Source organism: Triticum urartu, chromosome 2 (assembly GCF_003073215.2).
Source record: "Triticum urartu cultivar G1812 chromosome 2, Tu2.1, whole genome shotgun sequence".
Classification (NCBI taxonomy): Eukaryota; Viridiplantae; Streptophyta; class Magnoliopsida; order Poales; family Poaceae; genus Triticum; species Triticum urartu.
Window position 1 is genome coordinate 447,946,351 of NC_053023.1, and position 72,089 is coordinate 448,018,439.

Consider the following 72,089-nt stretch of genomic DNA (forward strand, 5'->3'; position numbering starts at 1 on the left):
GGATGGGACTCTACTTGGCGTGGAAGGCAAGCTAGGCAATACGTATATGGATATCTCCTCCTTTGTAACCGACCTTGTGTAACCCTAACCCTCTCCGGTGTCTATATAAACCGGAGGGTTATAGTCCGTAGGACAACAATCACAACATACAATCATACCGTAGGCTAGCTTCTAGGGTTTAGCCTCTCTGATCTCGTGGTAGATCTACTCTTGTAACACCCATATCTTCAATATTAATCAAGCAGGACGTAGGGTTTTACCTCCATCAAGAGGGCTCGAACCTGGGTAAAACTTCGTTTCCCTCGTCTCCTGTTACCATCCGGCCTAGACGCACAGTTCGGGACCCCCTACCCGAGATCCGCCGGTTTTGACACCGACATTGGTGCTTTCATTGAGAGTTTCTCTGTGTCGTCGCCGTTAGGCTTGATGGCTCCTACTATCATCGGTAGCGATGCGGTCCAGGATGTGACTTTTCTCCCCGGACAAATCTTCGTATTTGGTGGCTTTGCACTATGGGCTAATTCGCTTAGCCATCTGGAGCAGATTGAAAGCTACGCCCCTGGCCATCAGGTCAGATTTGGAAGTTTGAACTACAGGGCCGACATCCGCGGAGACATGATCTTCGACAGATTCAAGCCACAGCCAGGCCAGCTGCACTGTCTCGATGGGCATGACCTAGCTCTGCCACTAGTCGGTACTCTAGAGGCCGCGCCCACACCAGCTCTGACCCTTAGCTCGGAGCCAGCTGCACCAATCGAGGACGGGTGGCTAGACACCGCCTCAGGGGCTGCAGTCTCAACGGCGATCGAGCCAAACACTAGCATAATCCTCTGCGCAGCCCATGACTCCAAGGTGCCGGACTCTCCTCCGAACCCTGAACCATCCGCGCCCCTGCCAATCGAATCCGACTGGGCGCCGATCGTGGAATTCACCGCCACAGATATCTTTCAGCACTCGCCCTTCGGCGACATTCTGAATTCAATAAGGTCTCTCTCTTTGTCAGGAGAGCCCTGGCCGGATTATGGCCAACAGGACTGGGATGCGGACGACGAAGAAATTCGACGCCCACCCACCACCCACTTTGTAGCCACTGTCGATGATTTAACCGACATGCTCGACTTCGACTCCGAAGACATCGATGGTATGGACGACGATGTAGGAGACGAACATGAACCAGCACCTACAGGGCACTGGAAAGCCACCTTGTCGTATAACATATACATGGTGGATACACCCAATGAAGGCAATGGCGACAAGATAGCGGAGGATGACCCCTCCAAGAAGCAACCCAAGCGCCGACATCAGCGGCACCGCTCTAAGTCCCGCCAAAGCAAAAGTGGTGATGCTGGCACAGGAGATAATAACACTCCGGATAGCGCCGAAGACAATGAAAACCCCCTCCAGCAAGAGTTAGATCAGGAGGATGAAGGAGCCAGCTCTCCTGAGAGAGCGGCTGGTGGAGAGGAGGAGGATGACAATTACATGCCCCCTCCGAAGACGAGGCAAGCCTCGGCGACGATGAATTCGCCGTACCAGAGGATCCCGTCGAACAAGAGCGCTTCAAGCGCAGGCTTATGGCCATGGCAAATAGCTTGAAGAAAAAGCAGCAACAGCTTCAAGCTGATCAAGATCTGCTAGCTGACAAATGGACTGAAGTCCTCACAGCCGAGGAATATAAACTCAAGCATCCCTCCAAGAGTTACCCAAGGCGCAGGTTACTACCCCGACTGGAGGAAGAAGCGTATGATACGGCTGATCGGCCACCTCGTGGCCGCGATAGAGAGGCATTCATGCCGAAAGCTCAGCCTCCACCCCAACGCCATCCAAATAAAAAGGCGTGGGGAGATATGCCAGACCTGCAAGACATATTGGAGGACAAAGCAAAGCACTCAAGATCGATCTACGGATCACGAGGGCAAACCACTCTACGAGATGGTAAACTTCACGCCGGATACAGTAAAAGAAAATCCGGCCGGGCCGAACATAGCGGGCAAGACCCATACGAGCTGCGTCGTGATATAGCCCAATACAGAGGCGCCACACACCCCTTATGCTTCACAGATGAAGTAATGGAACATCAATTCTCAGAAGGTTTCAAACCTGTAAACATTGAATCATACGACGGCACAACAGATCCCACGGTATGGATTGAGGACTTCCTCCTCCACATCCACATGGCCCGTGGTGATGACTTACATGCCATCAAGTACCTCCCACTAAAACTCAAAGGACTAGCACGACATTGGCTTAATAGCTTGCCAGCGGACTCCATTAGCTGTTGGGAAGATCTGGAAGCCGCATTCCTCGACAACTTTCAGAGCACTTATGTGCGACCACCAGACGCCGATGACTTGAGCCACATAATTCAGCAGCCAGAAGAATCGGCCAGGCAATTCTGGACTCGGTTCCTTACAAAGAAAACCAAATCGTCGACTGTCCGGATGGGGAGGCCTTAGCGGCTTTCAAGCACAACATCCGAGACGAGTGGCTAGCCTGAAACCTTGGTCAGGAAAAGCCGAAATCTATGGCAGCCCGGCACCTTGGTCAGGAAAAGCCGAAATCTTTTGTGCGGGAGAAGACAGCTGGTTGGCTCGCAGTAACAACATATAAAAGAACCATGGTACCTCAGATACCAAGGACGGCAACAGCAGGTCATGTCGCAACAAGCATAAGCGCCGCATTAACGGTGAAAGTACCGAGGATATGGCAGTCAATGGCGGATTCAAAGACTCTAAACCTGGTCAGCGGAAAAAGCCATTCAAATAAAGTACGCTGGGTCCATCCAGCTTGGACTGTATACTCGATCGCTCGTGTCAAATACACGGCACCTCAGACAAGCCAGCCAATCACACCAATAGGGATTGTTGGGTGTTCAAGCAGGCCGGCAAGTTAATTGCCGAAAACAAGGACAAGGGGCCGCATAGTGATGACGAGGAAGAACCCTGGCAGCCGCACACTGGAGGACAGAAGAGGTTTCCCCCACAAGTGAGGACGGTGAACATGATATAAGCAACCCACATCCCCAAGAGGGAGCGGAAGCGTGCGCTCAGGGACGTATATGCGCTGGAGCCAGTCGCCCCGAAGTTCAACCCTTGGTCCTCCTGTCCGATCACCTTTGATCGCAGGGACCACCCCACTAGTATCCGTCACGGCGGATTCGCCGCACTGGTCCTAGACCCAATCATCGACGGATTTCACCTCACTCGAGTCCTCATGGACGGCGGCAGTAGCCTGAACCTGCTTTATCAGGACACAGTGCGCAAAATGGGTATAGACCCCTCAAGGATCAAACCCACAAAGACGGCCTTTAAAGGCGTCATTCCAGGCGTAGAGGCCCACTGCACAGGCTCAATTACACTGGAAGTGGTCTTCGGATCCCCGGATAACTTCCGAAGCGAAGAGTTAATCTTTGATATAGTCCCGTTCCGCAGTGGTTATCACGCACTGCTCGGACGAACCGCATTCGCTAGATTCAATGCGGTACCACATTATGCATACCTCAAGCTCAAGATGCCAGGACCTCGCGGAGTTATTACAGTCAATGGAAACACAGAGCGCTCTCTCCGAACAGAGGAGCACACCGCGGCCCTCGCAGCAGAAGCGCAAAGCAGCCTTTCAAGGCAATCTACCAGTTCGGCGTTTCAAAGCCCGGACACCTTCAAACGCGCTTGGGGCAGTCGACAAACAGACCGCCTGGCAAGATCTGAGCTCGCATAGCAATATGGCGGCCACCCCAACCCCAGCCCAACGACGTTGTTCGTGCCGCGCGCACATCATTACACATCAAAAATACCATGGGCACAGATGGGGAGGGGGAGGCACAACTACGACACGTCCCAAAACACGGCCTAAACCGCACCAGGGGCTTCCCGTCTGGTTATTTTTCTTTTTCTTTTAGGACTTCAATCTCTGGAAACACTGTCCGGCAGCTCTATTGCCGAACACATGATACAACAACCAAGGAGGCCGACGACTACGGAATTCCCATGTGGATTACAGATTTCACATAATTCCTCAGCTCGCCCTTGGATGGGACATAGTCCTACTCTTTTTCTCATTACAGTATCTGTATCACTCTGCTTTAATGCAATTTTTTAATATACAATGCATCAGCTCTGAATCATGTCTTTGGTCAAATGTTGGGTTTGCCCGGCTACTATGTTTTGGTACCTTACGTTCCGCTCTATCGGCTAAGGTAGAGCTAGGAGAACTACTGCGATTGTGCCCCGGTTCTGCCGGGCCGAGCACCTCAGTAGAGAAAGCTAAAACTGACTGTCATGATAAGGCGAGAGACTGGTCGCTATTCAGCGAGGTTTTTCGAGCCCCTAAAGACTTATCCCACTTAGGGCGAGGGGCCGGCTCCGTCCGGCTTACAGCCGTGTATCGCACCCCGAATTCGGCCTTCCGAATACCAGGGGCTTCACAGAAATTTAAAATTATAGAATTCTATGCCTAAGTGAGAGTGATAAAGCATTATTAGTCCAGTTGCCTTGTTCGTTGTGCTGAGCACCTCCCTCGAAGGACCCAAACATGGGAACAAGAGTGCTCAGGTTTATCCCGAACACCCCGGCACTCGTGGCATGGGGGCAGAAGCTGAGGACTAGCCATCTCTCAGACTGGATAAACAGCCAAATAGAAGGTAATATTTTAAATTCACACAAGCGTTGCATACCGCATATGAAACAAGTTTTCATTACACAGGATAAAAAACGAGCAAGTATCATTCAAATATTACATTTTGTGAACAATCATCCGTGATAAGACGGGTGCCCGGCAGAACACCCTCGTAGTACATCTCAGGGTGGCGGTGCTCCTTTCCTTCTATCGGCCCCTCCTTGATAAGCTTCACGGCATCTAGCTTGACCCACTATGTTTTCACACGGGCGAAGGCCCAGCGTGCACCTTCAATGCAGACGGATCGCTTGACAACCTCCAGCCGTGGGCAGGCATCCACAAGCCGCCTCACTAGGCCGAAGAAGCTGTTCGGAAGGGCGTCGCCAGGCCACAACCGGACTATCAAGCCCTTCATGGCCTGATCGACCGCCTTATGTAGCTCGGCCATCTACTTTAGTTGGTCGCTCATTGGCACCGGATGTTCGACCTCAGCATACTGAGACCAGAACAGCTTCTCCGTCGAGTTTCCGTCCTTGGCCTGGTAGAACAGTGCGGCATCGGACACACTGCGGGGCAAATCTGCGAATGCTCCTGAAGAGCTCCGGATTCGGGTAAGTAATCAGTAATTCACCTTTACATGCTTGCTTTGCATATAGAAAGCCTTACCCGCCGCTATCTTCTTCATCGCGTCGATCTCCTGAAGGGCCTTCTGGGCCTCGGCCTTGGCACTCTTCATGCTCTCACGGGCCGCGGCAAGCTCAAACTCTGTCGTCTTCAAGTCGAGCTCCAACGCCTCGTGCTTTGCCACGAGAGCTTGCAGCACTTGCTGCACCTCGCCCACCTGAGCCTCATGCCTCTCTCGCTCGGTGCGCTCTTGGGCCGCCTTTTCTTCGGCCTGGGACAGCGCTTGCTTCAGGGTCGCCACCTCGGTCGTGGCCCCTGGCAAACATACAATGATCCTATCATTTAGCAATCGCGTCCTTTTTCTCATCTACAGACGGGGTATCACTCACCCTTGTTCTCCTCGAGCTGCCTCTTAGCAAGGCCGAGCTCCATCTGGGACCCCTCGAGGGCCTCCTTCAGTACGGCGACCTCCGCAGTTAGTGCGGCGGACGCCAGCAGCGAAGCCTGCACATGCATATTGACATACATATATTGGACTCCTGCGATATTATTTGATCCTCTGTTCGGCTTTTCTTTGTGAACACCAAACAAAGCATCAGGGGCTACTGCCTATGCGGTAACACTTCTACTACATTTTAAAACACTTACATCGAAGCCTGTTAGAAGGCTAGTACAGGCTTCAGTCAATCCGCTCTTGGCGAACGGAACCTTCTGGATCACCGCACTCATGATAGTGCGGTGCTCCTCCTTGATGGAAGCGCTGCGAAGTGCTTCCAACATAGTGTCCGACGCCTCTGGGTGGACAGAGGTCACCGGCACTGGCATCTCACCCTCCTTAGAAGGGGACCGCCTGCCCGAGCTCAGATCCGTTGGAGGGTCCGGCGCGGTGTTCGGCTGTGGGCCGAACTCGGAGCTCTCGAGGACTGTTCCCCCTCGATTCGGAAGGTCGCCTTGAGGCGCCTCCGGGACTGTTCCCCCTTGATCCGGTGCCTCTTGAGATAGCATCTCGGTGTCGTCGGCCAGATGAGGGGAGGTGGCGGTCGGGACTGGATCGCTATCCATGTATGACGAAGCCAGGGAGCCGTCCGAGGATACCTTGATATTGGCTCGGGGCGGCCTGTACAATTGAGTTTGGCGTTAGGGAAAGCAATGCGGCAAAGGAATCCCATGGGTTACTTTGGTATCCTAACACTTATGATCTCCCCTGGGGCTTGCCCCTGGGAAACCACTCGTCTTCACTTTCGTCGGCGGCGGTAGAGCTATCCGGAAGGAGCGTCCTTGCCTTCTTGGACCCTTCAGCCTCCGCAGTTGGGGCGACCTTCCTTTTCTTGTCTCCCCCAGTCGGTGGGGGAGCCTCTCCTTCCTCTTCCTCGTCTTCGGGGGAATAGTGCGCCGTAGAGTCATCGGACAGTGAGTCCGACGACGCCTGGCGTCGGGAACTCTTTCGAGCTCCCTTGGCCTTCTTGGTCTTCTCCGACACCTTATAAGGGGCCGGAGTCAGCATCTTCGTCAGAAGAGCGTCTGCGGGGCCTTCGGGCAAGGGAGCCGGACAGTCGATCTGTCCGGCCATCTTCTGCCAGTCCTGTCAAAATTACGGGAGTTTAGATCCCGCATAGAGCCAATCTATATATATATAACAAATATCATGTAAGAGGCAAAACAACTTACCGCACTGGCGTGGCGCTTCGCGTTGAATCCGCGATCCTCAGTAATGGGGGGAGGAACCGCGGCACCCTTGAATAGCACCCTCCAGGCATCTTCATGAGTCGTGTCGAAGAGTCTGTTCAGAGTTCGGTGCTGCGCCGGATTGAACTCCCACAAGGTAAACTCCCGTTGTTGGCACGGGAGTATCTGGCGAACGAGCATAACCTGGACTATGTTGACAAGCTTGAGCTTCTTATCCACCATGTTCTGAATACATGACTGGAGTCCGGTCAGCTCTTTTGAATTACCCCAGGACAGGCCCTTCTCTTTCCAGGAGGTGAGCCGCATGGGGATGCCAGATCGGAACTCGGGGGCCGCTACCCATGCGGGGTCGCACAGCTCGGTGATATAGAACCACCCCGATTGCCACCCCTTTATGGTGTCCACGAAGGTGCCCTCGAGCCATGTGATGTTGGGCATCTTGCCCACCATGGCGCCTCCGCACTCCGCCTGGCGGCTGCTCACTACATTCGGCTTGACATTGAAGGTCTTCAGCCATAAGCCGAAGTGAGGCTTGATGTGGAGGAAGGCCTCGCACATGACGATAAACGCCGAGATGTTGAGGATGAAGTTTGGGGCTAGATCATGGAAATTCAGGCCGTAATAAAACATGAGCCCCCGAACGAAGGGATGGAGAGGGAATCCTAGTCCGCGGAGGAAATGGGTGAGGAATACCACCCTCTCACGGGGCTCGGGGGTGGGGATGAGTTGTCCCTCATCTGGGAGCCGGTGCGCGATGTCATCGTGCAGGTATCCGGCTCTCCTCAGTTTCTTGATGTCCCCCTCCGTGACGGAGGAGACCATCCACTTGCCTCCCGCTCCGCACATGGTTGGAGAAGGTTGAGATGGAAGTGAGGACTTGGGCGCTAGAGCTCGAGTATGCGGGAGCGGATGAGCAGAGAAGGAAGGCGTGGATAGAAAGGTGAATCCTTATCCCTTTACATGGCCGGACAAAATTAAACGTCCCCACTTGCCTAGTAAAACTCGCTTATCCCCCAAGCACCGCAATTGATGGCGCGGTTGGGTTACCCACGCCCGTATTGATGAGAATCCCGTAATAAGGGGACACAATCTCTGCTTTGACAAGACGTGTCAAAAAACTGCCTCGCGTTATGTGCGGGGATCGCTAAAAGAAACGGTTCGAATAGTCACCGGGCCATGACATGACGTCATGTTGCCAAAATAAGCTAGCGGATTAAATCTGCAAAAACATTATTCTCTCTGCAGTGAAATGTGGAATTTGTTTTGCAGGGTCGGACACTATCCTCGTATTCAACTTTTTCTGTGATGTATTCGGAGAAGGAACCCGTCTTGCAATGCCGAAGACAACTGCGCGCTGGACTCATCGTCATTGAAGCCTGGTTCAGGGGCTACTAAGGCAGTCCTGGATTAGGGGGTCTCCGGGCAGCCAGACTATCTCCATTGGTTGGACTGTTAGACTATGAAGATACAAGATTGAAGACTTCGTCTCGTGTCCGGATGGGACTCTACTTGGCGTGGAAGGCAAGCTAGGCAATACGTATATGGATATCTCCTCCTTTGTAACCAACCTAGTGTAACCCTAACCCTCTCCGATGTCTATATAAACCGGAGGGTTTTAGTCCGTAGGACAACAATCACAACATACAATCATACCTTAGGCTAGCTTCTAGGGTTTAGCCTCTCTGATCTCGTGGTAGATCTACTCTTGTAACACCCATATCTTCAATATTAATCAAGCAAGACATAGGGTTTTACCTCCTTCAAGAGGGCCCAAACCTGGGTAAAACTTCGTGTCCCTCGCCTCCTGTTACCATCCGGCCTAGACGCATAGTTTGGGACCCCTACCCGAGATCCGCCGGTTTTGACACCGACAATGCTCAATAATATATACATAGCTTGGATGGATAACCAAGATTTGTATGAACCAGATATAAAATAAATGATACCTATGATATATCTTTGTTGGCTGACCAACTGTTGGTATAGTGGGAGTGAAAATACCCATCTGTAGGGTTGACAACTCCTTTCCCTCTTGCTGGTTCATATAAAAACCATACCGGTTGATGATTATCACCGGATTGTATAATGCTAGTGACCTGTAGCCAAAACCAGACAGGAGCAATTTACTGCCAGTTTAGAACTGATCATGTACTGACAACTGAGCGTTGAAAGCCACACCGGGTTGTAATAAACACTGGTGTATCAGAAATATTCATAAATCCTTTATCAAAAGATATTAAAACAGCAAATACAAAAAGAAATAGACAAGGCTTTTCATGGGCTATCAAGCCCTAAATCTAGGCTTTTCATGGGCTGCCAGGCCGCTGAGTTAAACCATTTTGCAAAGCCTTTTAAGATGGACCTCAATCTTTAACCAATCACCATTTTAACTTTGACAAGTTCAGGGTCTATGAGATTGACTCAACAAACGTTCAATGGGTCATACCAGGTTTACCTGGACGGAGTGGCTTACTTAAAGAGGCAGGATAACCCGGGGTTTTAGGTGAATACACCTGGCTTCCAAGCCTGGCTTGATAGCCTATTACAAGGGTGCAAGCTCGTTGTTCTTTGAGAAGCAAGGAGCCCCCATGTAATATTTGAGCTATGCTCAGTGGTGACCCATGTTTGAGTTGTGCTTGATGCAACAAACTCTCTTGAGTTCCACATAATTTCCTTTTGGCTTTAAGCCTATCAAGAGGTGTAGCTATGGTGTGAAGACAACCAAGCCCCCTAGTGATATCCCTTTTTGGTGTTAAACCAATCAAGAGGTGTAGCTCTGGTTCGAATACGACCAAGCCCCCTAGTGATTCCCTTTATATCTGTGTGGCCTTATGGGCCGGGTTAATAAAACTCCGCTTTGTAAGTAGAAGCCCCCATGGAACCACACATGATGTAAAAAAGAACAGAGACCCCATTTTAACTGAGGCTCCGGTTTATTATATAATATATACATTGTCATAAGTATGTACATAAGAAGAGCATGTGGCTCAAGTATAGTAAGGCCCAATAAGAGCTATATTCCAGGGCTGCTGAGTCTCCTCCTCCGATTTGCGTGAGTCTTTGTGCTCTCGAACATCGATGAGGTAGTATGACCCGTTGTGCAGATTTTTGCTGACCACAAAAGGTGCTTCCCAAGGTGGGGATAACTTGTGCATATCGGTCTGATCTTGGATGAGCCGTAGCACCAGATCGCCTTCTTGAAAAGTTCTGGTCTTAACCCGGCGGCTGTGATAACGTTGGAGATCTTGTTGATAAATCGCCGAACGCACTGCTGCTAAATCACGCTCCTCATCTAACAGGTCCAGTGAGTCCTGACGTGCTTTCTCATTCTCAGCTTCAACATAAGCCATCACACGGGGTGAGTCATGACGGATGTCACTAGGGAGAACCGCCTCTGCTCCGTAAACCATGAAGAAAGGCGTGTAACACGTAGATATGTTTGGTGTGGTGTTGATACTCCATAATACATAAGGTAACTCCTCCACCCAACAACCCGGCGTCCGCTTTAAAGGAACCATAAGCCGGGGTTTGATACCCCTCAAAATTTCTTGATTTGCCTTCTCTGCATGACCATTAGACTGGGGGTGAGCCACTGACGCTACATCAAGCCGAATGTGCTCACGTTGACAAAATTCCTCCATATCACCCTTGGACAGATTAGTACCATTATCAGTTATGATACTGTGTGGAAAACCAAACCGGAATATCACCTTTTTGATGAATTGAACGGTCGTGGCTGCATCACACTTACTGACTGGCTCTGCTTCTACCCACTTGGTAAACTTGTCAACTGCCACTAACAGGTGGGTCTTTTTGTCCTTGGACCTCTTAACGGGTCCAACCATATCGAGCCCCCAAGTTGCAAACGGCCAAGTAATTGGAATCATTCTCAATTCCTGAGCTGGAACATGAGCGCGGCGTGCAAATTTCTGACAACCGTCACACCTTTTGACTAAGTCCTCGGCATCAGCATGAGCTGTCAACCAATAGAAGCCATGATGAAAAGCCTTAGTGACCAAGGATTTTGAACCGGCGTGGTGACCACAATCTCCTTCGTGGATTTCTCGCAAAATCTCACAACCCTCTTGAGGAGACACACAATGCTGAATTGCTCCTGTAACGATGTAACTCCCCATTGATAATGGTCATTGACTTGGATCACTGGATTATCTGCCGGGCCAAGGTTTTATCTTCCGGTAACTCACCCTGGTTCATGTATGCCAAGTACGGGACCGTCCAATCCGGTATAACATGCAAAGCCGCCACCAACTGGGCCTCCGGGTCAGGAATAGCCAACTCCTCCTCTGTAGGTATCTTGACCGACGGGTTATGCAGTATGTCGAGGATAACATTAGGTGGCACCGGTTTACGCTGAGAGCCTGGACGACTTAAAGCGTCTGCTGCTTCATTGCTTCGCCGGTCTATATGGTCAACTTGATAACCCTTGAAATGACCAGCCACTATGTCCACCTCTCGTCGATATGCAGCCACGAGTGTGTCCTTAGAATCCCAAGTGCCAGATACCTGTTGGGCCACCAGGTCCGAGTCACCAAAGCACTTAACCTGGCTTAAGTTCATCTCCTGAGCCATCCGAAGACCGTGGAGTAAGGCCTCATACTCAGCTGCATTGTTAGTGCAAGGGAACATTAAGCAAAGAACATAACAAAATTTGTCACCTTGTGGGGAAGTTAATATGACTCCAGCCCCCGAGCCGTCCAATTTCCTGGACCCATCAAAGTGAATAGTCCAATAATTGTTGTTTGGCTTACCCTCGGGTTCCTGCAACTCTATCCAATCGTTGATGAAATCCACGAGTGTTGAGACTTGATCGCCGTGCGAGGTGTATACTTGATCCCATGAGGTCCAAGCTCAGTAGCCCACTTGGCAATCCGGCCAGTCGCCTCTCTGTTTTGGATGATGTCTCCCAAAGGGGTTGAACTTACCACTGTGATAGGATGACCCTGAAAATAATGCTTGAGCTTCCGGCTTGCCATAAAAACTCCATACACCAGCTTCTGCCAATGCGGATATCTCTGCTTTGATTCGATAAGCACCTCACTGATATAATAAATCGGCCGTTGAACTGGATACTCCTTTCCAGCCTCCTTGCGCTCCACAACAATAGGCACACTAACAGCTCCGGCATTGGCAGCCACATATAGCAGTAAAGGCTCTTTATCAACCGGAGCCGCAAGGACAGGCGGTTCAGCTAACTACCTCTTCAAATCTTCAAATGCTTTATCCGCCGCATCGCTCCAGACAAAGTCATTCGTTTTCTTTAGCACCTGATATAAAGGGATAGCCTTCTCCCCAGGACGACTGATAAACCGGCTCAAAGCTGCAATCCGGCCCACCAGACGCTGAACGTCGTTGATACACGCTGGTTTAGCCAGAGAGGTGATAGCTGTAATCTTCTCCGGGTTAGCCTCAATGCCCCTGTTAGACACCAGGAATCCCAGGAGCTTGCCTGCCGGAACACCAAAGACACATTTGTCCAGATTAAGCATCATCTTATAAACCCGTAGGTTGTCAAAAGTTTCTCTCAAGTCATCTATCAATGTTTCCTCCTTCCTGGACTTTACCACAATATCATCCACATATGCATAAACATTGCACCCAATCTACTTATGAAGACAATTCTGGACGCTTCGCTGATAAGTCGCCTGGGCACTCTTGAGCCCAAAGGGCATAGAGACATAGCAGAAGTCTCCAAAGGGAGTTACAAAAGTTGTCTTCTCCTGGTCCTTAACTGCCATTTTGATCTGATGGTAACCAGAATAAGCATCCAGAAAACACAAACGGTCACAACCTGCCATAGCATCAATAATCTGATCAATACGAGGGAGGGCAAACGGATCTGCTGGGCAAGCTTTGTTTAAAGATGTGTAGTCCACACACATACGCCAAGTGCCTTTTTTTAAGGACTAGTACCAAATTACCTAGCCACTACGGGTGAAAGACCTCCACGATAAACCCTGCGGCCAACAGCCGAGCTACCTCCTCACCAATAGCCTTACGCCTTTCTTCGTTGAAGCGATGGAGAAACTGCCTGACCGGTTTAAACTTAGGATCAATATTAAGTGTGTGCTCAGCGAGTTCCCTTGGTACACCTGGCATGTCATAAGGCTTCCATGCAAAGATGTCCCAGTTCTCACGGATGAACTCGATGAGCGCGCTTTCCTATTTGGGATCCAGGTTAGTGCTGATGCTGAACTACTTGGATGAATCACCAGGAACAAAATCAACCATCTTAGTGTCTGTAGCTGATTTAAACTTCAACGCCGGATCGTGCTCTGTAGTTGGTTTTTTCAAAGAAGTCATGTCCGCCGGATCAACCTTGTCTTTACAAAACTTTAGCTCCTCTGTGGCACAAACTGACCCAGCGTAAGCCGCATCACCCTGTTTACACTCCAAAGCGATCTTCCTGCTCCCATGTACTATGATGGTCCCCTTGTGACCTGGCATCTTAAGCTGTAAAGAAACATAACACGGCCTCACCATGAACTTAGCATAAGCCGGACGCCCGAACAGGGCATGATACGGACTCTTGATTTTCACCACCTCAAAAGTCAATGTTTCTGACCTTGAATCATGATCATCTCCAAAAGCCACCTCTAGGGTTATCTTGCCCACTGGATACGCAGACTTACCGGGCACCACACCATGAAAAATGGTGTTCGACGGTTTAAGATTCTTATCTGTCAACCCCATACGGTGGAAGGTATCATAGTAAAGAATATTGATACTGCTTCCCCCATCCATAAGCACCTTGGTGAACTTATACCCCCCAACTTGAGGTGCCACCACCAAGGCCAGATGACCCGGATTATCAACCCAGGGTGGGTGATCCTCTCTACTCCATAAAATGGGCTGCTCAGACCAGCGCAGATACTGAGGCACCGCTGGTTCAACAGAGTTTACTGCCCTCTTTTGAAGCTTCTGATCGCGTTTACACAAGCCACTACTAGGAAAAGGCTAATTAGTGGCGCACCTGTTTTGGCCATTAATGGCGCACTACAGGTACGCCACTATTATCACGCCATTAGTAACAAAATAGTAATGGCGCACCTATAGTGCACCATTACTATGCCTATCTGGTGCGCCATTACTATCTGGCTTAGTAATGGCGCACCACATAGAAGTGCGCCATTACTAACAAAATTTTTTCAAATTTTTTTCCAAGAATTTTTTTTTCAATTTTTTTTGTTTTTTTCTTAATCTCGGGTCACTATGGCTTAATCTCAGGTCAATATGCTTAATCTCAAGTCAAATGGCACTCTATGGTCAAATTTCCCGAAAGGTCACCCATCCTCACACTACTCCAGCCCGAGCACGCTTAACTTCGCAGTTCTATCCAACCCCAGCACCAGCTGACTTCACAGGCACTTGTTGATATATCTATCATATCAATCCTATTAAACCTAGTTGATGTCTAGGACTTTGTTCATGTTCATGAGTGTGCTGAAATTTTGAAAAAATATTTCAAACTTCCCGGTAAAATTACGTATCATATTTTGAAAAAAAATCCAATTTTTTTAAACCAAATTTTTTTCGGTTACTAGTGGCGCACCTAGCAAATGGTGCGCCACTAGTAAGTTTGAATTTTTTTTCATTTTCCCCCTCTAGATCTTAAAAGCCCCGTATCTTTCATTCTGTTAGGTTTTTCGAGTGGATGATTTTTCATATAAAAAACTTTTTAATCCGAGTTCGTATGCAAAAGCTATGACCATTTTACTAAATTCCAGAGAGATTTTGCAAATAAAATCGAAATTCATATTTGTAAATTTTCCCAAAGACTAGACCACATATCACATGGGAAACTTATTTTCTTTTTTTTTTAAATTTCCATCATTTTCTTTTATTGTTTTAAAAACTGAAAAGGCGGTCCACAGGGGGGGTGCATTTAGCACCAGGGTTACTAATGGCGCACCTGATGTGTGGTGCGCCAATTCTTAATATGTCAATAATGGCGCACCTGTATCTGGTGTGCCGGCCACTGCTATATAGCAGTGGTGCGCCACATACATGCTGCGCCATTAATGTCCAAATCATCTATAGCCCTTTTGCTAGTGGTGAGCTAGTGGTAAAGAGATGATACTGCCCACTATTCAACTGCTTCGGATTGCTGTGATAACCCGACTGCTGCTGCTGATCCCCCTGATGGTTATAACCTCCTTGATTGCCCTGGTTCCCTCGATGGCCATGTCCAGTTTGATTGCCTTGGAATCCTGAACCGGAGCTGCCACCTCCATAACCCGGCCCATGAAAACCGCCTCTTGAACCGCCGGGCAGGCCGTTGTCATATTGAAACATACTGGAATTCTTAAACTCCCGCATAATGAAACAATCCTTCCAAATTTGTGAAGCTGGCCTTTCCTTCAATCCGTGCTTTGGACAAGGCTGATTTAATAGGAGCTCCAGATTGGGGCCTAACCCTCCGCCCCTCTGAGGCAGTTTACCCTTACGACGCTGACCATAGTCCTGAGCGTCGGTGTTAGCCACAAATTCCAAACTATTGTCTGCCATGCACTTACAATTATTCCCATGACCTGCCGGATTGTGCTGCTGCCCCTTGGTATTGCCGTTCTTTTTCCCTTTTCCCGGTTTGTCATCCTTAGACTCAGGGTCTTTGGTATTATCTGAATCGGCGTATTTCACCAAAGTAGCCATAAGAGTTGACATGTCATTGAAGTGACACTTGAGCCTCCCTAGCTTCAATTTCAATGGCATAAACCGACAGTTGCCCTCCAACGTCAAAACTGTTGTATCTACATTAATGCGGTCTGATGAATGCAAAATAGCTGAGACTCGTTTCCCCCAATGCGTAGTAGACTCTCCCTCCTCTTGAACACAAGCGTCTAGGTCCACAATTGACATAGGCTTCTTACATGTATCTTTGAAATTCTGGATAAACCGGTGCTTTAGCTCAGCCCATGACCCGACAGAGTTAGCCGGTAAGCTCTTTAACCAAGTTCAACTTGTCCCCTCTAACATCATGGTGCAGTATTTAGCACACACCGCTTCATCCATGTCCAGCATCTCCATCGCCATCTCATAACTCTCCACCCATGACTCCGGTTTTAAATCGGCGGTGTAATTGGGAACCTTACGAGGGCCTTTAAAATCCTTGGGCAGTCGTACATTACGCAAAGCGGGGGTAAGACCTGGCACCCCTAAAGAACTGAAGACCACGCCTGGCTCCACTGAGGTGGTAGGGCAAACCAGAGTAGGTTGACGAGCAGCCTGCAGAGCTGCTAACTGGGCTTCTCAACGTGCACGACCATGATCCACCACATCCTGCGCATTAGCACCACCACCTGCAGGGTTGTGCCCTCGCGGCGAGTTACTGTGACGTGCACTGGCTGATACAGCCGGTTCATCCTCAATGTGCCTGCTGTAGCTCCGACTCGGACGGGGGGTGGAATGAATCCTCTCGCGACTATGCGAATACGCCTGCTACTGGTTTAATGTTGTTTGAAGGAGCTCTCTAGCCCGTCATGTCTCAATCACCACTGGTGACTCGCCGTCAGATGGGAGGGCTGCCAATCGTGAAGCGGCGGCCACAATGTTATCCAATGGGTTGGAGTAATGCCCCGGGGGCGTCGGAACATACTGTGGCACAATGTTGTTCTGACGAGGCAGGTTCATCATGCGCGGCTGAACCGGCACTCCTGTTCCCAACGCCTCCGTCCGGTTTACCACCGGCTGGTTACTGGTTCCGGATCCTGGCGTGTTGAAGAGATTTCTTGGCTCATAACCCGGCGGAAGGTGCGACCGGTATCTCCTCCTCATGACCTCATCTAAGGCATTCTAGTCCAACCTAAGCCGGTAGGCCTGAGCTTCCAACTCGGCTCGTTCTGTAGCCATCCTCGCGTTCTCTGCTGCCAGGTCCGCTTTAGCCTGAGTTATCTAATCCTTCACCTTTGCAATCTCCACATTGTGTTGATCTCGGGCTGCAGCGTCCACCTCTGCGGCCATCAATGTTGCCAAAGCATTGAATAAATCAGACAGAACCTGAGCGGGAGGCAGCATAGAGCCCCCTGCTCCTGCTGGCGTTGCTTTTGCTGAACCGGAGAACATCGTCGCAGCGGTAGAAGAGTGTTGCACTGGTTGTGTACCGGCCATGAAGACCGTGACCCGGTTTGGCAGATCGAGGTGGTCCGGAATACTGTTGCCATCAGAACTCCCACAAATCCGGCCGTCCTACAGCTGATAGAACGACTCAGTTTCTCCGGTTGAAGATTCGTCATCGGAACGGATAAGGGTTTCTTCATCAGATGTCGGTCCATCCTCATACTCCGCTCCATGGATGACTCCTACGAAAACATGCATTGCTGCAGGCTGAACCGGGGCAGGGATTGCACGCTGAGCCGTCTTGATGATGTTGGTGCAGGTGTCCAGCTCAAGGCCCGGTTCGCCGATTTTGTCGATGAGGATGTGAATCACAACAAAGGGGACCCGGTACCCGTATTTGATCGAACTTGCCTCGGGACCCCACCCTGCATTGTCGATGTAGAGATTGCCGCGACAACTCTTCGTCATCCGGCCCACAGTGTATCCCTTGAGTCCTTCAAAGCTGCCCTTCAAGAACTCAAAACCATCGTGCGATAGCCCCATGGTGGGCGCCAACTGTCGTGGGTTTGTCACGGCAGATGTCCTCGTGAAAGGACTTAGTCGTGGAGCCATCGCTACGGGTTAGCTTAAAGGGTTTAAACCGGACAAGGGACACGAGGGTTTTTATACTAGTTTGGCCCATTCGATGAATTTAAAAGCCTACGTCTAGTTGTGTTGGTATTGCTAGGGTTTTGATGACCAGGGAGCGAATCCGCTTTTCCTGGCTCTCGAGTTATTGTGTTTTGTCCCTAAACCGCTGCCGGGTCGTCCCTTTATATACATAGGTTGACGCCCGCCGGTTTACAGAGTCCCGAGGCCGGATCATAAACATGTCTGGCTCGGTCTCTATCCTTCCTATCTTATAATGCAAGTTACATAATAAGGTCAGTTTACATCTACAGGCCTTAACTCGCCTTTGGGCCTTGGGCCTTCGTAAAGCGCCATCATTCTTATGTCTTCATAGGCTTCTAATCTTCATAAAGTTAATCCGGCTACTCCTTCCGGGTTTACGTCTAGTAGTAATATCCCCAACAAAAGGAGTATGGACCATAGCTACGGAATATGACCTGAGAATAGTTGCCCTCTGCTTTAAACGTGGTGTTTGGGTTCGCTGTGGTGGTCTTCTTGCTTTGGGCACTTCATTGCTTTACAAACTACTTGTGTGGGGGTACTCTGTGGTGGACATGGTGCTTTGTCAACTAGAAGTGGATTACTATCTGCTGGGGTTGGGGTTAGATGGATTGTAGCTGGTTCTCTTCTCAATGGTGCAAGTGTGCAATCTGGAAGAGTCCCGATTATGTTTGGTGGGGCTAGTTTGTGGGCCAGTACAACCATGGTTCTATCTGCATCAACGGGTAGCACTGTCTTTTGTGAAGAACGAGTTTTTGCTCCCTTAGATAATGCCATCCCCCCTCCAATTCAATTGGCTGATAAACAAGAAAAGAAATTGAACATACAGACATTGTATGATAGATAGATGTGGTAATTCACATATATGTTGTCTAACCAAATAGGACAGCATGACACAATTTCACATATATGATGCCTAACTAAACAGGATAGCATGACACAGTTTCAGATATATGATGGATAACTTAATAGGATAAATGGCATAATTCAACATATGATGAGTATCTAAACAGGATGACATGACAAAACTATATGATGTCTTTCTGAAATAGGTTGGGATGAAATAATTCACATACATGTTGTCTAAGTATACAAGATGGCATGATATAATTGACATAATTGATTCATATACTAAGCAGCTGGCACTCGCATGTATGATCTCTAAACTAACCTGATGGAATTCAATATTGTGCATATGATGTCTAGACTAAGCAATGCAAGACACCATATGCATGATATGAGAAATATAAACATTGCAACTTAGAGCATACACCTCAGGTGGGATATACGACTGGTCATCTGTCTCTGAATCCTCCTCTGAGGAGCTCCCTGTCACCATCGAGATATATGCTTCAACAGGTACCATTGCCTGCTCTAAAGACCTTGTTTTCACTCCTGATTTTTCCATAACCGGCTCAAATGGGTGATACACATGAAGAGTAGTTCAATATACACAAATTGTTTACAAATGGAATACGTAATGAAAAAAAAGATGGCATGAGATAATTCACATATATGATGCCTACTACATGGTGGTGCATAATTCACATAAATGATAACTGGCTGGAAAACATGGCATTGCATAATTCACATATCTGATATAGAAAGCAAACAGGAGGCATTCACACAAAGCATGTCTAATCTAAGCAGATGGCATGGCAATGCAAGACACCATATGCATGATATGAGCAATATAATCCTGCCAAGTTAGAGCATGCACCTCGGGGGGAGGAATACGACTGGTCGTCTATCTCTGAATCCTCCTCTGAGTAGCTATCCGTAACCAGCAAGAAATCTGCATCGACAGGTAGCACTGACTGCTCAGAAGACCTTGTTTTCACTCCAGATTTTCCCATGACCGACTCAAATGGCTGATGCACGGGAAGAGTAGATGAATGTATAAACATTGTTGACAAATGGAATACATTATGAAAAAAATATGGCACGATACAATTCACATATATGATGACTGGCTAAACAGGATGGCATTGCATGATTCATGTATATGATGCCTGGCTAAAGAAGATGGCATTGCATAATTCACATATACTCCCACCGTTCCTAAATATGTCCTTTTAGAGATTTCAAATGGACTACCACATACGGATGCATATAGACATATTTAGGAACGGTGGGAGTATGATATAGAAACCAAATAGGTGGCATTCACACAAAGAAAATCTAAACTAAGCTGATGACATATAAGATGTATAATGTAAGCAATACGAGGCGCCATATGCAGGATATGACCAACATCAACATGCCATGTTAGAGAAAACACCTCAGGTGGTAAATAGGAGTGGTTGGCTCCCTCTGAATCCCCATCTGAATAGTTATCTTCCTCTAGAATACAATCTAGAATGGCGGGAGGGGGGCCACTTCACCCACCATGGAGCGGCATCTGCATGACATTATATTCCCATGCAACGGTCTTCTCTTTTTCTCTACATGTTCAGTACGATTGTGTACAATAACTGACATGCATAATAAAAAAATAGTTAGATTTTGTAAGGCCTAAGGGGTGCATGCAGAAATCAAGACTGATGGTAGCAAACGAGTGGATAGATCCAAAACTAATGATAACAGGTAGATTATAGCTTCAGTTTAAAAAGATAGACAATGGATCGTCTACAATTTGTTGCCCACCCAACATGAACCACATAGAAGACCCCAGATGAATGAGATAGTAGACAGATGCTATTGGTTGTTGCCTCGATATGTGCCCCACGGGCATTTTAAAACTCAAGTTTGAATGATAAATTAGCAGGTAATAATAACCGGTCTATAACGTAAGCAAACACGAAAGAGTGTGACCTCTCTTCCAGAACTGTGTAGTCCTTAGGTTCATCTACTTAGTCGATGATGGAATACAGTTGGCGTGGCTGCCTGCAACGGGGAAGATGATCTGAGGCGGTTAAAGAATGTTTGTAGGGGGAATCTCTGCTGCAGTGAACGCTTCTGTCGATGGTGCACCTGAGGTGGGGTGGATGATGGCATGGCAGGAGCAGGACATAACACACAGAATTTTCTTTGATGCTTATCTGAAAATGAAGTAAATCTGTAAGGGCTCCTTAGAATTGGAGGATTCTATAAACAAAGGGATAGCAAAACACAGGAATAGGATAGGAATGCACCTGCAAAATAGAGTGTCTAGAAACATAGGATTTCTCTCAACCTGGGTGTTTGGTTCACATGAATTGGAAGAACACTGGAATAGAGAAACATGGTCAAATTAAAGTCAAACCACGTGAAAATGAAAATGTAACATCCCAAAATTCTAAATTTTGGAATGTTATATTAAATAAATATTTATGATTGTTTGTTTGAATGTTGTGTGCTTGATTGTGTTAATTTGAGTGAAATTCAAAACTTTTTGAAAGTTGAATGAGAGGGAATGAAATGACTTCCCCAAATTCTCACTTTGCATTTTGATGCCCATGAATTCAAATTCATTTCCAATGAAAAACCATAGAGTGAAGAGAACATGACCTCTTCCATTTGAAATGACAAGGGATTTGTAAAAGATTTGAATTCCATTTGGAAATAATTCAAATTCAGAAACTTTATGCATCTCAATGATTTTCATGAGAGAATATAAAATGAATTCTTAAAATTATGTGAAATATGTGTTGGAAGTTTAAAAGAATCAAGTTGAAAGTTCTTTTGAAGTTATTTGAAATCCATTTTTAATTTGGTGTTATTTGGCTTTTATCCAAATTATTTTTCTCCAGAAATAAAATATATGGAAAATAGGGTAAAATGATTCCCTACAATAGAAAATTGGAGAAATGGAAATTTGAGATATTTTGGTATTTTAAAATAATTTTATTTGAATTTTTAGTGCAATAGTAGCATTCTTTGAATTTTGTAATTTTCTGTGAACTTTAAGTTTGTAAAATAGTTCATGTTTTAGGATTTCGTTTATTGAACATTTAGATATATTATATGCCTATATAATATATTTTTATTTGTGTCTTGTTTTATTTCTCTTGTCAGTGTTTTATTAAAAAAAAAGCTGAAGCCCACTGCCCCCCTTACTAGGCCAGCCCACCTGGCCTTTCGGCCCAGCCAGCCCCGCACAGGCCGAGGCCGTTACCGCCCGGTCGCCCCCCTCCCTTCTCTCTCCCACTGACCCGCGGGGCCCACCCCTTTCTTTCCCCTCCTCCACGGCTTGCCACACAGGAGCATGTCCAGAGCGTGCCCGTCGCCACGATCCTCTCGGGCTCGCGCTCGCGCTTCGCCCCCTCATCCAAGAACATGCCCTATATAAAGCTCAACCCCTCCGCCTTCGACCCCCCTAAAACCCTACCCTAAAACCCACCGTAGCCTGCGCCACCACCGTCCTGATCTTTTTTGCCCGCTGCCGTTCACCCTCGCCGCCCGCCGCCAGTGAGCTTCCCCCGCCACCAAACTCCGCCATCCGAACCCCCTCGACCTCCCGCACCCACCTGGCATCTTCTCTTCGTCCAAGACCCACCGACGTCGATGACCCCGAGCTCGAAGCACGTCGCTAGAGCTGCAGCTCACCCGAGCCACCGCCCTCGCCGTCTCCGCTGTTCCCGAGCCACCCCAATGTCATCACAGTCTCCGCCTCGCTCCGCCGCATCGCCCCGACGCCTTCGCCATCGCCCCGGACCACCCGAGTCGACGCACTGCCGCCGCCTGAGTCGCCGTAGACGTTTTCCCGTTGCCACTGACCTGTTGTAAGCCCTGCCTCCCCTACACCGTTCGATATGCAATCAATGGCCTGGATTAGATCTACATGAATAGTTAGATTTTTATTAAGTAGATCAGTTTTTGGTCCAGTTTAACCCAGTCTAGGTCGAACCAAACCGCTTCGGTTTTGTTGTTTAGCCATCGATCGGGCCGTTTTTCTTACTCCGAGGCTGTCCGCCCTCTTAGCACTTCTCGGCCACCACTCGGGACCAACCGCAGCGCGCCACGCGTACCCTGTCCGTTAGATAGGATTTTATTTTTTTGTTCGCTGTTTTATTTCCAGAAACAGTTTCTGTTTTAGAAATTCAATATCTTTTAGTTTTTTAATCCAAATTGAGTGATTCTTTTTGCATTAGTTTCATAATTTTATGATGTTTTTGGTGGTGCACTTAGTCTTCAAATCTCCATAGTTTAAATTTGAATTAGTTCAAATATGCATCAAACACTGTTTTGGCTCAAGTTTGAATTCTAGAATAGATTTTTGACTGATTCTTTTTGCTATTATTGTGTTGTCGCATTGTCTATCCAGTAGCATATAGTGAATTATTTTTAGTTTATTTTAAATTAGGTTTATTGCAATAACAGTACTGTTTTGCTTATGTAGTTGTTTTAGTGATATAATTAGTGTTTTTAATTATTTTTAGTTAATTCTTTTTGTAAACTTTTACATGTTGTCATATGTTTCTGTTAGACTACACTAGATGAATTTTTGTAGTTATTTATTAGTGTTTAGCTACTGTTTTAGTATTTGTTTATTTAGTTCATGGTGATAGTTGATAAAATAGTTTTCATACTAGTTCTTTTTGCAAGTAAATGCTTCAGTAAATTATTTTCTATTGTTTCATTAGAATTATATTTTTCTTTGTTGTAGAAGAGTTATCTAGAATAATTTAGTGTTGTTATGAGAGTATTGATTGTTATTGTGTGAGTTGTTCTCTTCCTCGTTTTCTTTAAGTTTTCTTTGGAATTCTATTTGGTTTTCATTGATTTCATTATGGTTTTATTTTTTGCTTTTTGATTGTTATTTTGATTGTTGGTATTGGTTACTAGGACTATTGCTTATGTGAATACAATGTTTGACTATATAGATTTTCTCGGAGTGACGAATAGTTTATCAAAGATTTTGAGAGCGTTACTATCTTCGTCAAGTAATACCAGGCAAGTTCACTTTGACCATGCTTCCATACCTATGTTTTTATTGAATTTAGTGGCATCTTTGCAACAATCCCTCCAGTAGTGTTATTGAATCTTGTAGTTGAGTAGAATGCAAGAGGTAGGAACCCATCTCCCTGTTACCAGCCCAGGACGTTGTTTACTTTCAATGCTACGCTATAGTAGCGGGGTTGGTATGAGTGCTCGGGAGTGGTGTGAGAATGGAGGACTCTACGTCAATGACGACAACTCCATGATGGCATCTGCAAGGACTTCATCTTCAGGACCTCAAGACTTCAAGACCTCAAGATTTCGAGACTCGAGACAAGAATTCAATACACACTACTAGGTGAAGGACAGAATTGATGGGCACCCTGGAGCAACCAGTGGATGGCGGGGATGTATGGAGAAGCGCCATGACATCTTGCGGAAAGCTTTAGCTAGACTCAAAGAGACGGAAGAATACTTCATGCCCGGAAACTTACATGTGCAACCGCAAGTCACTATGGGCTCTGGCTTGGTTGTCCTTAGTTGTGACTCTGGCTGGGACTGTGCTAGGAGATGTAGAACTACGGTAGGATTGGATGAGCACCAGACAGTGGTCAAGGGAACTCTTCGAAAGACCATGTTTCGGTCGTCTTGTTCTCAAACACCCTGAAGTGCGAGGACGTAAAAAGAGGGATCGAATCTTGCGGGTAAAGTGTACAAACCTCTGCAGAGGGTTAAAACCTAATCGATTAGCTGTGTCCCCGATTACGGACAATTTGAGCATCTGGACTTGGATCTATCTCGGAACCCTCAAAACCGGATCGAAAACTTAAATATGGGCAACTTATGATGATTTTGGGCTATGAGATATCGGTTGCTGGAACCATGTCATGATAGAAAACTCCCTAGTAGAGACTCTAGTTATTACCTTTGATGTAGGGAAAATAAAACCAACTTTTATGCAAACAAAACTCAGACCCAAAGCCACAAAGCCATATTGCATATAGAATAGTTTTATCATCTACTTTCTCTTATTGTGATCTTCCCGGTACATTCAATGTACTAACCTACACGGCTGCAACGTATCATGTTGCAGGATTGTTTCCATGACGAGTGAGTTTCGTTGTTGGGTTATGGTCTACAGTCAACCTGCCGATGGTGTAGTTGGGACTCCACACCCGATTAATTGTTTGTGCTAAGATTTTTGAGGTATATTTCAGTTTTACGTTAATTATACATGTGATTGCACTCTGATATATACATTGATGTATTGTGTGTGCCAGCATACTGATCCAGGGATGGCACAGATACACAGAGGCTTGAACGTCTGAGGTCGGGTCGCTACAGATATGGTACCAAAGCACATGTTGACGATACGTCTCCAACATATCTATAATTTATGAAGTATTCATGCTATTATTTTATCATTCTTGGGTGTTTTAGAATCATTTTATAGCAACTTTATATCATTTTTTGGGACTAACCTATTGACCCAGTGCCTAGTGCCAGTTGCTGTTTTTTGCTTGTTATTTACATCGCAAAAAATCAATACCAAACGAAGTCCAAACACCGTGAAACTTTACGGGGATTTTTTGGACCAAAAGGAACCCATTGGGCCAGAGTTGCACCTAGGGGGTGGCCCGAGTTGGGCACATCCCACCAGGGCGCACCAGGCCCCCCTGGCGCACCCAGGTGGGTTGTGCCCATCTCGGTGGCCTCCCGCACCCCCTCTTTGCACTATAAATTCCCAAATATTCTGAAACCCTTTGGGGTTAACCTAGATCAGAAGTTCCACCGCCGCAGGACTCCGTAGCCACCGAAAACCAATCTAGACCCTTTCCGGCACCCTGCCGGAGGGGGGAATCTTCTCCGGTGGCCATCTTCATCATCCCGGCGGCCACCACGATGAGGAGGGATTAGTCCACCCTCGGGGTCGAGGGTTTGTACCAGTAGCTATGTGTTTGATCTCTCTCACTCTCTCTCTCTCTCTCTTGATCTATATCATGGGCTTTGTTAATATAGTCTGATCATATGATGTTTCTACCCTCTATACTCTTGTTATGATGAATTGAATCTTTACCCTTTGAGGTTAGTACTTGCCGGATTGAATATTCAGAGATGAGAACACATGATATATGTCTTGTGGTATGAATACTTGAGGTGACAATTGGGGTATCTTATTCATTCACTTGATATATGTTATGGCATTCAATTCGCGGATTCCCGCGGTGATATTGGGGTAATCTATGTAGAGGGGTTGATGCACGTTTTTCTCTGGTAGAAACTTTGGGGTCTCTTTGTAGTTCCTTGTGTGGATTGAGTATTATGAATATGAATATGCTTTGGTGTTATTATAGTACGAACTCTAGGACAGATCGAACGGAAAAAATAGCTTTGCGTTATTTTAGTATGAACTCTTGAATAGATCAAACAGAAAGAATAGCTTTGAGGTGGTTTAGTAGCCTACAGACAATTCCTATCTTTTGTTCTCCGCTAATAGGAACTCAGGAGTGATTCTTTATTGCAGTTTGAGGGATAATCATATGATCCAACTATGTCAGCATTGTTGAGAGGTTGCACTAGCGAAAGTACGGACCCTAGGCCTCGTTTTTAAGCATTGCAATACCGTTTTTGTGCCCGTTTACTACTTGCTACCTTGCTGTTTTTATTTATTCAGTTTATAAAAATATATTTCTACCATCAATATTACACTTTTATCACCATATCTTCGCTGAACTAGTGCACCTATACAATTTGCCATTGTATTGGGTGTGTTGGGGACACAAGAGATTTCTTGTATTTGGTTATAGGGTCGTTTGAGAGAGACCATATTCATCCTACACCTCCTACGGATTTATAAACCTTAGGTCATCCACTTGAGGGAAAATTGCTACTGTCCTACAAAACTCTGCTCTTGGCGGCCCAATAGGAGTCTACAAGAATAAAGTTGTGTAGTAGACATCAAGCTCTGTTCTGGCGTCGTTGCCGGGGAGGTGAGTGCTCCAAGGTATATCTTTAGATCTTGCAACCGAATCTTTTAGTTTCTTGTGTTATCACTAGTTTGGTTTATAAAAAGAAAACTACAAAAAGAAATGGAATTGAGGTTGCATCATATTATTGATCATCTTTATAATATCTTTCTTAAAATTGATGGCTTGGAAAATTGTGCTCAATTGTTAGAAGAAGTCAGTAAAATGTTTGGCACGAAATATTTGAATGATGAGCATGATTGCAATGTTGTTAGTATGAATTCTTTGAATACCTATGATGCTAATGATATGAAAAGCCATAAGCTTTGGGGTGCTACTTTTGATGAAGATGATATTTTTAGTCCCCCAAGATTTGTTGTGCAAATTTGTTATAATGATTGCATGCCTCCTATTTATGATGATTATATTGATGAAAGTGGGTTTGGGGAGGTCATGACCTTATTTAATGATGAATCCACTATTTTGGAAGAGGTTTCAATTGACTATGATAACAAAGTTGCTATCTATGATGATTATGGTGATGACATGTATCCTATAAAGAATAATGATAACCATGAAACTTGTCATCATGATTTTAATTTTCACTCTCATGATAGTTATTTTGTTGAGCTTGCTCCCACTAATATTAATGAGAAGAAATTTGCTTACGTGGGGAGTAATAAGTTTTCTATGCTTTTGTGTCATGAAAAGAATGCTTTAATTGTTAAATTTCTTCATGATGCTACTAAAAATTACTATGAGGGAGGAACTTATGCTTGTAGGAATTGCAATAATATCAAGTTTCCTCTCTATGTGTTGAAATGTTTGAAGTTATGCTTGTTTTGCCTTCCTATGCTAGTTGATTCTTGTTCCCATAAGTTGTTTGCTCACAAAATCCCTAGGCATAGGAAGTGGGTTAGACCTAAATGTGCTAGTCATATGCTTCATGATGCTCTCTTCATGTTTCAATTCTTATCTTTTATGCGAGCATCGTCAAAATCGCCATGCCTAGCTTAAAAGGCATAAAAGAAAAAGCGCTTGTTGGGAGACAACCCAACACTTTTACCTACTGTTTTTGTGTGTTTACATGATTAGGCTACTGTAGTAATCATGTTTTATTGCTTTTGCTTCAATAAAGTGCCAAGTAAAGCCTTCAGGATCTTGTTGGGTGATAGTTACTTTGATCTTGCTGAAAAACAGAAACCTTTGTGCTCACGAAAATAATTCTAGTCTTAAATAGAAGAGTGCATTTCAGTTGATTCTTTTTGCAGAATATTAATATACTAATCTCAGGTTGTCCTAATGTTTCAGAATTTTTGGCGTAGCAGAAGTATGGTTTGAGTACAGATTACTATAGGATGTTCTGTTTTTGACAGATTCTGTTTTCAATGCATAGTTTGCTTGTTTTCTAGTTCCTATGGCTTATATTGCTCAAAATAAATTGTAAAAATGATATGATACAGTAGGTATTGTATGAGAAAAATTATGAATCTTTTCTTGGGCATTACCAAAAGTGGAATGGTTTGCTCTTTATCATACTAACCTATCTCATGAAGTTCCATTAAGTTTTGTGTGATTGAAGTTTTCAAGTTTCCGGTGAGATATCGATATGAGGAGAATAAGTAGTGAGAAGAACCTAAGCTTGGGGATACCTCGGAAGGCATGCCCTCTTTCATCTCCAACACTATCAGTAACCTCACTTGGAGCTATGTTTTCATTCGTCACATGACATGTGTTTTGCTTGGAGCATCAATTTAATTTGTTAGGATTTGATTGCTGTTATTTAGAATAATGTTTTGCATCTTTTATTTCAATAAAAGTGGCAATGATAGCCTTTGACATGCTTATTCTGCAAGTATACTTGTTGCTGTTTGAAAACAAAAAGTTTACCATTGTTGCAAAAATTCCCTAGAAAAGTCAGAATGTGATAAAATGTTGAAACTTCTTGCAAAATGATCTCTGATAAATTTTCTACAGTGTGGTAAATTTCATAATATTTGGAGTTGAATAAATATTGATACTCTTGCATTCTTTACATACTGTACTATTTTGGCAGATTGCTGTTATGTTTGCATATGTTTGCTTGTTTAATGATTCTATTTGCGGATAGGAGTATTAAATATGCGGAGGCATTTAGTATGCAATGTTGAATACTAATTTTAGTGATTTGCTACAGTAGAGAATGATAAGGTTTTTGCATTGGTTTATACTAACTTATCTCACGAGTTCTTATTGAGTTTTGTGTGGATGAAGCTTTTGAGATTAAGGAAAACCGTGATATGAGAAGAATTAAGGAGACACAAAAGCTGAAGCTTGGGGATTCCCAAGGCATCCCAAGATAATATTTCAAGAAGTCTCAAGCATCTAAGCTTGGGGATGCCCCGGTAGGCATCCCACCTTTCTTCTTCAACAATTATCGGTTAGTATCGGTTGAGCCTAAGTTTTTGCTTCTTCACATGAGTAGTGCTATTCTTAGAATGTAATTTTATTTTAGTTTTGCTTGCTGTTTTAATAAAATACTTAGATATGAAAGTTTTAAATAAGAGATAGTCCACACATAGCTATCTATTTACTTAACTACTCATTTGATCTTCACTTATATCTTTTTGGAGTAGCTTGTCATTTACTCTTGTGCTTCACTTATATCCTATGAGTAAATTGTTGAATGAATTGAATATCATGGAGTTGAAATCATATCATGCCTAGTGGTAGCTTCACATTGGGTTTAGAAAGTGAAATCTTTTGAGGCTTGACAATCACAATATTGGTCATACAAGCAATTCACGAATAATTAGTATAAGGAAGAGAACTTTCACATATAAATACACTATCATGGAAATCTTTTGTGATTTTGACCCCCATCAAAATATTATATGCCAAAATTGTTGAGGTTGGACAAGGAAGACAACGTACTAGTTTATGTTTGTTCATATTCACATAGAAGTTCTATTGTCATAGATCCTTCAACATGTGGTGCTTGCCCCCATCTTTGCTTGCCAAAAATTCCGCACCAAGTAGAGATACTACTTGTGCATCCAAAAACCCTTATAACCAAATCTTATTTTCAAGAGTCCACTATATCTACCTATATGCGGTATTCTTTTGCCGTTCTAAGAAAATTTGTATGTGCCATCTCTATTTTTCAAAATAAATTTCTCTTTTGTGTGCTCGTACCACTCGCGAGGCAGTGAGGGGTGGCTAATATTTTCCATGCTAGATGTGTTATTCTCATGATGAGTGTTTATTCACTTATCATTGCACGAGAGTAAGGCAAGGGTATTAGGGATGCCCAGTCCCAAAATGCAAAAATGAATTTACTTTATGTTGTCAAATAATAAATTCCTTGGAAAGTGTTGGTATGGAGGGCACCCGTGGATACGGTTAGCCATGGAAAGTGAAAGTATGGTGGAAAAAGGAATAAACTTTATTTTCTGTTTGGGAACCGCCTATGATATATCTAGCATGAAAAGTGTTGGGAACTCTAAGTCGTTTTCCTTGGTGGGATGGATACACCTCTCAAAATGTTTTTATCTCTAAGTTTTTCGCTTTGAGCTCTGGCACCTCTATAAATCCCTACTTCCCTCTACGAAGGGCCTATCTTTTACTTTTATGCAAAGAGTCAAAGTTTTTCTCTCTATTCACCTTTTATTTTTCTCTTTTGGCAAGCATCATGTGGTGAGGAAAGATCTAGGCACATATATCCAGTTGGATATGGGTAGCATGAGTTATTACTCTTGGCATCACCCTTGAGGTGAATATGTTGGGAGGCGAAATTATAAGCCCCTATCTTTCTATGTGTCCAGTTGAAACATTTTGCTCATGTGTACAAGGTGAGTGTTAACAATCATAGAAGACTATATGATGGTTGAGTATGTGGAGCTCTTACTTAAACTCTGTTGAATAAGTTGAATTGCAATCTTGGTGACTAAGAACATAGGTTGTTGGGTTTCAAGAGAATTCATTGTTTGAACCTTAACATGTGAATTCGTCGCTACTATAACATGAGAAGTTTCATAAGAAAGAATTGTTGTTATGATGCTAAGAAAAGTGATTGAAATTATCATTGATCAAACTTATGCACTTTGCTAGCATTCACACTTCATAAATTATTTTTTTATCATTTACCTACTCGAGGACGAGTAGGAATTAAGCTTGGGGATGCTGATACGTCTCCAACGTATCTATAATTTATGAAGTATTCATGTTGTTATTTTATCATTCTTGGGTGTTTTACAATCATTTTATAGCAACTTTATTTATTTTTTTGGGACTAACCTATTGACCCAGTGCCTAGTGTCAGTTTTTGTTTTTTGCTTGTTTTTTACATCGCAAAAAATCAATATCAAACAAAGTCCAAACACCGCGAAACTTTACGGAGATTTTTTTTGGACCAGAAGGAACCCATTAGGCTAGAGCTGCACCTAGGGGTGCCCCGAGGGGGGCACAACCCACCAGGGCGCACCAGGCCCCCCTGGCGTGCCCAGGTGGGTTGTACACACCTCTGTGGCCTCCCACACCCCCTCTTTGCACTATCAGTTCCCAAATATTCCGAAACCCTTCGGGGCTAACCTAGATCAGAAGTTCCGCCACCACAGAGCTCTGTAGCCACCGAAAACCAATCTAGAACCGTTTTGGCACCCTGCCGGAGGGGGAATCATCTTCGGTGGCCATCTTCATCATCCCAACGGCCACCACGATGAGGAGGGAGTAGTCCAACCTAGGGGCCGAGGGTTTGCACCAGTAGCTATGTGTTTGATCACTCTCTCTCTCTCTCTCTGTCTCTCTCTCTCTATGTCTCGTGATCTATATAATGGGCTTTGTTAATATAGTCGGATCATATGATGTTTCTACCCTATATACTCTTGTTATGATGAATTAAATCTTTACCCTTTGAGGTTTTGTCTTGTCGGATTGAATATTCAGAGATGAGAACACATGATATATGTCTTGCGGTATGAATACTTGAGGTGAAAATTGGGGTATCTTATTGATTCACTTGATATATGTTATGGCGTTGAACTCGTGGATTCGCGTGGTGATATTGGGGTAATCTATGCATAGGGGTTGATGCACGTTTTTCTCCGGTAGAAACTTTGGGGTATCTTAATAGTTCCTTGTGTGGATTGAGTATTATGAATATTAATATGCTTTGGTGTTATTCTAATACAAACTCTAGGATAGATCGACGGAAAAATAGCTTTTCGTTATTTTAGTACAAACTCTTGAATAGATCGAATGGAAAGAATAGCTTTGAGGTGGTTTAGTACCCTACAAACAATTCCTATCTTTTGTTCTCCGCTAATAGGAACTCGGGAGTGATTCTTCATTGCACTTTGAGGGATAATCATATGATCCAACTATGTTAGCATTGTTGAGAGGTTGCACTAGCGAAAGTACGGACCCTAGGCCTTGTTTTTAGGCATTGCAATACCGTTTTTGTGCCCGTTTACTACTTGCTACCTTGCTGCTTTTATTTATTCAGATTGTAAAAAAATATTTCTACCGTCAATATTACACTTTTATCACCATCTCTTCGCCGAACTAGTGCACCTATACAATTTACCATTGTATTGTGTGTGTTGGGTTCACAAGATATTTCTTGTATTTGGTTGCAGGGTCATTTGAGAGAGACCATCTTCATCCTACAGCTCCCACGGATTGATAAACCTTATAGGTCATCCACTTGAGGGAAAATTGGTACTGTCCTACAAAACTCTACGCTCGGAGGCCCAACACGAGTCTACAAGAATAAAGCTGCGTAGTAGACATCAGTTGACCATAGGATGTGACCCTAGAAACTAGAAAGCCCCTAGGATGGGATATCTCTAAAACTTTATTTTCAAAAAGGCTCTTACTTCTCATCTTTTCCGATTTTATCAAATAGTCCCTCTTACCTCAAATAGTTAGAGTATTCCCTTTCGACCACTCTAAGGATCAACTGAAGCCACCCTGAGAATGACAAGATATCAGACAACCAATGACCTCTTCAGAGTAAAAGGATTTCACCATGGATTAGAAGAGTTGAAGCTACAACAGTTGAAGACTGCAAAGACATGAAGAATTTGAAGACTCCGAGGAATTATTTGACTTTAGACGACCAAAACCTTGTTATATACTCACGTTAGATACGGTGATTTGTCATTTGTCATTTGTTTGATGTTTTTTGACAGACACAAAATATAACCCGTTTCTTCAAAACTATTGTTTGTATTGCGTGTATCTCCCTCTATCTTCTGTAACTTATCCCAAAACCCATGGACCCAATAGATCATGAATGAAGATGGAGTTGTTTTTCTGAGATCGATGACACAACCGGAGGTAGCAGAATGGATGCGGAACATGGAAGATCGCATGAAGGAGCACCCTATTGAAGGAGAGTATATGATTCCATACACCTTACGATGCATTACACAAGGTGCTACAACATGGCGAGAGATACATCAAGCTATACAAGGATGGAATGGAGCAAATTCTTGGGAAGAATTAAAGACGATTCTACTGAGGTCTTGTTTTATCCAGAAGCCCGGTGACAGTAAAATGAAGCAAACTTGTGCATGCAAGATATGTGGAGAAATAGGACACACCCAGGAGGAACACAAGGATGGATGCCCTCATTGTGAGGAGAATCACCTAGCCGAAGAGTGCCCGACTGGGCAAGTTACTAGTTTCCTGTGTGAAGGAACTACACACTACCCTGGTCATTGTCACATTTACCCCAAGGTACAAGAAACTACCAAGAAGCAGAAAGAAGTCGTGAAAGAAACCCTCAGGGAAAATTCAGAAGAGCCTACGATGAAGGAAGTTATTGAAGACCCTGATGGTGAAGGCCTAAACAGATTTTTCACCCAAGCCTGCTACTCATGTGGATAAGAAGGACATTTTTCAGAGTATTGCAATAAGGAAAGCCAAGAGTATCTCACAAACTTCCCGACAGCAGAAGTGAAGTTTGACCCTCAACAAATAGAAGCTTTGATCATTACGGAGAAATCCAGGAAGAGAAAATGAACGCATCCCCAGAACAACCCAATTTCTGCAGAGAAGGACCTGACTCATATCACTTGTTACAGGTGCAAGGATTTAGGTCATTACGCTAGTAAATGTCCCAAAAATAAGCCTAGAACCCAACGAGCCTACATAATTACAAAGAAGCCCCGAGACATGTCGGAAGTCATTTGTTTTCGCTGCAAGGAAGCAGGACATTTCGCTAGGGAATGTTCAGATCAGATGAAAGTTGGAGCTGAGTAGTTGAGATTTTAATATGGATAATAAGAGTAGTAGAAAGCAAACTTTTTCATAAGTTTGATGAGTTGAATTATGTAATCGAAGCCTCGGAGTTTGTAATGGATTCATGAAATCAATAAAGTTAATGTGTTATTATTTCATATGTCATATTGTATGAGTTTTTACTCTATGAACAAAGATTTTGGACCAGTTTCGAGGACATGAGAAATACGGTTTATGGATGAATTGGTGAATTTCATTTTAATGGTGGTAGTACCCTATGAGGACACTTGACCAATGGAAAGGAAAAATTATTATGCAGGGTGGAGTTTGGACAAAATGAGTATGAGTTTTATTTCGAGATGTTGGTTGCCTCAAGAGTATAAAGGAACGAAATAATATTGGATTTAAAGGATGTGTAATGATGAATTATGGAACAATAGTAACCCCGTGATGAGTTAAAGCTATACATGTGTTGAAGTGGGCCCATAAACCACAGGCCCAGGGAATTAATATGGAGCAAGCACTACCTTGTTGGAGGAAGAAATTTGGAAGAAGTTGTTTTTTCGTCAACGCGCGTTTCTTAGGAGGATATGAAAACCCCAAAGTTGTGATGAAATGATAGACGTCTTGTTCAGCTTGCAGAAACAATGGAATTACCCGAACCTAGTTCGAGGGCAAGAGAAATTCTGCAATGCTTGTGAGAATGCCCGAGTGTTAAAATTGCGAGATTCGCTAAACCTTATATAGGGTAATGATCTGGGTTTGGAATGGATTGGTAACCATACCGACTTACTCATATCATTTGCTCTTGCTATTTGGATTGGTAAATCTGAGTGACTTGACCATAGTAGAGAGATGACGATGTCAAAACTCTATTTAAACCATAGAATGGTAGGACAATGGAACCCTGTACAGGCAACCAATGCCAATTGTAGGATGTACGGTGAGATTCAACCAAGACCAATTTCCTGTAGGAACCAAAAAAATTTGACCACCATGAGAATCTCGATAGTTGTTTAGTATTGGCGGCAGACCTGTCAGCTGAGAAGACCTAGTCTCAGAAGAAACTTACCATGACTGAAAGGACTCAAAGATTGGAGGAAAAGGTTATGCCCCTACCAGAAGAGCCTTAGTATTGGAGTTATTCCGAAGATATGAGAAGACTGACCCCTTCAACCCCAAGGATGGAGTACACGAGTATTGTTGGAACCGTAACCATACTTTTAAGTGTGGTAGCACCCGAGACCTCTCCGAACAATGGATTTGCTAGAAGACCCCCAAACCCTAACCTTTTCTTGCTAGCCTCTTTGAATCTTGAGGACAGGATTCATTTTAAGTGTGGTAGGTTTGTAACATCCCAAAATTCTAAATTTTGGAATGTTATATTAAATAAATAATTATGATTGTTTGTTTGAACGTTCTGTGCTTGATTGTGTGAATTTGAGTGAAATTCGAAACTTTTTGAAAGTTGAATGAGAGGGAATGAAATGAGTTTCCCAAATTCTCACTTTGCATTTTGATGCCCATGAATTCAAATTCATTTCCAATGCAAAACCCTAGAGTGAAGAGATCATGACCTCTTCCATTTGAAATGACAAGGGATTTGAAAAAGATTTGAATTCCATTTGGAAATAATTCAAATTCAGAAACTTTATGCAACTCAATGATTTTCATGAGAGAAGATGAAATGACTTCTTCCAATTATGTGAAATATTAGTTTTAAGTTTAAAAGAATCAAATTGAAAATTCTTTTGAATTTATTTTGAAACCCTTTTTCAATTTGGCGTTATTTGGTTTTTATCCAAATTATTTTTCTCCGGAATAAAATATATGGAAAATAGGGTAAAATGATTCCCTACATTAGAAAATCGGAGAAAAAGAAATTTGAGATATTTTGGTGTTTTAAAATAATTTTATTGAATTTTTAGTGCAATAGTAGCACTGTTTGAATTTTGTAATTTTGTGTGAACTTTATTTAAGTTTGTAAAATAGTTCATGTTTTAGGATTTCGTTTTTTGAACAATTAGATACATTATATGCATATATAATACTTTTATTTATTTTATTTGTGTTTTGTTGTATTTGTCTTGCCAGTGTTTTATTAAAAAACCCGAAGCCCACTGCCCCACCTTACCAGGCCGGCCCACCTGGCCTTTCGGCCCAGCCAGCCCCGCACAGGTCGAAGTCGTTACCGCCCGGTGGCCCGCTCGCCCCCTCCCCTCTCTCTCCCACAGACCCGCGGGTCCCACCCCTTTCTTTCCCCTGCTCCACGCCTTGCCACACCGGAGCACGCCAGAGCGCCCCCATCGCCCCGATCCTCTCGGGATCGCGCTCGCGCTTCGCCCCCTCGTCCAAGAACATGCCCTATATAAAGCTCAACCCCTCCTCCTCCGACCCCCCCTAAAACCCTACCCTAAAACCCACTGTAGCCTGTGCCACCACCGTCTCGATCTCGTTTGGCCGCTGCCGTTCACCCTCACCGCCCGCTGCCAGTGAGCTTCCCCCCTGCCACCAAACTCCGCCATCTGAACCCCCTCGACCTCCCGCACCCGCCTGACATCTTCTCTCCGTCTAGGACCCGCCGACGTCGACGACCCCGAGCTCGAAGCCTGTTGCTGCACTACAGCTCACTCGAGCCGCCGCCCGCATCGGCCTCATCATCTCCGCTGTTCCCGAGCCACCCCGACATCATCACCGTCTCCGCCTCACTCCACCGCATCGCCCCGACGCCTTCGCCATCGCCCCAGACCACCGGAGTCGCTGCACCGCCGCCGCTCGAGTCACCGTGGCCGTCGTCCCATCGCCGCTGACCCGCTGTAAGCCCTGCGTGCCCTACACCGTCTGATCTGCAATCAATGGTCTGGATTAGATCTACGCGAACAGTTAGTTTTTTATTAAGTAGATCAATATTTGGTCCGGTTTAACCCGGTCTAGGTCGAACCAAACTACTTCGGTTTTCTTGTTTAGCCGTCGGTCGGGCCGTTTTTCTTATGCCGAGGTCGTCCGCTCGCTTACGACTTCTCGGCCACAACTTGGGACAAACAGCAGCGCGCCACGCGTACCCTGTCCGTTAGATATGATTTTTTTTCCTGTTTTCTGTTCTATTTCTAGAAATAGTTTCTGTTTTAGAAATTCAATATCTTTTAGGTTTTTAACCCAAACTGAGTGATTCTTTTTGCATTAGTTTCAAAATTTTATGAAGTTTTTGGCGGTGCACTTAGTTTTCAAATTTCCATAGTTTAAATTTGAATTAGTTCAAATATTCTTAAAACACTGTTTTGGCTCTAGTTTTAACTCTAGAATAGATTTTTGATTGATTCTTTTTGCTACTGTTTTGTTGTTGTATTGTCTATCCAGTAGCATATAGTGAATAATTTTTAGCTTGGTTTAAATTAGGTTTATTGCAATAACAGTACTGTTTTGCTTATGTAGTTATGTTAGTCATATAGTTAGTGTTTTTAATTATTTTTTGTTAATTCTTTTTGTAATTTTTTACATGTTGTCATATGTTTTTGTTAGACTATAGTAGATGAAATTTTGTAGTTATTTATTAGTGTTTAGCTACTATTTTAGTATTTGTTTGTTTAATTCATGGTGATAGTTGATAAAAATAGTTATCATACTAGTTCTTATTGCTAGTAAATGCTTTAGTCAATTATTTTCTATTGTTTCATTAGAATTGTATTTTTGTTTATTGTAGAAGAGTTATCTAGAATAATTTAGTGTTGTTATGAGAGTATTGACTGTTATTTTGTGAGTTGCTCTCTTCCTCATTTTCTTTAAGTTTTCTTTTGAATTCTATTTGGTTTCATTGATTTCATTGTGGTTTTCTCTTTTTCATTCTGATTGTTACTTTGATTGCTGGTACTGGTTGCTAGGACTATTGCTTATGTGAATACAATGTTTGACTATATAGATTTTCTTGGAGTGACGAATAGTTTATCAAAGATTTCGAGAGCGTTACTATCTTCGTCAAGTAATACCAGGCAAGTTCACTTTGACCATGCTTTCATACCTATGTTTTTATTGAATTTAGTGGCATCTTTGCAACAATCCCTCCAGTAGTGTTGTTGAATCTTGTAGTTGAGTAGAATGCATGAGGTAGGAACCCATCTCCCTGTTATTAGCCCGGCACGTTGTTTACTTTCAATGCTACGCTATAGTAGACGGGGTTGGTATGAGTGCTTGGGAGTGGTGTGAGAATGGAGGACTCTACGTCAATGACGACAGCTCCATGATGGCATCTGCAAGGACTTCATCTTCAGGACCTCAAGACTTCAAGACCTCAAGATTTCAAGACTCGAGACAAGAATTCAATACACACTACTGGGTGAAGGACGGATTTGATGGGTACGCTGGAGCAACCAATGGATGGCCGGGATGCATGGAGAAGCGCCATGACATCTTGCGGAAAGCTTCACCCGGACTCAAAGAGACGAAAGAATACTTCATGCCTGGAAGCTTACATGTGCAATTGCGAGTCACTATGGGCTCTGGCTTGGTTGACCTTAGTTGTGACTCTAGCTGGGACGGTGCTAGCAGATGTAGAACTACGATAGGATTGGATGAGCACCGGACAGTGGTCAGGGGAACTCTTCGTAAGACCATGTTTCGGTTGTCTTATTCTCAAACACCCTGAAGTCCGAGAATGTAAAAAGGGGGATCGAATCTTGCGGGTAAAGTGTACAAACCTCTGCAGAGGGGTAAAACCTAATCGATTAGGCGTGTCCCCGGTTACGGACAATTTGAGCATCTGGACTTGGATCTATATCGGAACTCTCAACACCGGATCGAAAATTTAAATGTGGGCAACTTATGATGATTTTGGGCTATGAGACATCTGTTGGTGGAACCATGTCATGATAGAAAACTCTGTAGTAGAGACTCCAGTTATTTCCTTTGATGTAGGGAAAATAAAACCATCTTTTATGCACACAAAACTTAGACCCAGAGCCATAAAGCCATATTGCATATAGAATAATTTTATCATCTACTTTCTCTTATTGTGATCTTGCCGGTACATTCAATGTACTAACCTACACGGCTGCAACATATCATGTTGCAGGATTATTTCTACGACGAGTAAGTTTCATTGTTGGGTTACCGTCTACACTCAACCTGCCGATAGTGTTGATGGGACTCCACACCCGATTAATTGTTTCCGTTGAGATTTATGAGGTATATATCAGTTTTACATTGATTATACGTGTGATTGCACTTTGATCTATACATTGATGTACTATGTGTTCCAGCATACCGATCCAGGGATGTCACAGGTACATAGAGGCTTGACCGTCTGAGGTCGGGTCGCTACAGAAAAAATAAGAATCCTATTATGTCAGTAATGCGATTAGTCCTGTTCTTCATGCATATTAATTAGAAAAGGATGTCCAAGTGGATATTAAGATTCCTTCGTTTTTTTCTGTGAAAGGGACACCAAAGGAAAAAAAATCCTCCAGTTTTGCTTTGCTCCACTCCTTCTAACCAGATGCACGAATAGTAGTACCATAGTAGTTCCATAGCAAAGGACCCGTGAGGGTTTGACATGAATGCAGAGTAACAAAGTGATGCGACGAGTGTACAACCTCTTTGGCATAGCCTTGTCGACCTCAACATCATTGGGTTGGACATGGAGGATGGTGATGCTGGTGTGACTGTCGGACGCAGGGAAGAAGATTTGAGGCCTCTAGAAACGGTGCCAAGGGTACTGCTCCGTTGTGATGGATGGTTCCATCGTTGGAGCAGCTCCACTAAGGTGTACGGCGGCAAGGCTGAAGCAGGACAAGACAGGCAACGTTAATCTGAAGTGGGACTCTAATATCATCTACAATAGATGATGTAAAATACATCACCAAAAAGTGCTAGATGTAAAACACATCAGCCGCGCCACATCCGCTCCGACAGATGATGTAAATACTTTTCACTCTGAACTTAACAAAAGAAACTGAACTTTACAGTCAAAACTGAATTTTACTGTCGAAACTGATCGAACTAGTAGCAGAGCATTGCAATAGATGTTTAGGGCATTTGAGCACTAGTTGTAGAGAAGCAGTGATCTAAATCAACAGACGCTTGAGCAGGGAATGCACTAGTAGAGAGCAAGTCGTGCAGCAGCACTATGAGCGAGTGCTAAAGCAGCAACTCACGTAGCTGCCAGAGGTCGTGCAGCAGCAACAACAGCGTGAACGAGAGCAAGAGTAGAGAAGCAGCATGAATGAGAGCAAGAGCGAAGCAGCAGTGCGACCACCAGTAATAGCAGAGCAGAGCAGCAGCATGAACGAGAGCAAGAGTAGTGCAGCAGCGTGACCGACAGCAAGAACAGAGTCACAGCGCGAGCGAGAGCCGGAGCAGCTGCAGCTAGTGCAGGTGTGGAAGTCGCCTCCGAGGAAGCAATGACATGGGGAAGAGATGCCGTGGATGAAGTGGCCGGCGACGGCGCCGTCAATGGAGACCCACCATGGCTGCTCGGTATCGAGCACCGGCATCCCCGTGAGATCAAATAAAAGATAAAATGTAGCGGTGAGTGCAGAACCTCCTTGGTGGTGCCAAGTTGGCCTCGGCTTCATTGGAGGAATTGGTGAGGGTGTTGCGGTTCCGGTGGGGCAAGTCAACACGGCACTGTGGGGATGGAGGTGGCACGATAGACGAGGCGAATGTTGGGGCGGCTCCTTGGAGGTGGAGGACGGGGCGGCTGATCCGGTGGGATGATGAGATCAATGATGGATCCTCATCCGGTGTGGTGGATGAGGGACGGCGAGCTGTTGCGGTGGACGACATCGTCGGGGAAGAGTCTCCGGCTGGGCGGCGGTCGGGAGGCCAACGGAGGAGCATGGGGTTTCGCGGGTTTTGACGGCCTCGGTGTACAAATGGGGGGGTGAAGGGGAAGGTAGGGAACCAATGGCTTAGGGACGTGCTTATCCGAAATGTAGGGTAAGTTACCAGTGTACCCCCACCGGTTTTGACCACGCGACGTCGAGCCGACATTTCCGACTGAGGGGCAGAAGGGTGATTTCGTGGGTCTGGGCTGCGAGACCGATTTTGGATGAGGAGAGAGTTTTCGCGCATGTCGAAATTTTAGGATAACAAGGCATGGCGCGGGTTGAAGAGGCGGGAGTTTCAAAGCAGATGAGACAAAAGATACTTGAGCTTGAAAATTTTAGGATAACAAGGCGTGGATTCCATGTTCGGCAGAACAAACTTAACGTGTACAAAAATACAATTCATACAAGACACAAGAGAGTCATGTCCCCTTTTACTATATTGCTATAAATGCCATTGAAAAAACTACAAGAAAAATGTAGAAAAAATCGGGAGAACAAAATTACCCTATACAATACCAAGTCGATTCACACTTCCCTCAACAACAACAAAAAACAAATCAATTCCCACCAAAAGAAAGAGTCATGTCCCTTTTTATATGATTACAAATGCCAGGATCTCGAATTTCAATTTTTGAATCCACGTTATGTTGAATTCAAATATATCATTAGGTGAGCTTGCGGTTTATAATGGATGTAGTCCTACATTTTGATCTTCCATCATATATCAACATTTTACTCCACCCTATGAACATATATATATTGTCGTCTACCATATGGACTAAATTTGAATCAATTTTCCTTATTTGAATATGATTGTTGTCAAGTTATACCATCATTTAAATATTATCTTGATAACAAAAAACATGCATATAGCAGTAATCATGTTTCACTATGAACTACATGTACCGTACGATCTCCAATTCAAATATTTGTGTCCATTTTCTGTTGTATTCAAATCAAAGTACATTGATCTAGGTAGTGAGATGTTCAGGATAACCTAAATCATGTTTTCATATGTATAATTTTTGGCTGAATTGGGACAAGTTTTGGTACAAGCTTCTTGCAAAACTGGAGATTCTCTCAACAAGCATCGTGGTTCCGAGAGGGAACGTGTCACCTTTGTGTGCGAAATGATATATGCTGCCTCCCCTTGATTTTCTTTACAGAGGAAACATAGAACTATATTAGTGCCCTGTTAAATTTTGGAATTATTCTGGGTTCGTTTGGCCTTTTTTATACATTAATTGATTTTCTGGAAATTTAATGTGCATAATTTAAATTTGAACTGCAAGCACATGCTCCGGTGCACCAAAGTTGGTTGAAAATCACATGTGTGTCCTTGTGTGAATTTCTAGGTCCCATGCAAGAAATGGGAATGAAATTCAAACATTTGGGCGTCGTGACTCGGCCGAGAACATCGAGAAACTTGGTTTTTAAATTCATGTAAATCCAAAACTTGTCTGGAAATCATGAAACTTGGCATGGTATCATGTCATGGAACTAACATGCTGTGGTAAAAAATTGGTCCGAATTGGAACAAGTTTTGGTATAAGCTTCTTGCAAACTGAAGCTTCTCTCAAGAAGGCTCGTGGTTCTGAGAGGGAATGTGTCACCTTTGAGTGCAAAACGATATACGTTGCCCCCCTTGAGTTTCTTTACAGAGGCAACATAGAACTACATGAGTGCTTGTCAAATTTGGGAATTATTCTGGGTTCGTTTGGCCTTTTTATACATTAATTGAGTTTCTGGTCATTTAATGTGCATAATTCAAATTTGAACTACAAGAACATGCTCCCTGCAACAAATTTGGTTGAAAAATCACATCTGTGTCATGAGGTGAATTTCTAGGTCCCATGCAAGAAATGGGAATGAAATTCAAACATCTGGGCATCATGGCTCGGCCGAGAACATTGAGAAACTTGGGTTTAAAATTCTTGTAAATCGAAAACACGCCTGAAAATCATGAAACTTGGCATGGTGTCATGTCATGGTACTACCATGTTGTGGTAAAAAAAATTGGCTGAATCGGAACAAGTTTTGGTATAAGCTTCTTACAAATCAGAGCTTCTCTCAAGGAGGCTCGTGGTTCTAAGAGGGAACATGTCACCATTGTGTGGATAATTCAAATTTGCAATACAAGCACATCCTCCAGTGCACCAAACTTGGTTGAAAAATCACATGTGTGTCCTCGGGTAAATTTCTAGGTCCCATGCAAGAAATGGGAATGAAATTCAAATATCTGGGCGTCGTGGCTCGGCCGGAAACATTGAGAAACTTGGTTTTTAATTCTTGTAAATCATGAAACTTGGCTTGGTGTCATGACATGGCACCAACATGTTGTGGTAATTTTGCTATCCGATTTGCGAAGGCGCACACATTAACAATCAACAAAGTGATTTTGGAACAAGTGATGTCACGTTACAATCAGAAACACAAGTATTACTGAAACCGTGGGCGTTCTACTTACCATTTGCGTGCCGCCACACATCCCCTTATTTATTAGCTAGGAGGCGCCGTGCATGGTAGATATTTGAGTATGGGAGGCATGCGATCAGACCCCTACGCGTGCTTATCAGGAGGAGAGCCCTTTGACCTCCATCTGCCGCCCACCTCTCCATTAATTGCGCCCGAGCTTCTGTTTAATGGCGTGGCTATGTCTGACTCGACTAAGATTGAAGAGAGAAAGAAGAAAATCTGAAAAGAAAATTTTGCATGGATCTTGCTGTAAGATCCGGCGGACCTATATAGCATCTACTGTGACTTATAGCAAGACTGATGAATATATAAGGACGACAGTGGATAATAATTGTCTTACATAATTAGGAACGTAATTAAAAAAGCCACATGCGGTGACACCCGAAATACACAAGGGCAAAAGACGAAGGAAGACAACGATCTGGCTCGTTGATCTCTACTTTCTTGATGCGTTGCTGCAGGCCGCGGGAACCATTCTCCACGGCCAGCGGTGATGTTCTCTGTCGTCCTCAAAACGCTTCTTGGGAGCATCCGTGGATTCTTCCACCAGCCTTTGGCGCTCAATGCGAGCATGCCATTCTCGTCCATAAGTTTCTTGACAATGACGCCGGTCCTCTTCAACAAGGCATTGGTCTCCTCCTGCTCCTCTGCACTTCGGACGATCTTCACCCTCAGCAGGTCGCGCTCTGCCCGGAGCCTGTCATTGCCCTCCCTCAGTTGCCGGATGATGCCGGTAGCCTGTTCAAATGAGGCTTCCATGTCGTCCTACAAACTCTCCCAGCCGGAGATCTGATCAATCTGGCTATCGACGATCGCATGCATGCGCCTGTAAGAGTCGTCGCCTGCCTGCGAGACATTTTCCCAGGCCTCCGTGGCGTGACTGGACAACTCTGCTGCTTTCACGGCACGGTGGGACATCTTTGTTGCTTCTGCGGCGCTGCCGGACCAGTCTGCTGCATCGACGGTGCGGTGGGACCTCCGTGCTGCTTCGGGGGCGTGACAGGACCTCTGTGCTGCTACTTCCGTGCGGTGAGACATGTCGGCTCCTTTCGCGGTGGGACATGTGGGCTGCTTTCGTGGAGAGGCAAAGATGGGGGCAAGCACCACATGTTGAACGACCTATGACAATATAACTTTGTCGGATTTCGGCTTCCGGTAAATCCCTTGAGGTTCGAACACTGGGGTGCACACGAAGATCTCTCCCCCCTCTAGCTCACGCCCTCACCGCAATCTCAAGGCTTAGCGCGTCAAACTCGGAGAACAAAGGGACACAAGATTTATAATGGTTCGGGCCATCTATGTGTTGTAATACCCTACTCCAGTGTGGTGTGGTGGATTGCCTCTAGGGCTGAGGATGAACAGTTACAAGGGAAGAACAGCCTCCTGAGGAGAGGTGTTCTTGTGCTTGGTAAGTTGATGCAGTAGGGGATCGTCTCTCTCTCTCTCTCTCTCGATGTGCTGATCCTTTCCCCGGTCCCCCTTCCTAGGATGACGGCTAGCCCTATATATAGAGGCCCAGGTCCTCCTCCCAAATATTAGGCGGGAAGGGATCCCACAACGGCCAGTTTTGAAGGGGACAGCTAGTACAACCTATCCTGACAAAGGATGGTCTTCGCCTGCTAAAGGCTCTGGTGATGACGCTGTCCTGGGCACCACGGTGACCTCCGTTCTGCCGTCCTGCTGGTCTTGATCTCGTTGCACCGATATGGAAACCTTTGCTTGATGCCTCGGGACTCTGCGCCAGTGCTCGCCTCTTTAGCACCAAAGAGGAAACGAGGACACTACGCGCGCTAGCGCCCGCCTGGTGCCCTCCTAGCCTTGGTCGTCATGGCTTGTATCACAGGAACCTCGCGAGGTGCCCCTTGCCTTGATCTCTCCGCCCCTCATGAGCCAGCCTGGTGAGGCCGCCCCCGAGGAGGTCTTGCATTGTCCGCCTCGTGAGGCTTGGCCCCTCGCAGGAGTCTTGAGTGTTTGCTAGTGAAGATGGGCCGTACAGGGCACCTGGTGGAGCCACGCCGTGGGCCGCAGGCAGGCAAGTCTGGGGACCCCTGTTCCTAGGATGCCGACAGTAGCCCCCGGGCACAAGGCGCACTCGGGCTTGGCTTCGAGGCAAAGCCAAGGGGCAAGTGCGGAGCGCCGCGGGCCCCACCAGCCTGTGGCCTTGTTTGACGCGTCTCAGTCGATTGGACGTGGGCGTCTCCGCTTCCTCACGCAGCCTTGATATCCGCCTGGCTAGGCGGCCACCGTGACTTACACATTTATCCCTGATTGCCGGTGACGCGCCCCTCCAACTCACCTGCGTTTCCGGAACAATAACCTCCTCTTCCAATCTGTCCCGAGCTCAGCGCTCCTCGTTGACATGGCGCCCCGGCAAACGGAGAAGGAAAAGAAGAAGTCTCAATCTTCAACCGGGTCACCTACAGCCGCTGAACCCGCCATTGGTCGGTCACTAGTGCTCAAATAGGAAGCCATGGACAAGGTTTGCCCTGCGCTCACCATTGACTCCAACGAATGGGGGAGGACGATGCCCTGGCCCGCATACCACGCCTCCGTCGATAGGATAGCTACCGAGGTTCCATTCTTCATCGACGCCTTGTGGGCCGGCCTGGTTCCTCCTTTCTCTTCCTTCCTCAATGCCGTGCTCTCCCACTATCAGATCCACATGTTGCACCTGGATCCCCAATCAGTCTCCCTTCTTGCCGTCTTTGCTTTCGTCTACGAGGCCATGGTGGGCATTCCCCCTTTGTGGCCCTACTACGCCATGTCTTCTCGCTGCACCTGACCGATCCTCAACAACACTCGGGATGCCCGAGCTTCCAGGCCATGGCTGCGACGGCAGGCTCGGGGATTGACTTTGAGCTCCCACCATCTGCGAATGGGTTTCAGACACGGTGGGTGTTCGTGGACGTCGGTGTGCTCAGCCCCCTGCTCTCGCCCCCTTCGGCGCCTGTCATTCCTAGCTCCAGCTGGGGCCATGAGAAGCTCACGGACCCCCGCCTTGCCTTCGTTTGGCTCCGGTTGAAGAGGCTGAAAGATCTCAGCGTGACTGCACCCATGGTGATGAAGGAGTTCCTCCGACTCCGCGTCGCCCCTCTCCAGCGCCATTCCTGGCCGATGTGGGCCCTGTCCGGCGGCCAGGATCGCATGAGGCTTTAGGAGGAGGGGCTTCCGCTTGAGGCATGAAGAACGGTGCTCGAGGTCTTGATGGGCTACCCCTTGCCAGCTGACATGCCGCAGGAGGGCTGTCTTCTGTACTACTCCTCGAACAGGGTGGAGTTTGCGGGGCAGATGCCCCCCTTCGATGAATGTGGGTTTGCCCAGTTGGCCTTGAAGGGCCCCGCGAGAGCTCTGTCTCCGTGGTTCCCCTCCCTACCACCAGCGCCAAGCTTGCCCCAAGAGCGGATGCAGGGCGACGAGCTCCGCTGGAGGCCGGAGGTGTGGGCGCTGAGGCATCGGCACCACTTGAGGCTCTCGAAGTGCCATCCCCGGGAGCCTGTGACTCTTGCCTTGGGGCGACAGCTGAGGGGGCGACGCAATCCGCTGCTCCTGAGGCCAAAGCTTCCAAGGTCTAGCGGGTCATCATGAGGCGATGCTCGGGGGCTCTCCTCAGCCCAGCACTCCCGAGGTCGCCTCCTCGGGAGCCTCACCAACTGCGCCCCGCGCTGGCTGCCACGTCCAATGCTTCGGCCGGCTCTGTTTGGACTTCGAGGCGCTCCGCAAGAGGAAAGGGTCCCCCAGCTGCAACAGTAATGCCTTCCGGCCGTTGAAGCAAAGGAAGTATATCGCCATAGATGAGTGAGTACCTTATCTTTTTGATTTCCCAAGTGCTGCTTCCCCTCCTGTTAGTGGCTCCTCAGGGTCCCTTCTGCCAAGGCCACAAAGTCTTCGGGGAAGCAACCTCCTCCTGCTTTGAACCCCCCGCTGGCCTTGAGCGCCCCAAGTCATCATGCCGCACCCGGCGCGAGGTCGACTGGAGAGGCAAACACGTTAGCTTGGCGCCTTGAGCCCACGCCTTCGCCATCTCTCCTTCATTGCCTCGCCTGGAGCGTGGCAAGTGTGCCAAGGGCTCCTCCTATAGTTATAGACGGTGGCTGGATAACTTCAATCCTAGCTTCTTCTTCAAGCAGCGGGCCTCAAGCCATCTGGGCCGCTACTGAAACCCGGACAGTGTCCCGGGAGGCGCCAGCCCCCAGCCCACCGCTAGAGGTGGGCGAGCCGCTTCGGATCCCGTCGGCCACCCCCGCTATGGGGCATGGACCCGGTTACACGCTTAAGCTTGCGCACGGGCGGAGTGTCATCCGCCACGAGATATTTCAGGAGGCAATGGCGCGATGGGCCGACTCGGCGGAGAACTCGCAGATGTCGATGCTCGCCTTGAAGCTGAAGGCCTCCGGCTAGTGGAGGAGTGGCATCGCCTGAAGGTGGCTATCAACCTCGGGCGCCTCCAGCACAAGCACGCCGATGCGAAGTCCGAGGCATCCCTGGCAACCTCGCGAGAGGCCAGCGCCCGGGCCTTGGAGGAGGCCAGGGAGGTGGACAACCGCCGCGCTGCCGTCGAGGAGCGCAGGCGGGAGCTCCAGGCTTTGAATGCCTCCCTAGAGCAGCAGGTGGAGGGGTGTAGAGTTGCCCTGGCATCGATGAAGGGCGCCCTGTCTGACGAGGAGGAGATCTTGAGGCGCGAGGAAGCGCTGTAGCTAGAGGCCACGGAGCGCAGCCTTGAGCTCGACCGGTTGGAGACGAGGGAGCGCCAAGTCACCCAAGCAGAGGATGCTATTGACACACACGAGGCCTGGGCCCTGGAGGAGGTCGACCGCAGGGTGGCCGAGGCTCGCGCGGATCTTGCCGGCCGGTACGACCTGAAGCTGAAGCTCGTGGAAGCCGAAGGTGCGCTGCCCTCAGGTCAGGGCTGGCTGAGGCGGAACAGCGCGAGAAAGCCGCCACAGCTGCCCTGATCACGGTGCAGGTCAAGCTGGCTTCCGCCCGTGCCGAGATGCTCTCTCTTCAACAACGAGTTGTCAGCGCCGAGTCCTTCGTGCAGCAGAGCAGGGAGGAGGCACTTTGCTGGCAGATCCTGCTGCGCGAGCACGCTCCCATGCTTCGGAACATCAGGACGAAGGCCAACCAGGCAGTTGGTACCATCTGAGATGAGCACGCCCCTCATCCCCACGCCGAGGATTACCGCCAGCCATCTTCGCTTCTTCGCTGATGTGGTAACGCACCTGGAGAACCGTGTTGAGAGGGCTCGCGAGCTCGTGGACGAAAAGAGCCAAGGCCTTCTCAGGCGCGCATTCTCCCATGTCTTCAGCCATCTCCTGAACACCAATCCTGACTTTGATTTTGCCTCCGCCATTGCCCCAGTGCCCGCGGTCGTCCGGGGCAACCTCACACACTGGGTGGACGACAACGTGGACGCCCTAGTTAGGGCCTTTGCTTCTGATGACGACGCGGTGGTGGTCGTGGCGGATGAGGGCGACGTGGTTCATGGAGGCGCGGCTGATGGCGGTGTGGTCGATGGCGGTGCGGCTGATGGCGGTGGAGACAGCGACAGCGATGGCGCCAACAGCCTGTCCGGGAGTGATTCGGGAGATGAGGCGAGTGATATGTCCAGCTGATCCCTAGCTCCTGTATTTTGAACCTGCACACAAAAGCTTGGGTACGGCCCCTCACGATGTAAGAGCATTTTGAAGAGGGGAAGCCCCTCATGTAAATAGACTACCACTTCATTCCTTAGGCTTGGCTTAAAGCGTGCCGTTGCATGCTGACGACACCCCTTGCGGGCTTGATACAGTAACTTACTTTGCTTTAGCCGGGCTTCAAACTGGTTCGGCGGTTGTGGACATGCATTCCTTCTGAGAGGAGCCCCTCATGAGCTCGTGAGGTTTCGGTTTCCTGAGAGGTCCAGCAGTCCACCTGAGAGGACCTCGCGAGGAGCGAGCGCCAGTAATGGCGAGACGCACGCGTAGTGCGTGTGCGCCGCTGCCAGCCCCCGCTGGTGAGGTTTTCGAAAAAGGGGAGAAGATAGCTGTCGTAAATCTCAAACAAAACACAAATCTAGAAACTCACAAAATCAACGCGAACAAGAAAGGATGCCCCACGCGATTAATGAAAATGCAACTTCAAATTCAAGATCAAAAGCTGCATGTCTGAGCTACAGAAAAGAGCTTGAAAGCAAATGGCCGCGTCCGGCACTTAGCTAGTCTTCTTGTCTTCGAGTCTTCTCACCAGCGCTGAGCTAAGTGCTTTCATAGGCCATGAGCATAGTCATTGGGGAACAATGTCGACGACCAGCGCGGAGCATGGTGCTTCCACTAGGACGTGGGCGGGAGCCCCCGAGGCCCGAGGGCGGCACTCCGTAGACTCCGGGGTGTGTACAGCCCCACTCATTATTACGTGAGAGTGTCACAAGCGGAGACCTTCACAGGCGTGAGCCTTGCTTCATATCGCTAGGCCAGGGCCCCGCCTTGCACCGCCCTCGACCACCGTTGGGGCGTCCAGAAACCAAGACAATGCTAAGGGGCAAAGGGGACGCTAGCGGTGCCCTCGGCGACCACGGGCCCTCTGCCGGGGGGAAGGCTCGCCAGTGCCTCCCCGGCAGAGGACCTACCTCCGAGCGACGCCTTGCTCCACTCGAAGCGGGGAGGGGCCTTGCTTCCGGCCCCTCCCTCGCAGCCCCCAATGTGCATCTCCTGGTGGAAGGGGGGCCGCCGCACTTGGGACGTCATCCACCGCCGCGACATGATTCACTTGCGACCCATGCTTAGCGTAAGCCTGCTCCTGAGAGATCAGTGGTACCCTATAGATGTTGTTGCTGGTGTGGCCGGCGAGGCTCCCGGGTGGCTCCTGGAAGGCTCCAGCTTCTAGTGTCTTCTCTTCCCAGCCCGGCTCAAGGAATGAACCGGGGCCATCTTCCGGTGCGTACTCCTGGTCCATCATGCGGGGCACATAGGCCTCCGGGGCTGTCGCCCTGGAAACCTCGCTGAGGTGCCCCATGCTCCATGTCACTTGGCTCGACGTACCAGGATGGTAGGGCGTTATCCCGTCGGAACCATGGTTGCCGATGCTTACGCCTGCGCCCATTGGGGGAGGCACAGGTGTGGTTGGGTGCCCGTCACCGCTGGTTGTGCTGATGCCAACGAAACCTCCTGGTGCGCCTGGAGGTGCGCGGGCGCGACGAGGGCCACCATGCGATCGGGCCGCAGCCTGGGGCATAAGCAAGGAGCAAAAAGGTGGTGCACCCCTTGCTACAGCGTCCAACAGCTCGGCAACACGCTCCAGCAATGCATCCCAACCGATCTCCATCAGTCGGCATCGCAGCAGCTCCTGCGCCACTATGAGCGCGGCCCTCATGTTCGCTTGTTCCCGTTGGGAGTGCGGCGTCGTCGCCGTGGCATAGCTTAGGCCCTTGCGGCGGCCCGTGCGCACCATGGGGTAAGGGCGGGAGGCGTCGGACCACGCGGCCCGCGCCCCGCGGCGTTTGGCGATGCACGTGCCACCTGGAGCGTGGAGTTGAGGTCTTCTTGGGCGGATGACGCCGCCCGGGATGGCCAGGCTGCCCAGTGATCGGCGTCAGGCCTCGGGTTGCTGGGCATCGGCGCTGCCGAGTGTTGGCGGGTCTGCCCATGGAAGAGAAGCTTCGGCGCACCCCTACCTGGCGCGCCAAATGTCGGATTTCGGGTTCCAACAAAACCCTTGAGGTTCAAACATTGGGGTGCGCATGAAGATCTCTCCCCCCCTCTAGCTCACGCCCTCACCGCAATCTCAAGGCTTAGCGCGTCAAACTCGCAGAACAAAGGGACACAAGATTTATAATGGTTCGGGCCATCTATGTGTTGTAATACCCTACTCCAGTGTGGTGTGGTGGATTGCCTCTAGGGCTGAGGATGAACAGTTACAAGGGAAGAACAGCCTCCTGAGGAGAGGTGTTCTTGTGCTTGGTAAGTTGATGCGGTAGAGGATCGTCTCTCTCTCTCTCTCGATGTGCTGATCCTTTCCTCGGCCCCCCTTGCTACGATGGTGGCTTGCCCTATATATAGAGGCTCGGGTCCTCCTCCAAAATATTAGGCGGGAAGGGATCCCACAACGGCCAGTTTTGAAGGGGGACAACGAGTACAAGCTATCCTGACAAAGGATGGTCTTCCCCTGCCAAAGGCTCTGGTGATGACGCCGTCCTGGGCTCCACGGTGACCTCCGTCCTGCCGTCTTGCTGGTCTTGGTCTCGTTGCATCGATATGCAAACATTTGCTTGATGCCTCGAGACTACGCGCCTGCGCTCGCCTCTTTAGCACCAAAGAGGAAATGAGGACACTACGCACGCTGGCGCCCTCCTGGTGCCCGCCTGGCCTTGGTCGTCATGGCTTGCATCACAGGAACCTCGCGAGGTGCCCCTTGCCTTGATCTCTCCGCTGCTCACGAGCCAGCCTGGTGAGGCCACCCCCGAGGAGGTCTTGCGCCGTCTGCCTCGCGAGGCTTGGCCCCTCACGAGGGTCTTGAGTGTTTTCTGGTGAAGATGGGCCATACAAGGCCGCTGGTGGAGCCATGCCGTGGGCCGCAGGCAGGCAAGTCCGGAGACCCCCATTCCCACGCCGACAAACTTCTATGTGAATATGAACAAACATAAACCATTACGTTGTCCTCCTTGTCCAACTTCAACCATTTTGGCATATAATATTTTGATGGGGGCTCACAATCACAAAAGATTTCCAAGATAGTGTATTTGCATGTGAAAGTTCTGTTCCTTATACTAATTATTTGTGAATTGCTCGTATGACCAATATTGTGATTGTCAAGCCTCAAAATATTCATTTTCTAAACCCAATGTGAAGCTACCACTAGGCATGATATGATTTCAACTTCATGACAATCAATTTATTCAACAATTTACTCATAGGATATAAGTGAAGATCTTGCGAGTAGTTAAGTAAATGGGTAGCTAATTGAGGACTCTCTCTTATTAAAAAACTTCCAGATCTAAGAATTTTATCAAAATAGCAAGAAAAACAAAAAAAATGACATTCCAAGAATAGCACACATCATGTGAAGAAGTAAAAACTTAGGCTCAATCGATACTAACTGATAATTGTTGAAGAAGAAAGTTGGGATGCCTACCAGGGCATCCCCAAGCATAGATACTTGAGACCTCTTGAAATATTATCTTGGGGTGAATTGGGAATCCCCAAGCTTGAGCTTTTGTGTATCCTTAATTCCTCTCTTATCACGGTTTTCTTAAATCTCAGAAGCTTCATCAACACAAAACTCAACAAGCACTCATGAGATAAGTTAGTATAAACCAATGAAAAAACCTTATCATTCTCTACTATGGAAAATCACTGAAATTATTATTCAACATTGCATACTAAATTAATTTGCATATTTAATATTCCTATCCTCAAATAGAATCATTACACAAGCAAACATATGCAAACAATGCAAACATAACAGCAATCTGCCAAAACAGTACAGTCTATAAAGAATGCAAGAGTATGAAAATTTACCACCCTGTAGAAAATTTATCAGAGCTTATTTTGCAAAAAGTTTCAACATTTTATCACATTCTGACTTTTCTAGGGAATTTTTGCAACAGCGGTAAACATTATGTTTTCAAACAGCAACATGTATACTTGCAAAATAAGCATGGCAAAGGCTATCATTGTCACTTTTATTGAAATAAAAGATGCAAAACATTATTATAAATAACAACAAGAAAATTCCAACAAAATAAATTTACACTCCAAGCAAAACACATATCATGTGATGAATGAAAACATAGCTCCAAGCGAGGTTACCGATAATGTTGGAGATAAAAGAGGGGATGCCTTCCGGGGCATCCCCAAGCTTAGTTGCTTGGATCTTCCTTGGCTATTACCTTGGGGTGCCTTGGTCTTGTCACTCCTTATTCTCCTCATATCGACATCTCACCCAAAACTTGAAAACTTCAATCACACAAAATTTAACGGAACATCATGAGATAGGCCAGTATGATAAAGAGCAAACCATTTCACTTTGGTACTATCAAAGACAAGATTCTTGAGATAGGTCAGCATTTTATCACGCTTCTATTAAAAATGAGAATTGTTTTCCTAAGCGCAAAAGTTTCTGTTTTCAGCAAGATCAAATCAACTATCACCATAAGCCATCCCAAAGGTCTTACTTGGCACTTTATTGAAACCAAAGCAATAAAACATGATTACTACAATAGCCAAATCATGTGAACACACAAAAACGGAAGGTAAAAGTGTTGGGTTGTCTCCCAACAAGTGATTTTCTTGAATGACTTTTAAGCTAGGCATGATGATTTCAATGGTGCTCACATAAAAGATAAGAACTGAAACACAAAGAGAGCATCATGAAGCATATGATTACCACATTTAAGTCTAACCCACTTCCTATGCATAGGGATTTTTTCAGCAAACAACTTATGGGAACAAGAATCAACTAGCATAGGAAGGAAAAACAAGCATAACTTCAAAAATTTCAACACATAGAGAGGAAACTTGATATTGTTGAAATTCCTACAATCATAAGGTCCTCCCTCATAATAATTTTCAGTAGCATCATGAATAAATTCAACAATATAACCATCACATAAGGCACTCTTTTCATGATGCATAATCCTAGAAATTTTGTTACTCTTCACATAAGCAAATTTATTCTCATCAATACTAGTGGGAGAAAACTCAACAAAATAACTATGATGTGATTGAAAATTAAAAGCATGATAACAAGTTTCATGGTTATCATTATTCTTTAAAGCATACATGTCATCACCATAATCATCATAGATAGCAACCTTGTTGTCATAGTCAATCGAAGCCTCATCCAAAATGGTGGATTCATCATTAAATAAGGTCATGACCTCTTCGAATCCACTTTCATCATTATAATCATCATAAATACGAGGCATGCAATTATTATAACAAATTTTAACATCAAATCTTGGGGGAATATAAATATCATCTTCATCAAACATAGCATCCCCAAGCTTATGGCTTTGCATATCATTAGCATCATGGATATTCAAAGAATTCATACTAACAACATTACAATAATGCTCATCATTCAAATATTTTGTGCCAAACATTTTATTGACTTCATCTAACAATTGAGCACAATTTTCCTTTCCATCATTTTCACGAAAAACATTATAAAGATGATCAATAATATGATGCAACCTCAATTCCATTTATTTATGTAGTTTTCCTTTTATAAACCAAACTAGTGATAAAACAACAAACTAAAAGATTCGATTGCAAGATCTAAAGATATACCTTCAAGCACTCACCTCCCTGCCAACGGTGCCAGAAAAGAGATTGATGTCTACTACGCAACTTTATTCTTGTAGATACGTGTTGGGCCTCCAAGCAAAGAGTTTTGTAGGACATTATAAATTTTCCCTCAAGTGGATGACCTAAGGTTTATCAATCCATGGGAGGCGTAGGATGAAGGTGGTCTCTCTCAAACAACCCTGCAATCAAATACAAGAAATCCCTTGTGTCCCCAACACACCCAATACAATGGCAAATTGTATAGGTGCACTTGTTCGGCGAAGAGATGGTGATAAACGTGTAATATTGATGGTAGAAATATATTTTTATAATCTGAATAGATAAAAATAGCAAGGTGGCAAATAGTAAATGGACACAAAAACGTATTGCAATGCTGGAAAATGAGGCCTAGGGTCTGTACTTTCGCTAGTGCAATCTCTCAACTGTGATAATATAGTTGGATCATATAACCACCCCTATCTAGCGGAGAGCATAAGAAGAAATTATTTGTTGGGTACGAAACCACCTCGAAGCTATTCTTTCCGATCGATCTATCCAAGAGTTCGTACTAAAATAACACTAAATAATTTCAGGTTCATTATACTCAATCCAACACAAAGAACTTCAAAGAGTGCCCCAAGATTTCTACCGGTGAACCACAGACAAGAACGTGCATCAACCCCTATGCATAGATTACCCCAATCTCACCTCGACAATCCGCGAGTTGAGTGCCAAAACATATATCAAGAACAATAGGATACCCCATTGTCACCATGAGTATTCATATGCAAGACATATATCAAGTGCTCTCAAATCCATAAAAGTATTCAATCTGATAATAACGAAATCTCAAAGAGAAAAACTCAATTCATCACAGCAAGATAGAGAGGGGAAAACACCATATGATCCAACTATATTAACAAAGCCCGCGATACATCAAGATCGTGACATCTCAAGAACATGAGAGAGAGATCTAACACATAGCTACTGGTACAAACCCTCAGCCCTGAGGGTGGACTACTCCCTCCGCATCGTGGTGGCCGCCGGGATGATGAAGATGGCCACCAGTGATGATTCCCCCCTCCAGTAGGGTGCTGGATCGGGGTCTAGATTGGTTTTCAGTGGCTACAGAGCCTTGCGACTGTGGGACTTCTGATCTGGATTAACCCCAAGGGTTTTTGGAATATTTGTGAATTTATAGGGTAAAGAGGGGGTGCGGGAGGCCACCAAGGTGGGCACAACCCACCTGGGCGCGCCCTGGTGGGTTGTGCCCCCGTCGGGGCACCCCCCAGGTGCTGCTTTGGCCCCTTGGTGGTATTCTGGTCCATAAAAAATCCACAAAAAGTTTCGCAGTGTTTGGACTCCATTTGATATTGATTCCCTGCGATGTAAAAAACAAGCAAAAAACAGTAACTGGCACTGGGCACTGGGTCAATAGGTTAGTCCCAAAAAATGATATAAAGTTGCTATAAAATGATTATAAAACATCCAAGAATGATAAAATAACAGCATGAATACTTCATAAATTATACATATGTTGGAGACATATCAGGCTACTGTTCAATCAGTGCTACCTGTTGAGCTTGCATTGGATTTCCCCGAAGAGGAAGGTATGATGCATCAGAGTAGCGTAAGTATTTCCCTCAGTTTTTGAGAACCAAGGTATCAATCTAGTAGGAGGCCACGCTCAAATCCCTCGTACCTGCACAAAACGATAGCTACTCGCAACCAACGCGACTAGGGGTTGTCAATCCCTTCACAGTCACTTACGAGAGTGAGATCTGATAGATATAATATTTTTGGTATTTTTGGTATAGAGATGCAAAGTAAAAAGTAAAGGCAAAGTAAAAAAGCAAAGCAAGATTAAAGTGATGGGGATTGATATGATGAGAATAGACCCAGGGGCCATAGGTTTCACTAGTGGCTTCTCTCAAGAGCATAAGTATTCTTTGGTGGGTGAACAAATTACTGTTGAGCAATTGACAGAATTGAGCATAGTTGTGAGAATATCTAGGCATGATCATGTATATAGGCATCACGTCCGTGACAAGTAGACCGAAACCATTCTGCATCTACTACTATTACTCCACTCATCGACCGCTATCCAGCATGCATCTAGAGTATTAAGTTAAAAATAGAGTAACGCCGTAAGCAAGATGACATGATGTAGAGAGATAAATTCATGCAATATGAAATAAACCCCATCTTGTTATCCTCGATGGCAACGATGCAATATGTGCCTTGCTGCCCATTCTGTCACTGGGAAAGGACACCGCAAGATCGAACCCAAAGCTAAGCACTTCTCCCATGGCAAGAACTACCAATCTAGTTAGCCAAACCAAACGGATAATTCGAAGAGACTTGCAAAGATAACTAATCATACATAAAAGTATTCAGAGAAGATTCAAATATTATTCATAGATAGACTTGATCATAAACCCACAATTCATCGGTCTCAACAAACACACCGCAAAAAGAAGATTGCATCGAATAGATCTCCACAAGAGACGGGAGAACTTTGTATTGAGATCCAAAAAGTGCGAAGAAGCCATCTAGCTACTAACTATGGACCCGAAGGTCTGAGGTAAACTACTCACACTTCATCGGAGAGGCTATGATCATGTAGAAGCCCTCCGTGATGACAGCCCTCTCTGGCGGAGCTCCAGAACAGGCCCCAAGATGGGATCTCGTGGATACAGAAAGTTGTGGCAGTGGAATTAGGTTTTTGGCTCCTCCTCTGATTGTTTGGGGGTACGTAGGTATATATAGGAGGAAGGAGTACATCGCTGGAGCTCCGAGGGGCCCACGAGGCAGGGGGCGCACCCTAGGGGGGGCGCCTACAACCCTCGCGACCGCCTCTCTAATGCCTTGGCGTAGGGTCCAAGTCTCCTGGATCACGTTTGGTGAGAAAATCACGTTCCCGAAGGTTTCATTCCATTTGGACTCCGTTTGATATTCCGTTTCTTCGAAACACTGAAATAGGAAAAAAAAACAGCAATTCTGGGCTGGGCCTCCCGTTAATAGGTTAGTCCCAAAAATAATATAAAAGTGGAAAATAAAGCCCAATATAGTCCAAAACAGTAGATAATATAGCATGGAGCAATCAAAAATTATAGATACGTTGGAGACGTATCAGGCATCCCCAAGCTTAATTCCTGCTCGTCCTTGAGTAGGTAAATGATAAAAAGAGAATTTTTGATATGGAGTGCTACTTGGCATAATTCCAATGCAAATCTTCTTAATTGTGGTACGAATATTCAGATTAGGAAGATTCAAGACAAAAGTTCATATTGACATAGAGAATAATAATACTTCAAGCAAACAAACAAAGCAATTATGTTTTCTCAAAGTAACATGGCCAAAGAAAGTTTATCCCTACAAAATCATATAGTTTAGTCATGCTCCATATTCTTCACACAAGAATGCTCTCATAATGCACAACCCCGATGACAAGCCAAGCAATTGTTTCATACCTTAATAATTTCAAACTCATAAAATTTCACGCAATACATGAACGTGAGGCATGGATATAGCACTATGGGTGGAATAGAATGATGGGGGTTATGTGGAGAAGACAAAAAGAAGAAAGTCTCACATCAACGAGGCTAATCAATGGGCTATGGAGATGCCCATCGATTGATGTTAATGCAAGGAGTAGGGATTGCCATGCAATAGATGCACTAGAGCTATAAATGTATGAAAGCTCAATAAAAGAAATTAAGTGGGTGTGCATCCAACTTGCTTGCTCACAAAGACCTAGGGCACTTGAGGAGGCCCATTGTTGGAATATACAAGCCAAGTTCTATAATGAAAATTCCCACTAGTAGATGAAAGTGATAACTCAAGAGACTCTCTATATGAAGAACATGGTGCTACTTTGAAGCACAAGTGTGGAAAAAGGAATAGTAGCCTTGCCCCTTTTTTATTTATTTTCTTTTTTTGGGCCTTCTTTTTTCTTTGGCCTTTCTCTTTTTTTCTTTTTGTTGGGACAATGCTCTATTGAATGATGATCATCACACTTCTATTTATTTACAACTCAATGATTACAACTCGATAATAGAACAAAGTATGACTCTATATGGATGCCTCCGGTGGTGTACCGCGATATGGAATGTATCAAGAGTGACAAGTATGAAAAAATTATGAACGGTGGCTTTGCCACAAATACTATGTCAACTACATGATCATGCTAAGAAATATGACAATGATGAATGTGTCATGATAAACTGGATGGTGGAAAGTTGCATGGCAATATATCTCGGAATGGCTATGGAAATGCCATAATAGGTAGGTATGGTGGCTGTTTTGAGGAAGATATATGGAGCGCACTACAAGGATCCGGATCTATTGCAACAAAATCGTTCGTTGCAATTACATGCGAACTTGATAAGTACCTATTGCCAACAAACATCATTCGTTGGCAGCCGTTGCGACTGGACACATGGTAATAGGTTATTGCCACAAAAAAATAATTGTGGCAATAAAGTGTGCTATTGCAACAACCATGTGGGAAGTTGCCACATGTTTTCCCGTGGCAACACTCACCTTATGCCACAATTCGCTTTGTGGAGATAGTTATAAGGCAACATGTAACGAATCGTGGCCACTGATAGCTCGTGGCAATAGACATTTGTGGAAACAACATATGCCAACGATGCTCATTTTGTGGCGCATACTCTTCTGTGGCAATAGTCAATTGTGGCAATAGACTATGGCAACAATTCTTGTTTTCGTCGCATTAGGCATTTTGCCACGAACCACTACACTTGTGGCATTAAATTATGGCAACAAATATTTTAGACGTCGTAATAGGAAATTGCAACATACTAGTTTTGGTGGTGATAAATATGTTTCACCGTGGGTGAAATGTTTGTAGCAAGAAACTATTGCGACAATTTAAACTTTTCGGGGTGCTAACATGTGGCAACCAAAACTAGGTTGTGGTAATATCCTATAGCAACCGTAAAAAAAAGTACAGGCATTCAATTACAGAATATTCAAAACCATACGTATAATATGTAGATTCATAAAATTCATAATTCTCATAGCAAATATCCACCAATATTGACACTATAAATTATGAAACAAGAATAACATGATCCAACACATGAATAATCCAAGCTGATGAAGAAGCATGCCGAATGCACATTATTGAATAATTAACCAAAAGTCAGTGCTCACGTAAATATACTAGGACTCTGTGTTAGACCATGTTCCATTATGTTTCATTCTTCGTGTGGGTGAGTTCCCACAGAGCAATACAATCTGACTCTTCTCCAGTTTCCAAGTTTCTCTGCAAGTAATATAGCAATGAGATGCTTGAAATATGAAACCATAGTTAGCAGCGAGGCATACATATTTAGTTAGACTCATACCTTCTCAAAACTTAGTTGCAAATAAGATTTTGATCCAATTCTGTCTTTTGTCTTCAGTTTCTTACGGGTATCGGTGTTCTTTTGGCTGTTTTCCTATCAAGTCATTGAAAGCAAATATAACCAGTTAGACAAGCAATTTCATCTTAACACATAGTAGACAAAGAGTGATCTTAGAGATAACCTGAAATTTTGAATTAGTGCCAAAGTACTCAGTCATCCATGCAACAAAACAATTTTCTTTTCACTCTCCTAGATTCAACTCTACGTGTAGGTGCTAACAACTTGAATTCTCCAGCAAGTATATTACCAAAGATTTTTCTATTACATACTTTCCAAATACAACACGTCCCAAAATGGCTATTTCCATGGAAAATAGTCTATTGATCTATTGGTAAATAATCTCTATCTCTGCCATGTTTTAGATGCCTCATCACCATGCAGGCCATAGACTGTCCAAACATTGCAAGACAAATCAACAATCAAACAAAAGTACAACTATATGCTTCGACATGAGCTTGGCATATGGCACAATTATGATCAGGGATGGAAAAAGTTTTTACAATGGACCAGATTTTGAGTGTTAACTTTGCTTTTAAATTGGTGCCAAGAAATACCTTACAACTGAGCACTTGAGCTTGCAAGAGATTTCCAAAGCCAGCTGAAATGGGGGAGAAACTTGAGGTGCCCATCAGCAGTTTATGGTCCTTCAATGTGAGAAAAGAGCATGCGTTCATTCCACTTGTTTGACCAGGAGAGCCCTCACCTTTTAGTATGCCCACCAAAGACTAAGGAACGCCATGGAACCAGGAGCCCTGTCAAACTAATATCAATATAAGTAAGGGGACAAAGCTCATGACTAAGAATAAGAAAGCTTGAGTTATATCATATAGCAATAGATGGATTAATATTCCCTAGAAAAGGACGGATCACATGGCGTGATGACATTGGAGCAGAAAATACATGTGCACCACGTAGCAAAGCTGGGCAAGAAATCAGCCCACTTCTATTTTCTACATTTGTTCTCTGTGTAGATGGATTATAAGATTGGATGATAAAATGCTGGCATAACACAGTACATAGATGATGCCTCGCCAAATCATAATGAAAGAGAACGAAATTATCAAGATTATGTGTAGTAAACAGAAATAAACATGGTTACATGAGTTACATAGTGGAAATAACCTCTTAGCAAAGGAGAAGACCCTTGGTGTCGCGGTTCTCTACAGTATTTTATTCAGTTTGCCCGACGACAATTCATTCTGAAGCAAAAGAAAGAGCAAGATTAGAGCACCCACTTCACTACTCCTTGGGCATATATTCGGTTGTTCCCAGAAGCAAATTAAGAAAAACATGAATAATCTGGTAAGTTTACACCGACAGAAAAATGGAAATTGTGTACATTTGATAGAAATTTACATATGAATATCCCAAGATAAGTTTAGTGAATTGATTATATTGGACCCTTTACAACTGGTGATGCGCAAATAGAGAACCATACATAACCGGTGAATATTTGCTAGAATTAGGAGGCAATAATTACCATGGAGCTCACAACAATAGGGACTGAACAAATGATTACTAATATAAAATCAAAAAATGAATTAGAATGGCATACCTTAAAAAGAGAACTCTACAATGCAGAAGGTAGCTCACCATTGAAGTATTACCTATGCGGTAGCAGCATAAATCTCCTTAGTCTACTATAGATTAAAAGTGTGATGAATTATCCAGTAATACATGCATGATAACTTGAAAAACTCAAGTGGCTAATTAAATGGAGGCAAAGACGTAACAAACCCGACCAAATGTTGGAGTGGGTTCTGAATGACCTACACCAATCGCTGAGAAACAACATTGAAATAGATGTTCATGATAAAGAAAATTAAAAGATGATGTTAAGCGGCAGTGTCCTGAATAACAAAGCATAAGAATAAGGAGATCCGAACATAATTTGCATAACTGTAAATATAAAAACTATGTTTGAACTGTCAAGATTTTCTTTCAGGAAAACAAAACATATTTGTGTTAAGAAGGGATACCTTATCCATCTCGAATCTCAGTCATGAACTCGTGATCAGCAGGTAGATGCCAATACATTGCTGTCATTCATGCAGGAGTCAACATATATATGTAACTTGCTGGTGTGGCCAAATGAAGTCAAGTAGGTAACAATCAGCTAAAAATATACTCCCTCCGTAAACTAATATAAGAGCGTTTAGATTACTATTTTAGTGATCTAAACACTCTTATATTAGTTTACAGAGGGAGTATTTGTTAATGTATGGAAGGTCCTGTTAGCTGACAAAACAAACCTAGAATCTACAACAAAAGTTACTAAGCAAATCAAAAGCTTTCATAATCGGTGACTGTATCAGATATACATCCAGCTGAAACAACAATTACACCATCAACTATAATACAGAGATCAAGTAACCATTTGGAGGCAATGATATAGTCGATGTGGCGCACTTTAATACTATGTCGTAGTCCAATGTATATCTAAAAATTTGTAGGTACAGTACCGAAACATGAGAGGCATGAAACCATATATGCTCCTTTCTATCTTTGATATTTCCAGTGAAAGTGGCCAAAGTACCCAGCCAACTTTAGCACACAGATAATAGATCTGCAAATAACAGCGAAATAATAACAATTGTATGGATTAGTAATTACAACTATGATACTGATACTACGCATGTGCTTTTGAGGTCACCAAAGGGGGGAGACACGAAGCTGATGGTGGAGACCATAGGAGCGATGCCGCTCAGCTGTTTAAAAGGGGCGATCTTAGCGGGGGCAGGGGAAGTCGTCCGAGAGCCGGATGTTTCGTTCCTTTTTGGGCAGCAGGACGGTGTTGGAGGTCATCTATGATGAGACATAGTCGTCCCACGTAGAGATGGCCGGGGTTGACGCATTGAGGTTGTATGGTAGCGCACGAGCACGACTCTGTGCTGCTCCCGGCGGCGGTGAATCTGGCCTGCTCATTTGGATCATGGGGGCGGGATACGGCGGCGGTACTGCATCTACAGCACTCGTTATGGAGGTTCAGGGATGCAGCTTGGTGATGAACCTGGTCGCAGCATCTCCACCTCCGGGTCGGCCATGTGGCGGGCAACCCCGACGTAGGCAGGCCGGCACTGCGCTCACGATGCAGGGAAGAAGATGGGAACTCCGTCGGCGCCAACACCAGACCGCATCGCTGTTGTTGGCAGCATGGCCGAGGACACGGAGAAGCGGCCCGTGTCGGCGGGCGCGGAGGAGAGGGAGGAGGGCGAGATCGAGGACGACGACTCCTCGTACTGCAGTTGACTCCGGTGTGGTTTGCTGTGTTGACGCCGTGACGGAGGAACGAGGACGAGACCTCAGATCCAATCACCCATGAAGACGCCCTGTGATTTGGTTTAGAATAATAATCGTGGGTAGTTAGGAAGGCAAAGGATAAGTAGACTCTATTTGTTTTGGTGGGAACACAAAATATTGGCGCAAACTACAGTAAACTGAAATTAGGTGGTGGGAAAGTAATTATTTTTGGATGGAATGTTTAGAATAATGAAATAAATTAGAAAAAAATATTTCAAAGCAATATGAGATATATATGCTGCTAAAATAATATTACTAAAATATGTTTTTTAAAAGTTATTTCTTTTTTAAAAGACCACCAAATCCGAGAATAATGGAGGGGCGATCCGGCGCCCTCCCCTCTAACGTTCTCGCCGTCGATATTTGTATATTTCTTATTTATACATTGTTTCCCGGTTATTTAGTATACATGTATGGTGCGTATAAGTAGTTCAACGTGACCAATCCATGGCATCATATGTTTAGAGGATACCATATTTTACATTGTTGTTGTCATTGAGTGTTTTCAAATCCCGACAAATCGTCTTACCACCGTTATCTTCCTTCCGAACTAGATCAGGAGATTCCCGATGAAATCGTCTCACGCCCGTCATCTTCCCTAAGTACGGCAGTAAGCGGCGTGTGGGAAGCTTGCATCCATGGCCGGTGGAAAGGCTCGAGCTCCCGGGGGAAGATCGGGAAAAGGGACAAAGGAACTGCTTGGTCAGCACCGAGGATGGAGGAAGAGGGCGACAGGAGCCATGGCCAACCAGGAGCGACGTGCAAGGTCAGAGGGGCGGCTCGTCGGACGGGGCTTGCCGTCCCGCAGAAGTAGGGGTTGCGACCGGTGCTAGCGCGTTGTCGCTGGACGACCCGGTTATAGGTACGTACAACCAGGTTTGCACTACAATTTCAGAAATCGTTTCAGAAAGTAGCAAAAACTTGACCAATTTTGAACTACAGCCCACAGAAAACATCATGTGACCCTCACTTCAAAACTACTAGGTTATATTCTTGCCTTGAAACACAACTACAGATGGGATGGGTTGATGAGACGGTCGATCTATGCCAGTCTCGATCTCACATTTCGATCTTGAGATGGGGTGATCTAAGTATCTTTCATCTTACCAAACAATCCATAGAGAATTCCTCCGCGCTAGAGTAGGTCCAACATAATCATGTCATTTTTGTTTCAACAAGAACCATAGATATTCAACTCTGTAAATTAATAACCAAACCAATTTCGTTCTGAGATCTTTTGTGTTAGGAACGTGTTGTTACAGCAAGGATCTACAATTGTGTATCTTTGTTTACTTCCTAGTGCCATGACAAAATCCAAACTTTGAGAACAAATATTGCTTTGCAATGAAGTTAAATTTAGTTCTAGCATTTCACACACCAAAAAAATCTCTTCCGGCCAGCAAGAAAATTGTGTGCAGATCTTCTATGTTTCTAAGCTCCCTCAAATTGGGGCGCTGAGAGTGCTCTGGCCTATGGTCGTGTGGTGGACCCCGTCTATCAGCACCAGGAAGCGACAACCCAAGCTGGCTTAGACATGTATTTTGTGTGTCGTTCGCGCATGATTTTTCCGTATCTTCGAGTCTTCCATATGTTGTGGTAGTGCTTCGTGATTTGATTGGGTTGGAGCTTCTGATTTTGCGAGTTGCCACCTGATCACTTTCCTGCTTTGAAGTAACAATCCTTTATTTGATACCCTCACTCTCCTGCAGTGTAGATTATTACTCCCGATTAAGTGCCACATCCTACAGAATAGAAATATTTCTCTGTGATTTATACTTCAGATAATTGCATCTATCGTCCTCGTAGTCGCTAGCTGGCGAAGTCCAACTTGGTCCTGGTGGTTGCAAAGTGCTTCAATACGGTCCCGTCATAAGAAAATACGTGCTTAATACGGTCTTTGAGCTTGAAATAGTAGTCCTGACTTTACACATTGCATAGTATCTCGTATTTCTATAGCTAACGGGTCAATTTGTCCGTGGGCCGAGTAATAAAAAGAAAAAAACATGCCGACAAATAAGAGAAAAAAAACACGACGAGGGGATTCGCATGCGCAAGCTTCTGCCCCATCGCTGGGCAAGCAAGCCACCAAGCCAAATCAGTGATATGTTTAATATGGTGATACATTGTCTATTATATAGATATTCTGGCTTTTAAAAATTTCATATATTTAGAAAATGTTCATGAGTTTTTTCAAAAACGTTCATCGCTTCCCACCAGGCCAAATCCGTGATATGTTTAAATGGGGATGCAACGTCTATTATATAGATATACTTATCTTTTAAAAAATTCGTAAATTTATAAAATGTTTATGAGCTTTTTTAAATATGTTCATCGCCTCAAAAAACAATCATGATCGAAAAATAAAGTCCGTTTCCACAAAACAAATTCCATGATTTTTTTTTCAAAATATTCAAAACAATGTTTCGGAATTTTAAAAAAATATTTCAATTTTTTTAAAATGTTCACCGATTCAAAATAAAATTCATGAATTTCTAAAAATATTCTGCACAAAAAAATGTTTCTGAATTTCAAAAGTTGTTCCCCAATTCGAAGGAATGTCCGCCTATGCAAAAAAAAATTGTCGACGAGTTCCAAAATAATTATTAGTCCATCGTTATTGGGAATTTTATCAAATTACGCAAAGTTTTCTTTTACACTGTAAAAACTTTTGAAAAATTCTCATACATTATTTGTAAACTATGCATTCTTTTACATTGTATAAACATTTTGGAAAATTTCACATATATTATTTGGATATATGTGACTATTCCTTTAAGTGTCACGTTTATTTTTAGAATGGGAATAAACATTTTCTGGACATTGTTGGGAATTTTATCAAACAATGAGAACTATGTACAGTGTATTCTGCAGTATGACACGTTAGCCCGGTCCCGCTCCTCTGAATGGGCCCATATGTCAGTGGGATATATGAGAAATAAAAGAATTTTTTTAAAATGTTCAACGATCCAAATAAAATTCGTGAATTTATAAAAATATTCTTCACAAAAAAATGTTTCTGAATTTCAAAAGTTGTTCCCCAATTTCAAGGAATGTTCGCCTATGGAAACAAAACTTGTCAACGAGTTCCAAAATAATTATTAGTCCATCGTTATTGGGAATTTTGTCAAATTATGCAAAGTTTTCTTTTACACTTTAAAAACTTTTGAAAATTTCTCATACATTATTTGTAAACTATGCATTCTTTTACATTGTATAAACATTTTGGAAAATTTCACATATATAATTTGGATATATGTGACTATTCCTTTAAGTGTCATGTTTATTTTTAGAATGGGAATAAACATTTTCTGGACATTGTTGGGAATTTTATCAAACAATGAGGACTATGTGCGCTGTTTACGCACGTGCTAACCACGATACCAAGCGTGTATGTGCTATAAATGTGGAGATGCACTTCTTATATATTTCGTTTTTCCTATAAGAAATCTATTTAGGTTTTTTGGGTGAAAACAAATCTGTTTAGGTTTTTTGAGAAAATAAATCCATTTAGGTGTTTTTTAGCAACAGAAATCCATTTAAGTATACATAGTCTTTTCTTTTGGGCTGGGAGGGCCTGTATATTTTGTTTTAAAGCTATGGCTCAGTTGTGTTCCGTGTGCTCTGGTTTTTTGTTCGTTTTGATTTTTTTGGCGGTCTCCTATTTGGCGCGAGCGACCTGGTGCGTACTCAGCACGTACAATTGTTTTTTTTGCAATTGATGAATATTTTTAAATTCCTGATATTTGTTTTCAAAACGGTAAACATTTTTACAATTTGGGGTGACATTTTTCGAATTAAAATTTGTTCACCAAATTGAAAAATCTCCACCATAATTTTGAAGTTGCGAACATTTTCTAAATTCATAAACTTTTTTACAAATTCTTGAATCTTTTTTGAATTCACAAACATTTTTTAAATTGCATACATGTTTTTTGAAACTCGTCAACATGTTTTTTTACATAGGCGAACATTTCTTGGCCATTTCAAATCCAAATTTAACGAGTTAAATATGTATTCCTATCAAGAAAGTGTGTTCTAACCATTTATAAACTCTTTCCACATTTTTGGTTAATTAAAATTGGTGTAATTTAAAAATATTTTAATTACTCCTTAGAGCTTGCAAAAATTATAACTTAATATCTATAAATTCGAATAATATATTTTCCACTATTTTACTTGTAACTAATGCAACGTCACACCGATGTTGCAATATCTTTTCGAATACTACTACAAATAGTTATCATGTTGAAATACCTACTCTCTATTGCAACAAAATGTCTGCTTTGCGCAACGGAATTTTTTTGTCGCAATGTTGCTGCCATATGGCAAGGCCAATTTATTTTGTTGCAATAGTTAGCCAATTTTTTGCAACGTCACGCCTGTGTTGCAATATCTTTCCGAATATTGCCACGAATAGTTATTCTATTGAAATAACTAGTCTCTATTACAACGAAATGACTGCCCTCACGCAACGGAATTTATTTGTCGCAATAACGCTGCCATATTGCAACGCCGATACCGTTTGTTGCAATACGAGGCCTCTATTGCAACAAAGTTAGTATTTATCGTGACCAAACTAAGTTATGGCAATATGTGTGACCTATTACCACAACCAGAGAATTTGTGGTAATATTGCATTTTATTGCAACAAATGGTAGTTGTAGCAACAAATTTTGTTGCAATAGACCGGAATCCTTGTAGTGGAGGTTTATGTGTGAAAGAGCGTATCATATCATGGGGTTTGGATGCACCGGCGAAGTTTGCACCAACTCTCGATGTGAGAAAGGGCAATGCACGGTACCGTAGAGGCTAGCAATGATGGAAGGGTGAGAGTGCGTATAATCCATGGACTCAAGATTAGTCATAAAGAACTCATATACTTATTGCAAAAATCCTCAAGCCATCAAAAACCAAAGTATTATGCGCATGCTCCTAGGGGGATAGATTGGTAGGAAAAGACCATCGCTCGTCCCCGACCGCCACTCATAAGGAGGACAATCAAATAACACCTCATGTTTCAAATTTGTTACATAATGTTTACCATACGTGCATGCTACGGGACTTGCAAACTTCAACACAAGCACTTCTCAAATTCACAATTACTCTACTAGCATGACTTTGATATTATTACCTCCATATCTCAAAACAATTATCAAGCATCCAACTTTTCTTAGTATTCAACACACTCAAAAGAAAGTTTCACAAATCGTGAATACCAAGCATGTTATTATTAAGCAAATTACCATGATACTAAGACTCTCAAAATAATTTAAGTGAAGCATGAGAGATCAATAGTTTCTTTAAAAAAATCCACCACCGTGCTCTAAAAGATATAAGTGAAGCACATAGAGAAAAATTATATCGCTCAAAAGATATAAGTGAAGCACATAGAGCAAAACTACTTAGCTCAAAAAGATATAAGTGAGGCACATGGAGCAAAACTACTTAGCTCAAAAAGATATAAGTAAAGCACATAGAGCAAAATTATAATGCTCAAAAGATATAAGTTAAGCACATAGAGAAAAACTACTTAGATCAAAAATATATAAGTGAAGCACATAGAGCAAAACTACTTAGCTCAAAAAGATATAAGTGAAGCACATAGAGCAAAATTATAATGCTCAAAAGATATAAGTGAAGCACATAGAGTATTCTATCAAATTCTAATTCATGTATGGCTTTCTCAAAAGGTTTGTAAAGCAAGGATGATTGTGGCACACTAACAACCAAAGACACAAATAATACAAGGCACTCCAAGAAAAACACATATCATGTTGGTGAATAAAAATATAGCTCCAAGTAAATTACCAATGGAAGTGGACGAAAGAGGGGATGCCTTCCGGGGCATCCCCAAGCTTTGAATTTTTGGTGTCCTTGGATTATCTTGGGGGTGCCATGTGAATCCCCAAGATTAGGCTCTTGCCACTCCTTGTTCCATAATCCATCACAAGAATTCACCCAAAACTTGAAAACTTCACAACACAAAACTTAAAGTAGAAAACTCGTGAGCTCCGTTCGCGAAAGAAAACAAAAGACCACTTCAAGGTACTGTAATGAACTAATTATTTATTTATTTTGGTGTTAAACCTACTGTATTCCAACTTCTCTATGGATTATAAAATATTTTACTAACCATAGATTCATCAAAATAAGCAAACAACACACGAAAAACAGAATCTGTCAAAAACAGAACAGTCTATAGTAATCTGTAGCTAGAGCAAGATCTGTAACCCCAAAAATTATAAAATAAATTTATGGACGTGAGGAATTTATATATTAATCATCTGCAAAAAGACTTAACTAAATAGCACTCTTCAAATAAAAATGACAGCAGTTCTCGTGAGCACTAAAGTTTCTGTTTTTTTACAGCAAGTTCAACAAGACTTTCCCCAAGTCTTCCCAACGGTTCTACTTGGCACAAACACTAATTAAAAACAAAAAACACAACCAAAAAAGAGGCTAGATAATTTATTTATTACTAAACAGGATCTAAAAGCAAGGAATAAAAATAAAATTGGGTTGCCTCCCAACAAGCGCTATCGTTTAACGCCCCTAGCTAGGCATAAAAGCGAGGATAGATCTAGGTATTGCCATCTTGATTCTTAATTCTTTTAGCGATATTATGCTCGAATCCGGGAGGTTCCTTACGTTTCCCTTCATATTTAGAGATCTTGAGATCTAAAGAATCCAACCTCTTATTGCAAAGAGTAATCAACATATTCATGCGGTGAAGATTTCTGCTAACGCTCTTAAGATGTTCAAGAGATTTTTGTAAAATCTGAGTTACTTCGCAAATTTTCTCAAAAACTTGTGTTTCCTCTTGGGTATGATGGAGCCCCTTTTGTTGAGGTAAAGTTCCTACTATACCTTCTATAATTTCATGCGCGATACTGGGATCAATTTCAATAAAATTGCCTTTGGCAACACAATCCAAAAGTTGTCTATGAGACATATTAAGCCCAACATAAAAGTTGTGAAGCAAAATTCTGAAATTTAATTCTAGGGTGCATTTACGATAAGATTCCATCATTCTAAACCAAGCATCCTTTAAGTTTTCTCCTTGCTTTTGTTTGAAGTGAAGGACTTCAAACTCGGGGGACAAAGGAGCGGAAAGAGGACTAGCCATGACGACAAGCAAACAAACTAGCACACGAGCAAACAAGAGCAAATGGAATAGAGAGGGAGGATAGAGAGAGAGAGGGAGAATAAAACGGCAAGGGTGAAGTGGGGGAGAGGAAAACGAGAGGCAAATGGCAAATGATGTAATGCGAGAGATAGGGATTGTGATGGGTACTTGGTATGTTGACTTTTTGCGTAGACTCCCCGGCAACGGCGCCAGAAATCCTTCTTGCTACCTCTTGAGCTTGCGTTGGATTTCCTCGAAGAGGAAGGGATGATGCAGCAGAGTAGCGTAAGTATTTCCCTCAGTTTTTGAGAACAAAGGTATCAAACCAGTAGGAGGCCACGCTCAAGTCCCTCGTACCTGCACAAAACGATAGCTACTCGCAACCAATGCAATTAGGGGTTGTCAATCCCTTCACGGTCACTTACGAGAGTGAGATCTAATAGATATAAATTTTTTGGTACTTTTGGTATAGAGATGCAAAGTGAAAAGTAAAGGAAAAGTAAAAAAGCAAAGCAAGATTAAAGTGATGGGGATTGATATGATGAGAATAGACCCGGGGGCCATAGGTTTCACTAGTGGCTTCTCTCAAGAGCATAAGTATTCTACGGTGGGTGAACAAATTACTGTTGAGCAATTGACATAATTGAGCATAGTTATGAGTATCTAGGCATGATCATGTATATAGGCATCACGTCCGTGACAAGTAGTCCGAAACCATTCTGCATCTACTACTATTACTCCACTCATCGACCGCTATCGAGCATGCATCTAGAGTATTAAGTTCAAAATAGAGTAACGCCGTAAGCAAGATGACATGATGTAGAGAGATAAATTCATGCAATATGAAATAAACCCCATCTTGTTATCCTCGATGGCAACGATGCAATACGTGCCTTGCTGCCCCTTCTGTCACTGGGAAAGGACACCACAAGATCGAACCCAAAGCTAAGCACTTCTCCCATGGCAAGAACTACCAATCTAGTTGGCCAAACCAAACGGATAATTCGAAGAGACTTGGACAGATAACTAATCATACATAAAAGAATTCAGAGAAGATTCAAATATTATTCATAGATAGACTTGATCATAAACCCACAATTCATCGGTCTCAACAAACACACCGCAAAAAGAAGATTACATCGAATAGATCTCCACAAGAGAGGGGGAGAACTTTGTATTGAGATCCAAAAAGAGAGAAGAAGCCATCTAGCTACTAACTATGGACCCGAAGGTCTGAGGTAAACTACCCACACTTCATCGCAGAGCCTATGATGATGTAGAAGCCCTCCGTGATGACGGCCCTCTCCGGTGGAGCTCCGGAACAGGCCCCAAGATGGGATCTCGTGGATACAGAAAGTTGCGGCGGTGGAATTAGGTTTTTGGCTCCTCCTCTGATCGTTTGGGGGTACGTAGGTATATATAGGAGGAAGGAGTACGTCGGTGGAGCTCCGAGGGGCCCACGAGGCAGGGGGCGCGCCCTATGGGGGGGCGCCCCCACCCTCGTGACCGCCTCTTTGATGCCTTGGCATAGGGTCCAAGTCTCCGGGATCACGTTCGGTGAGAAAATCACGTTCCCGAAGGTTTTCCGTTTGGACTCCGTTTGATATTCCGTTTCTTCGAAACACCGAAATAGGCAAAAAAAGAGCAATTCTGGGCTGGGCCTCCGGTTAATAGGTTAGTCCCAAAAATAATATACAAGTGGAAAATAAAGCCCAATATAGTCCAAAACAGTAGATAATATAGCATGGAGCAATCAAAAATTATAGATACGTTGGAGACGTATCAATCAGCCCTCTCCACGGGGTCCTGCTCGACCACCCCTCGAGGGGCTACTGTTCATCCAGCCCTCCACTAGCTACTGTTCAACCAGCCCTCCATGCGGTCCTATTCATAAAGCCCTCGACGGGGTCCTATTCATCCTCCCCCAACCGGCTCGATCGGGGTCCTTTTCATCC